Source organism: Nicotiana sylvestris, chromosome 10 (genome assembly GCF_000393655.2).
Source record: "Nicotiana sylvestris chromosome 10, ASM39365v2, whole genome shotgun sequence".
NCBI classification, from domain to species: Eukaryota; Viridiplantae; Streptophyta; class Magnoliopsida; order Solanales; family Solanaceae; genus Nicotiana; species Nicotiana sylvestris.
The window spans coordinates 64,535,557-64,607,645 of NC_091066.1; the positions used below are offsets into that span (position 1 = coordinate 64,535,557).

The 72,089-nt window shown below is 40.0% G+C and overlaps 1 long non-coding RNA gene across 1 annotated transcript; it reads left to right on the forward strand.

Annotated features, from left to right (window-relative positions):
- The first annotated feature begins 26,485 nt into the window (after positions 1-26,485).
- On the forward strand, positions 26,486-33,127 carry LOC104216142 (uncharacterized). The gene is made up of 2 exons (XR_708406.2): positions 26,486-26,935; positions 32,865-33,127. It is a non-coding gene; the product is annotated as an uncharacterized lncRNA (long non-coding RNA).
- Positions 33,128-72,089: the final 38,962 nt, after the last annotated feature.

Here is a 72,089-nt window from a genome sequence, read left to right on the forward strand (position 1 = left end):
TGTGCATGCAACATATATTTTTGTATTTTTAATTAATTAAAACAAACTAAACATTCACAGACAAAAATAATTATCCAAAATGTCACGCAAAGTTCTCAAAATTGTACCCAAAGGCAATTTGTTTCATTTTTCGATTTCTTTAGGAGTAGTTTTCGTGAAGCAAAAATCACGTGCTCATAGCTGCCCCTCTTTGTCCGAAAACACAAAGCATTTTCGTGCAAAGATAAAGTGAGCGGATACGAGCGATTTTTGCCTGTTGGAATACTCCGTGTGAAGCTTTTTTTTTTTTTGAAAAGATTTAACCGAACCTTTGCTTCACAGGTTTCCTACATATCCCTGGCTAAAAGGGAATCAGGTTAATGTAGTTCGGGAAGTTTTGGTAGCTGGGACTACCATGGGACTGCAATGTTACTGCTGTTGCATGCTGTTATTACTGCTTTCCGATCTCCTTATTACACCATTGCTAGAAAGAAAACAAAAAGCTAGACTAGACTAATGATTACATAATCTTATCTATCTTCGACTTGCTCTTGTAGTCTTCTTTCAGATTTCTGAAATGGGATTCATGTTGGGGGTATTTTTGTTGTAACCCTCCGCATTACTGACCTCTGGCTTGATCTTGAAATGTATTCCTCTGTTCTGCAGGCGGGCTCCTGACTTCAACTTGAATGTGTACTCCTTTGTTCTACAGGCGGACTCCTGACTTCTTCAACTTAAAACATAACAAACTCCGTTCTACAGGCGGGCTCCTGACTTCAACTTGAAATTATAACAACCTCCGTTCTAACAGGCGGGCTCCTAACTTCAACCACAACTATAACAATAAACACCTCCATTCTACAGGCGGGCTCCTGACTCCTTCAACTTAAAATGTGACAACCCCCGTTCTACAGGCGGGCTCCTGACTCCTTTAACTTTAAAATATAACAACCTTCATTCTACAAGCGGGCTCCTGACTTCTTCGACTTAAAATTAACAACCTCCATTCTACAGGCGGGCTCCTAACCTCAACTACTTCTCAAAACGTAATACCTCCCTTCTCCAGGTGGGCTCCTGACCTCAACTACTTATTAAAAATATAGCACCTCCATTCTCCAGGCGGGTTCCTAACTTCGATAAACAATTTAAAAAGATAATACATCCATTCTCCAGGCGGGCTCCTGACTTCAACTACGACTTAAAAGATAATACCTCCATTCTCCAGGTGGGCTCCTGACTTCAACTACTTCTTAAAAATATAGCACCTCCATTTTACAGGCGGGTTCCTGACCTCGATAAACAATTTAAAAAGATAATACCTCCATTCTCTAGGCGGGCTCCTGACTTTCAACTACGACTTAAAAGATAATACCTCCATTCTCCAGGCGGGCTCCTGACTTCAAATACTTCTTAAAAATATAGCACCTCCATTCTACAGGCGGGCTCCTGACTTCAACAGCTTCTTAAAAATATAACTCCTCTATTTTTCAGGCGGGCTCCTGATTTCAACAATTTCTTAAAGATATAACACCTCCATTCTCCAGGCGGGCTCCTGACTTCAACAGCAATTTGAAATTTAACAACCTCCATTCTACAGGCGGTCTCCTGCCTTCTTCAACTTCAAATATAACAACCTCCGTTCTACGGGCGGGCTCCTGACTTCAACAACTTCTTAAAAATATAATACCTCTGTTTTTCAGGCGGGCTCCTGATTTCAACAAATTCTTAAAAATATAATACCTCCATTCTTCAGGCGGGCTCCTGACTCTACCACTTCTTAAAAATGCATTTTATTGTTGTTGCTCCTTCCTTCCTTCTGAACCATTTTCCTTCTAACTTGAAATTATCTTTTTTAGAACTGCTTCCCTCTAAACTGGTGTTTCATTCCTCTGAAAACTACTGGGGATAAACACCGGTATTTTATTCAAAAATATGTTATTTTCCTTCTTCAAAGACTACTTCCTTTAAAGCTGGCGCTTTCCTTCCACTGGAACTACTTCCCTCAAACTGGTGTTTTCACTTCTCTGAAACCTGCCGGGGATAACACTGCTGGGGAATTATCTTCCTTCTTTAAGACTAGTTACTTTCCTCCTTTTAACAATGGTGGGGATGATACTGATTCAAAGACCACTACCCTTAAAACTTGGGTTATCTTGCTTCTTCCAAGATTGCTTTCTTTAAAACTTGTATTGCCTTCTCCCGTAAACTGCTGGGGATTCCACTTCCTTCAAAACTTGTGTTATCTTCCATCTTCCCCAAGTGGGTATCTGATTTCAAGAAAATTTTCGCAATGAGAGAAAATTTTCTGCCCCAGTTTGATAATCTTCTTTGTGGCCATGTCTTCCCGCTGTCAATAACATTTCCTTTCCCTGCTTCAAATCAAAGAAAAATTTGTTAGTTTAAAACGTGTGAGTGGTCGTGCCACTCCTGCTGGGGATGGTTTTTCCCTTTTTCCTTTCCCTGCTTTGCGTTTTATTACAAAACTTGCTGGGGATGATATTATTTGCTGGGGATGGTTTTGTGTATGGCTAAAAGAAAAAGGGTAAAAGGTTCAAAATAATCTAGATGAGTAAAACATTACAACTCTTGGAATCAACTTTCTTTCCAAAATTATAAACACAAATTCTGCCCCAGTTTTTCTTGCTTGGGGATTTTTTTGTTACACTATGACCGAGCCGTGAGGCGCCTAAGTATCCTTTTGAGGAATCAGGTCAAACGTAGTTCCCAATTCCTTTGTTTTTCTTGTGACTTTTCTTTTTGTCTTTATTATCATTATTTTCTCTTCTCTCTTTCTTTCATTTTCATTACTGATTCCAAAAGAGAGGTATGAAAGAATAAATAAGGCTCAAAGGGGGAAGCAAAGGTTAAAGTGTTTGGATAGAATAAAGAATTGCCTCCGTCATTTCATTCTCCGAAACCATGCCAAGTGCAAACAAACAACAATTACAATCAAAAGAAACCATACATAATATCTCTTAACTACGTTAGAATTGGTAGCCATGTCGACGCATTTCCGTTCGATATCTGTGAAACATAGAGCACCATTGGACAACACTCTGGTTACAATGAATGGCCCTTGCCAATTCGGGGCGAACTTGCCTTTTGCTTCAGCCTGATGTGGCAGGATTCGTTTCAACACCTGCTGCCCCACTTCAAATTTTCTGGGGTGCACCTTCTTGTTGTAGGATCTTGCCATTCTCCTGATACAATTGGCCATGGCATACTGCTGCCAATCTCTTTTCATCAATCAAGTTCAACTGCTCCAATCGGGCTTTGACCCATTCATCGTCATCAATCCCAGCCTCAGCGATAATCCGAAGGGATGGAATTTCAACTTCTGCCATCACTGCTTCAGTTCCGTAAACCAATAAATAAGGAGTCGCACCTACTGAAGTGCGGACAGTAGTGCGATATCCCAACAATGCAAATGGCAACTTTTCATGCCATTGCCTGGACCCTTCTACTATCTTCCTCAATATCTTCTTTATGTTCTTGTTGGCTGCTCAACCGCGCCATTCACCTTGGGATGATATGGGGTGGAATTACGGTGTGTGATCTTAAATTGTTGACATACCTCTCTCATCAAATTGATGTTAAGATTAGAACCATTATCCGTGATGATCACCTTTGGAATTCCAAATCTACAGATGATATGGGCGTGAACAAAATCTACCACTGCCTTCTTGGTTACCGACTTGAAAGTTTTAGATTCAACCCACTTAGTGAAATAATCGATGGTCACCAGAATGAACCTATGCCCGTTGGATGCTGCTGGCTCAATGGGTCCAATGATATCCATGCCCTAGGCGACAAAGGGCCATGGTGCTGACATTGTATGCAATTCTGTCGGCGGAGAATGAATCAGATCTTCATGTATCTGACACTGATGGCATTTCCGCACGAAGCTGATACAATCACGCTCCATAGTGAGCCAATAGTACCCTGCTCGAAGAATCTTCTTCGCCAATACATATCCGCTCATATGTGGCCCACAAACTCCAGCATGTACCTCTGTCATAACTGTCGTGGCTTAACTAGCATCTATACATCTCAGCAATCCCAAATCTGGTGATCATTTGTACAACACTCCCTCACTGAGGAAAAATCCATTTGCCAATCGCCGAATGGCTCTCTTTTGATCTCCGGTGGCCTATTCCGGGTATATCCCCATCCTGAGGTATTTCTTGACATCATAAAACCATGGCTCGCCATCCATTTCTTCCTCTATCAGGTTGCAATAAACATGCTGATCACGAACCTGGATATGCGACGGGTCAACATGAATTTTGTCTGGGTGGTGCAACATCGATGCTAAGGTGGCCAAAGCATCGGCAACCTCATTATGAACTCTTGGGATGTGTCTGAACTCCACTGATCGAAATCGCTTGCTCAGATCGTGCAAACATTGTCGATATGGTATGAGCTTCAAATCCCTTATTTCCCATTCACCCTGAATTTGATGCACCAGGAGGTCCGAGTCTCCCAAAACCAAGACGTCCTGGACATCCATGTCTGCAGCTAGTCGTAGACCCAAAATTCATGCATCATACTCAGCCATGTTGTTGGTACAATAGAAACGCAGCTGAGCCGTAACAAGATAATGATGTCCTGTTTCAAAAATAAGTACCGCTCCTATTCCAACTCCCTTCGCATTTGCGGTTCCATCGAAAAAAAGATTCCATCCTGGTTCCTTGGTCATTTCCGACTCATCTATATGCATCACTTCTTCATCAGGAAAATACGTCCTCAAGGGCTTGTATTCTTCTTCAACAGGATTCTCAGCCAAGTGATCAGCCAATACTTGGGCCTTCATAGTCGTCCTCGTCATATAGACGATATCGAATTCTGTGAGTAATATCTGCCATTTCGTCAATCTCCCTGTGGGCATAGGCTTCTGGAAAATATACTTCAGTGGATCCAATCGCGAAATGAGATAAGTAGTATATGATGACAGATAATGCTTCAATTTCTGGGCCACCCAAGTTAGTGCGCAACACGTCTTCTCGAGTTGAGTGTACTTAACCTCATAGCCTGTAAACTTCTTGCTGAGATAATAGATGGCTTGTTTCTTCCTTCCTGTAATGTCGTGTTGACCCAGTACGCAGCTAAACGAATTCTCCAGGACCGTTAGATAAAGAATTAACGGTCTTCCTGGCTCAGGTGGAAACAACACAGGTGGATTTGACAAATATCCTTTGATTTGGTCAAATGCTTCTTGACATTCTACCGTCCATTCTACCGCAGCATCTTTCTTCAGTAGCCGAAAAATGGGTTCACAAGTTGCTGTGAGTTGAGCAATAAACCTGCTGATATAATTCAACCTTCCCAACAGACTCATTACTTCTGTCTTGTTCTTCGGCGGTGGCAAATCTTGGATGGATTTGATCTTTGACGGGTCTAACTCAATGCCCCGCCGATTGACAATGAATCCCAACAGCTTTCCAGATGGAACAGCAAATGCACATTTGGTCGGGTTGAGCTTAATATCGTACCTTCGAAGTCTTTGGAAAAACTTCCTTAAGTCTGCTACGTGGTCCTGCTGATGCTTGGATTTTATGATCACATCGTCCACGTATACCTCAATCTATTTATGTATCATGTCATGAAACACAGTAGTCATTGCTCTCATGTACGTTGCCCCAGCATTCTTCAAACCAAATGGCATTACCCGGTAGCAATAAGTCCCCCACGAGGTAATGAAGGCCGTCTTTTCCGCATCTTCTTCATCAATCAGAATCTGATGATACCCAGCATAGCAATCCACAAAAGACCCGATCTCACGTCCGACACAATTATCGATCAAGATATGGATGTTGGGTAATGGAAAATTATCCTTTGGGCTTGCCCTGTTCAGATTGCGGTAATCGACACACACCCTGATCCTCCCATCTTTCTTCGGCACTGGCACTATATTAGCCAACCAATCCGGATATCGAGTGACCCGAATAACCTTTGCTTGCAGCTGATTGGTTACTTCCTCTTTAATCTTCACACTCATATCTGTTTTGAACTTCCTCAATAAGTGCTTTGATTAGTTCTTCCCTGATATTTGGTGCAATGTGGATGCTTATTTTAGTTTCCCTGATATCATCTGCATCCCCTAAATGATGGCTTTTGTGTCATTTAAGTTGGGTTTGGATTTCTCCTCAAACTGGCTTAACTCTCTGTTTATCTCTTCGAAAGCTTCATCCTCATCGTATTCTGATTCATCATCATAATCGACCTCTTGTACAATTAGTTTGGCATCAGATTGATTTCTTAGACTGGGTTGAAGATCCGTTGTGCATGCCATGTCATTAGAACCAATATAAAGAGAACTGTTTAGAAAGAGAAAAGAAGAAAACAAAGTTAAAACAAAATAAGAAGAACAAAAGCTTTCACTTTATTAAAATACGGGATAACAGAGTTTCACACTTTGCCGAATACAAAACAAAACTGGATTACAACCCTAGAATAATCCAAAAGGACAAGAAAGAAAAATCAGAGCCCACTACCAAGACTCCCTCCGGGTAGGAAGGGGAGTAGCCATACAATTGTTGATATTTGCCCTAGGCCCCACAAACTGTACATCTAACCTACTGGACCCTTCTCCAGCTTCTATCATATTGACATCGGCGAACAGCCTTTCAAAGCCCTCATTCAAATCTCCATCTGGCCCAATCAGTGGTCCGAGAACTTTCGGGACCGACAACTTTCTGATACCTGCTCTGACAAATGATCTGGATAGGCGCGAAATTGGCTTGGGAAGGACCCAGACTCTTTTCTTCAGCTTGCGGGCCCGTCTCACATCCGCCGCTGTAGGCTTCAACCCCAACCCAAAGGTATCCAGATTTTTGGGCAAAGAAACCGGCTGAACAATACCCTGAAGATCAGCCCCTAAACCTTTGCCTGGCATAAACCCGTTCTTCAACATCTCTGAGGCTACCATGACAGTTGCAGCTGCTATTTTGGGAAGTGGGATGCTTTCACCTTCGGGAACTTTGTCTACTGAAATTGTATCAAAAATTTGGTAAACCCACGGCCCCTTGTCATCGTCAGTCTCTATGAAGGGTACGATGGTATAACTTACGGCGCTTGTATTGTCTTCCCCATGTACTACAATCTCTTGCCTATCCCACTCGAATTTGACCATCTGATGTAATGTAGAAGGCATTTCTTTGGAGGCGTGGATCCAGGGTCACCCCAACAAAAGATTATATGACACTGCCACGTCTAATACTTGAAACTCCATGGTGAACTCGACTGGACCGATTGTTAATTCAAGTATGATGTCACCCACTGTGTCTGTACCACCACCATCAAACCCTCAAACATAGATGTTGTTCTTGTGAATCCTGTCACCATCGACCTTCAGTTTGTTCAATGTGGGCAAAGGACAGATATTGGCACTGGACCCATTATTAATCAGTTTGCGAGTGACTACCGAGTCTTCACACTTCACAGTCATATAAAGGGCTCTATTATATTTTGTACCCTCCACGGGCAACTCATCGTCTGAAAAAGTGACCCTGTTGACCTTGAAAATCATTTCTGCTATTTTCTCCAGATGGTTCACAGAGATCTTATCCGGAACATGGGCTTCGTTCAGAATTTTCATCAATACCTGGCGATGCTCATCTGAATGGATCAACAACGATAACAATGAGATCTGTGCCGGGGTCTTCCTCAACTGCTCCACAATGGAGTAATCTTGCACCTTCATTTTCTTTAAAAATTCTTCCGCCTCTTCCTCGGTAACTGGATTCTTTGTCGCTACTGGATTGGCCCTTCTTAACTTTGCGGGAGCAAAACACCTTCCCGAACGAGTTAACCCTTGTGCCTCACATATTTCTTCCACAACTTCCTTCCCCTTATGCATTACCATTACCTGACTATAGCTCCATGGCACAGCTTTCTCGCTGATTATCAGCAACTGCATTACTGGCATGATAACAACTTGTCCTATGTATGCCCCCTTCACGGCTACTGGCTTGCTTGATATCCCTTGCACCATTACTTTGACCGGCTCTGGATTCTTGGCAACATCAGACAAACTCTTCCCCATCACCACCACTGGCTTGCCTTCTACTCTTTCTGACTGTACTACCGCATTTCCAATGATCAACTTTTCTTTCGGACTGGCATGGATCATCATTACCGTTTGTGAGGGCTTCTTGAGCTTCCCTCATTCGTGCACTAGTTCGATCATGTGGGCTTCATGGTGTGGCTCATTCGTGTACTAGTTCAACGGGTTCTGATTGATGTGGCTCTTGTGGTGGGTAGTAGGGCTGTGGAGGGCTGTATGGAATGTGTGGGTAATTTGAGTGATGGGGTCTAGGTTGGTAGTGAGGGGGAGACCTCTGGATCTGGACCAAGTACCTGCCTCGACTGTTGTGACATCTTCCCTTTTTTTCTTTCCGAGCGCACCTCCCGTGCCACTCTGGATGGCCTAAGTGGTTGCTTTAATCGCTGAATAGCTCAGGATTTTGTTGGACTTAAGTCCTTCTTCAATCATACCACCCATTTTTACTACTTCGTTGAAATATTTGCCAACTGACGTCACCAAGTGACCAAAGTAAGTTGGCTCTAGAGTCTGCAGAAAGTAGTCCACCATTTCCCCCTCTCTCATAGGAGGATCAACTCTTGCTGCCTGTTCTCTCCACCGGAACCTAAATTCTCTAAAGCTCTCTCCCGGTTTCTTCTCAAGTTTCAGCAATGTGAGACGGTCAGGGACGATCTCAAGGTTGTACTGGAAGTGACCTGCGAATGCTTGTGCTAGATTGTCCCAGGTGTACCACCTGCTCGGATCCTGTCTTGTGTACCATTCTAGTGCAGACCCACTTAGACTTTGACAAAAGTAAGTTATTAGCAGCTCATCTTTACCACCTGCTCCTCTCATCTTGCTGCAAAAACCTCGCAGATGTGCCATTGGATCACCGTGCCCCTCGTATAGATCAAACTTTGGCATCTTGAACCCTGCCGGTAATTGAATATCGGGGAATGGGCACAGATCTTTGTAGGCCACACTAACTTGGTTGCCTAACCCATGGATATTCCTGAAGGACTGCTCCAGGCTTTTAAACTTTCGAAGCACTTCGTCTTGCTCTGGGCTCTTAGCCGGCTTTTTAGTCTCTACTGGGATCTCGAAGTGAGTATTATAAGTATGAGGCTCGGGTGCTTTGAAGGTTGGTTCAGGGGGTAATATTGGTTAATCAAGAATGTCTCAACTGGATCAATTCACTTTTTTCTTCTGGTTATGCCTTTTCCTCATTCTTATTAAGTTCTATCTCCCTTTGGATTTTAACCCCTTATGTTTAGTTATGATCTGATTGAGACTTTAGCCACATCTTAACCCATGGTTGAAGAATGAGGCGACCAAGAAAGTCCTCCCCTGGAAAAAATATCCGAAGATCTTCTCTTTCCTTTTCATTACAAACAAAGCGAAGGCCCATGGGTGCAGGATTCTTCGAAAAAGTGCGGGCTGACTCGGAGACCTGGGACCTTGTCTTAGTAATGAATGAAGGGAATCTCTTCGAGCTTTCTCCGCTGATTAAAGACTTCTTTGACCCTGGGAATATAAGAAATCGAAGTATTTAGGGATTCGACGCTTATCATCTGCCAAACTCAAAAGAAATTAAAAGAATAGATAGAAAGAATGGGTTGGCTTAATACATGATTTGAACCACTAACATCTACTTTCGAACCATTCGCCTCTACTATTTGTTGTGAAGCTCATTCCCCGATCCCTACATCAAATGAGTTTGTTCTACGCTTTTAGGCCTGAAACAACGGCTCGCTGGACGATCTTTGCAGCGTGGCTGGTGGGGGTGCCACGAAAACAGGAACATTTGGTGGAGGAGGGTTCTGATTGGGTTGTGAAGCTTGGGGATCATAGGCATTTCTTCCCTGATAGTATTGGTGACTAGGGAAGCTTGTCGAAGGGCTGGGGGGAGGGTATTCTGGCGTGTTTCCTGGTGGGTGAGTGGGAATAATGGGAGGGTTAGGCACTTTTTGTACCCTAGCTAAGGCCAGCTGCATTTCTTTCATCTCCTGTCTCATCTTATCCATTTCCTCCTTCAGCACTTGATTCTCCATCCTTTCATCCTCGACACTTTGGTCTGAACTAGTCATGCTTTTTAGTACGGGCCTTTTGGATCTTGTTTGGTAATGGTAATCTGCCAGAACGTTCTAACAAACTAACTGGTTCGAAACCTCTAGTTAAACAACAAACTTGTTAGCGTTAGAGTTTAACACATATTGCAATTTCACGTTGGAGGATGCAATGTTCCTAGGTAGTTTAACCATTTCTAACAGGTCTTTGCTTCGACCGCATGCGTCATTTCGGCTTACTTTGTTTGTCCCTCATTTAAGTGTTTTTGAAGCTTTCTTTATCTCTCTTTTTATTTCTTTCTTTTCCTTTCTTTTATTCACTTTGCCTTTTCCTCTTTTTCTTTTTAGTGGTGGTCAAATCTTATATGGATTGCCTACGTATTATGTCCCCGCATGAATCAGACCGGGCGTAGTTCTGCCACAAGAGCGGAAAATAAAGACACCATTTTTGGATTTTCCAACCTTTACTAGCAAAACGTTTTATTACAAGGCAAAACATTTTTGAAAGGAAATTGACAGACTTGATACAGACTACAGACTTTATTCCAAAAAGGGAAATACAAACTCCGACGGACAACAGACTTTGAAGACAAGGAAAATACAGACTCAAACTATGAATGTTTCCGAGTTTTGAATTTTGGCGCCCGCGGGGCGTCGTTCGGCCTCGCCGCGGATTTTGGTGCAAGGCACCTTTGCAGATCTCTCAAATATTCCATGATCTGGTGGACATAAATCATTAGTGAAGCAAAGAAGGTAGCCCTTCACCACCTAAATCATCCCACCATAGCCGCAACTTGAAAGAGATTTTAGTCATTATTGAAAAAGATTCATTTTGCATCGTGCTCATCCTGCACATTTTTTAAGGTAATTAAAAAGCAAAATTTTATTTGACTCAACCAATTGACTATTTTTTAATTTTCCACAGATTAAAAGGAAGATCCGGTTCCGCACACGACTTTTCAGCACTTCGGGAACGAAGATTTTAAAGCTGGGTGAGTCAATCGGTCAAAAATCCAGAAATGACCAAAAGTGGCTGTTTATGCAAAGTCAGCCTTCCGGCGTCCCTTTCGGGAACATTCGGCTATTTTTGCCAAAAACGGCATCACCCGACTTATTTATGTTGACAATTAAAATTTGACATTTTTTGGCTATTTTTTGTAAAAGGGGAGGTTGGACCTGATGAGGGTTGTCTACGTATCCCGCGCCATGTGAGAATCAAACCGGCGTAGTTTGGGTAGATAAAACAAACTTCTTTTGAAAACAAGACTCTTTTTAATGAAAAAACATTTTTCATAAACAAAACCCTTTTTTTCATTTTCTCAAAAATTCGGCAGAGTTTCGACGCTATTGATTTTTTCAAAACAGGCGATTAACCATCTATATCTCTCTTTCCTCAAAGTATTCAAAAACCGGTCAGCATGCAAGTCCGAAGCAAACAAATGCACAGGTAACAAGTTGGATGCATCAGGATGGTCTTTTGTCGTTTTCGTACACCTGTCCTAGACAGACTCAACCCCTGTGTTGAGCCTCCAAAGTCAAATGCACATGATGCAAGCAAACGTTCCTACTAGGAATCCGGCATGAAGCTGAGTTATTCTAGGTTCGTAACCTGGGTATTTGTTCTAGACTGTGTACCCGTGCGGACAACTCGAGTCGAGGAGGGGGCTACGTACCAGGGACCTGCGGGATCGTCCGGCTTTGTAACTTGTCCGGCCTCTTTCTTATTCCAAGGTATGACACTAACAGAATAGGGAGTCTCGACCAGCAAGCACATCCCCGTAGGTAAGAAGAGAAGGGTTTCGGCACAGTTTATATGCAGTTCAAATAATATCAAAGCGGTAAAAGCAGCATTTAGCACATTAGGCCCAAACATGTAAAAATCAGATAATAAACAAAGCCAAATATAACAATTTATTTAAGCTCGAATTCTGAACCCTGAACCAGAGATTCTGGGTTATTTCCCCAGCAGAGTCGCCAGAGCTGTCATAACTCCTTTTTCACCTGTGCCCGCAGGGGCATAGGGCGAGTTTTTCCAATTAATGGACAATCGAAACGGGATTTATTATTTAATTCAGAGTCGCCACTTAGGAGATTTATGGTGTCCCAAGTCACCGGTTGAATCCCAAATCGAGGAAAAGATTGACTCTGTATTACAGTTCGCGAACCATAAATCCAAGTAAGGAATTCTGTTAACCCGGGAGAAGGTGTTAGGCATTTCCGAGTTTCGTGGTTCTAGCACGGTCGCTCAACGGTCATATTCGACTTATTTATCTGATTTTAATACATGTCGAATCCTATGTGCAAATTTTAACTGTTTACCGCTTTTATTATTATTTTTTTTTAACTGTTTACCGCTTTTATTATTATTATTTTTTACCGAGAATTGCAACATCGTGAAAATACATCTCGAACCACGTCACATCAATGCACCCATGGTTATTGACCCATTTCAACTCTATTGAGATTTGGATTTGGGTCACATAAATGTGCACCCGATTTTAAGAAGATAACATTATTAAATACGCGCCTAAAGCGACTAGCGTATCATTATTTTGGGTAGGGCCGTGAAATTTTGCTAAACGGCCCATCCCGAAATCTAAGTAATTTTTACCAACACGTATAGAGGGCCCCGCAGCTTGTGTATTTTTGTTTGTCGAGGCTTGTCTCATTCATTATTTTTAAAAGGAATTTGCAACATCGTGGAAATGCATCTCGAACCACGTCACAATCAATGTACCCGTGATTAGCGACACATTTCGACTTCGTTGAGACTTGGATTTGGGTCACACAAATGTGCACCCGAGTTTAAGAGAGTAAATTATTTAAAGCGCGCTGGAAGTGACTTGCGCGTTATTATCTTTTGGGGAAGGCCATGAAATTCGCTAAATGGCCCGTCCCTAAGTCTAAGTATTTTAAAATAAATATTTATTGAGGGCCCCGCAATTTTGTATTTTTTATTCGGCGAGGCTCATCTCATTTTTATTCAAGGATATCCTAAAGCGACTATGATTTTCTATTTATTTGTCTCTAAGAATAAAGAAAATCCTAATCAATTAGCATTAAAAGTTCGGGCTTCAAGTTCAAGTCCGGGTCCAAACAAAAAGAAACACCTTCTAGTTTGAATCCGCTACCTAACTTAAGATCCGCCGCCTGCCGTTGTAAATATTAACAAACCAACTACCACTTCAATTCAGTTCAACTTTAGCTTTATTATATGAATTGGACTATTGGAATTAACTATGTGGAATACAAAGCCATTTCTTTTTTGAGCTCTTTTTACGATTTGCTGAAAAATGCATCAATGCTTAAAAACTGTCATCAAGCTAACATTAATCACTAACATTTGAGAACTAACATTAGTTATTAACATTATTTACGTTGCTATTTAAAATGATGTTATTTACTCAAGTAAACTCACAATTTCAGAATTAGACCTATTAAACCAACATGTTGATTTCCATAAACTATTTGAACCTGTTTTGTGACATAAACTATTTGAAACTATTTCACGACTACTGAAAAAAGAATTAAATACAGTATATTTCATAACTAGTAATCACCAACTAAGATTAATTACAATTGATATTCCATGTTTGTAGAAATAGATTCAATCAGTCCATTTTATGCATTCCAAAGTCATTCCAATACATACTATGAAATATCAAGTGAACTACTGATTATACATCAAATTAAACATAAAGAAACAGGGAAAATTCATAAATCCATTCCAACAACTCTTTACTTCCTTTCCTTTAAATTTTGAGAGCTTTAGAACGTGTACCTGGATAACGGAAATACAAGAAAATGAAGGAGCAGTCAACAACAGTAATAACATAGCAACGCAGTGACAGAACAACCCAGTGACAGATTAAAAAGGAAGGAACAAGCAGAGTTCCCGCAACACCCAATGAAAACAGTAGCCAATAACCAATAGCAAACTCAGGAAGAACCAATTGAAACCCCAGAAATACCAAACAGCAACACCAATGAAACAGCCACAGTACTAGCTCTGATATTCAGTAGTAAAAGAAAAAACTCACTTTTCAGTTTCTTAGCTCTCCAAACACTGAACCTTTTGGGATTAAAAACCAGCCTGTTTTTTACTCTCAAATTACTAAACTTTTAAATGTTAAAAATTCAGCCTAAACTCTCTGGCAAAAAAGACTGAAAAAAAACTGATTTTTTCCTCCCAAAAACCAGCCCCTTTTCTCTCTTGAAATGACCCTATTTATAACCCACAAATAGGTATGGGCAACATATTTTAATCAATCCTTTTTAAGCTTTTCATACCATTATGTTTTATTCCCCACACTTGCATGCCTTGTTCCCCGCACTTGCATGCCTTGTTCCCCACTAGCAAATGTCTTGTTCCCCACTAGCAAATGTCTTGTCCCCCACTAGCAAATGTCTTGTCCCCCACTATGTATTAAACAATATTTTATTTTAATATTATTAGTGCTTAATGGAAAGAGCACTCAAATTAATCATTTTTAAAACTTTAAATCCCAAAATACCCCTGAAACTATTGAAATTACCATTCTACCCCCATCAGCTATATCCAATCCACCTAATCAATTAACCAAACTATAGCAGCTGTAACCAATCTTAATTGAGAAATCCTAACAATTGACTAATTAAACACATGAAACTAACTCCCAATCAACGGCATTAAGATTCATCAAACTCAAATCACAATTTAAGCTTGAAACTCAATTCAGACCAAATATCATCAAAAATAAAGATTCAGTGATTAAACTAACACACTTCTAGATTAAACCTAAACAAGAACAAATGAACACTGTCAACATACTGAATGAAAACAAACTGACTTCATATGCAAGAAATTATGAACAACGACAAGAAAAAAAACAACATAACATAACTAAGAAAAGATAGAAACTAGAACGAGGCAAGATAATTAAAACAAGCAAGAAGAACGACAGATTCATGAACTTGTACCGCTGCTCACTATGTTCGATCATGGAAACACGCAGCTCATTGATATCAGTTTAACTAAAAAAAGATGAAAAAGAAAAAGGAAATGGACCTTCATTGTTGCCAAAAAATGGATTTCCAAAGTGATTGAATACAGAAAACTCTTTGAGAAGAGCTGTACAACAAAGGCAAATAACGAACAAAAGCTTCAAGCTAATGTTCCAAGAAACTCGAGCAAATCTGGAACCAAGACCCCGTCGGAAACTTGAACTCGTAGACTGAAAATGGGTCGCTTTTTAATGGAGGGTTTTGAAGGCTTTGAGCCAGAGTTCTATGGCTGCTCGAGCATGATGACTGTGGAGCTGGAGTGGCGGACTGGCTGGAGCTCGTGACTGGAGGATTGTTGGGCTGTAGGTTGTCGACGGGTTGATGGTAGTAAGGCTGGCGTGAAGGGAGGTGGTCGTTCAGACGAAGCTGGTGGCCAGGAGGTGGTGGACGTGGGGCAGGATATTTCTGGTGGCCGACGAGTGATGACGTTGGGTCTGATGGCATTGGACGTCGATGGAGAATGCTGGAGCTCGCGACTAGCAGACTGGCTGGAAAAGGTGAGGCGGGCTGTTTCAGGTGGTCGTTTGGCAGTAGGGTGGTCGTTGGTTCGAAGAAGAAGAAGAAGGGCAGCCATGGGGGTCGTTTGGAGAAGATAAAGAGAAGAGGGCAGCCATGGGGGTGGTCGTGGGAGCTGAAGGGGTCGTTTGGAGAAGAAGAAGACGGAGGGCAGTCATGGACGTGGTCGTGGGAGCTGGAGGAGCTGTTTGGAAAAGATGAAGAGGAGAGGGGGCGGGTGGTTTAGGGTTTGTTGTTAGGGGTTGGAAATGAGAAATGAAAAATGGAAGAAAGGGGGTGGTCGTTTGGGCTATGGGGCAGACCGGGTCGGGGATGGGGTATGGGCTGGGTATCTGGGTTTCAATTTCAAAGGGGAAGAAAAATTATTTGGGATGATGGACTTTAAATTGATTTGGCCCAAATATGACTTAACACTCTTTTATTTTGCCTTTCTTTTCTTAAACTAATAAAACTAAAAATTCCAAAAATCCTAAATTAATTTATAGGACTAGATTAATTAATAAAAGTACTAACTAACTTTTAATAACAATTAACACACACAATCAAATAAAATCACATAACTTGGACATGAAATGCTAAAAATGCAAAAAATACATTATTTTGTGATTTTCTTTCTCTTAAAAACAAAATATGGTTCAATTAATTCTTAAGTGCACAATTAAATCTTAAATGTGCATGCAACATATATTTTTGTATTTTTAATTAATTAAAACAAACTAAACGTTCACAGACAAAAATAATTATCCAAAATGTCACGCAAAGTTCTCAAAATTGTACCCAAAGGCAATTTGTTTCATTTTTCGTTTTCTTTGGGAGTAGTTTCGTGAAGCAAAAATCACGTGCTCACAGAGAGAACAATCTCACAAGGAGGCAAACACAAGTGATACACTAACACTTGTCCCGAAAAGTTCTCCCCCCTAACAAGACTCTCAAACCCCTTATGGCTACATTGTGGATGTTGCTGAATGAGAAAGAAGTATCCTTAATTTATAGAAGTCCAAACATTTTCCTATAAGAAAAGGAACTAGCCAAATATGAGAGATTTATAATTTCCGTTTAGGAAAAGAAAAACTCAATTATGGTAATTAACATGTTGCCCTTTCCTTCAAGAGATAGAAAAACCAAATATGGTAAGAGAATCTGGACAAACAACGAACAATTCTTTCCATTGGCCTAAATTTTCTGACAAAATAAACTTGATCTACCTTCTTCACATAACCTTTAACAAGTCGCATCTTCAAATCTCCACCACAAAATTTGTCTCAACGTGCGTAGCATTCTAGTCAAATTTCTCAGACAAAAATCATGATTATCGTACATCAAATATGTTGTGGCTAGAATTAAATTCGCCAAGATGAACATGTCTTAAACATTGCTTTGATACCACTTGTTAGGATCAAAATAATCAGATTTATGTGGAAGCTAGTAAAGCAAACTTGAACAACTATAAATCATACAACAAAAGAGATACAAGTATTTAACGTGGTTCGGTCAATTAGACATACATCCACGGGCAGAGATGAGCATCCACTATACAAAAGAGAGTACAAAATATTGAGAGAACAACCTCAAAAAGAGGCAAAAATAAGTGACATAGTAACACGCATCCCGAAAAGTTCTTCTCCTAAACAAGACTCCTAAACCCTTTATGGTTACATTATGGATGATGCTGAATGAGAAACAAGAATTGTAACGATCCGACCAGTGATTTTGTGTAATTGCGCCCCGGTACCCCTTTTTATGCTTCACACATGTGTGTTTATAATTTTATGACTTGCGAGGTTGGTTAGTTTCGTTTCGTGAAGCTTTCAGGATAATTTGGACCCTTTGATTCTTGACTTAGAAGCCTAAGTTAGAAATATCGACCAAACTTTGACTTTTATCAAAACGACCCAAAATGATATTTTGTTGGTTCCGATAGCTTTGTATTGTTATTTTGGACTTGGGCATATGTCCGAAATTGATTTTGAAAGTTCATAGGTTGATTTTTGTTGTTTTGTCAAAATTTGGCAATATGAAGTTGAAAAGTTTGATCGTAGGTTGAGTTTTAGCTATCGAGCTTGCAATTTAATTTTTGGACTTGGAATAGGTTCGTTATGATATTTAGAACTTGTATGCAAAATTTAGTATCATTTGGAGTTGATTTGATAGGGTTCAGACATTTAGTTGTAATTCTGGAGATTCTTAAACTTTATTTTGAAATTCATGCGTTTTAGTATTCAATTCATAATTTTAGATGTTATTTTTGTGTTAGGACCGTGCGAGAGAATTCATATGATGTTTTTATAATTGTGTGGATATTTGTTTTGGAGCCCTGAAGGCTCGGATGAGTTTCAGACATGTTTTGGAAAATTTTAATGAAAAATGAAAATCTGGTGTCTGGTGCCTCTAGCGTCGCATTTGCGAACACCAGAGTCGTATTTGCGACTTTAGCAGGGAACCACAGTTATCTCAATTGTGATTCATGGGTCACATTTGTGATAATGCTTGGGACTGGGCTAGGTTCGCATTTGCGACAAAATTGTTGGTTTTGCGTGGGGGACAGGGTTCGTAATTATGAACCCCTTTTCACATTTGCGAGAAGTACCCCAACTCTGTCAGTGCCGCAATTGCGAGGTTATCTTCACAATTGCGAGGGTTTGCAATCGCAATTACAAGAACTGCAACTAAGCATAAGGGCTGGAAGTCGGGATTTCATCTCTTATTCTCTCATTTTAGAACCCTAGACTCGGTAGGAGGCGATTTGGAGAGGAAATTATCATCTACAAACCTTGGGTAAGTGATTCGAATCTATTTCCAATCATATTCCATCAATATATCTCAGATTTTAACATCAAAATCATGTGAATTAAAGTGAAAATTTGTGAAACTTTGTCAACTTTTTAAAAAATAAGAATTTCAGTTTTGAGAGTCGATTTGGACTCGGATTTCGAAACTAATTACGTAAATGAACTCGTGGGGTCATGGGTAGTCGAAATCTACCATTGAACCCAGGTTTTGACCAGACGGGCCCAGAGTTAACTTTTATTGACTTTTTGGAAAAAGTGTAAATATCATGGCTTTATCTATTGTTATTGATTTCCCTTGCATAGTTTGATGCTATTAAGTTGATTTTGGTTAGATTTGAGACGTGTGGAGATATATTTTATGGGAAAAGCTATTTCCGAGAGTTGAATTGGCCTTGAGGTAGATATACTGCCTAACTTTGGGTGGAAAAACTACCCCTTAGGATTTGGGATTGATTGTGTCATTTGTGCTATGTGAAAGTCGTGCACGCAAGGTGACGAGTGGGACACAGGTTGTACGTGGTATTTGACTGGTTTAGGCTACTTACACTCTTTTCATGCTTTAATTGAAATGTCATATCATGTTCTAAATTCTCATAGTCAATCTATTCTTATTTGTCTTAGTCTATCCTTACATGCCTTAAATGACTTGTTTAACACTTGTTCTACATCCTACTTGATAAAATGCTCTCATATTTTAGTTGAACTTGTTGCCCCCTTTTATTTTTACATGTTATCTCTTTCATTGTTGATTATTATTATTCGAAGTCATTGTTAAAAGTTATCTCTTCAATTGCTATTACTCTTATTTGAATTCATTTTATCTCTTCCATTGTGAGTTATTTGTATTTAGTTCGTGGTTACACATTATATTTCTCATCGTTGAGTTATTGGTGTTGAAGTTGTGAAAGTCGTATCACTTTGAGGCGAAGTTGTCAATTGTTGAGATATCTTTCTTGTTGAGAATTTTACATTCATTATTATTGGTTATATTTTTGTACATGTTGTGGTGGAGCCATATGCTATTATTGTAGAAATATTGATATTGTTGATTGTTAGGAAGTTGTGATATATGGGCACTTGTGGTGCGAGTTGTTATTATGATGTGATATTGACGCGCGTGTGGTAGTAAAAGACTAGGGGTTAATGTGCATGCAACAGTAAAAGGTGAGACTTATGTGCATTTTGTTTGTAGGGGAACTACGTGAATCCACGCGGCGTCGTAAGGTGGGCTAAAGTGCGTGTAGCTATTTTGTGCAAAATAGTTTTTATAACTATTTAAATATAAGGCTCACGCGGCGGTATAAGGAAAGATTGTGAATGAGATTGTGAATTGTGAATATGAGGCGGCACCTCATTGTGATTCTTGTTGTTTATCTCGGGTTGTAAAGAGTTATTTGGTGGGAACACTTCTTGTTGTTTTGTTCTTCTTTGTTCTAACTGTTATTGTCCGTATATGATCATTGTGGTTCTCTTTAATTTATTTCTTTATGTTATTTACATGCTTAGATTCTGGTATTAGTTCGTGCCATTAACTTATTTCGTATCAAATATTTCTCATCTTTTTATTATTCATAATTATTATATTTTCGTACTGCTTATTTATATATCCTAGTAGGTGTCTTGATCTAGCCTCACCACTACTATACCGAGGTTAGGATTGGTACTTACTGGGTACTGTTGTAGTGTACTCATAGTATGCTTATGTACATTTCTTCTTGCAGATCCAGGTACGTCCGCTCGAGTCGAACATTAGTGATCGATTGTTAGTTTCTTACGGAGACTTCAAGATATGCCTACTCGGCATCCGCATGCCTCAGAGTCACCTTCCTTTAACTTTATTACCATTGTATTTTTCATTCAGACAGTAATATAATAGACATTTTAGCCTACTCTGTAGAGATTATGGTTCAGTTCCTTCGGTTTTAGGGAAAGTGTTTGTTACATTCTGTTGGAAGATTATATGAGTTTATTAGACTTGTTTTAGTATTTCTATTAAGTATATCTGTCTAGTTGTTATCAAATGTTAGGCTTACCTAGTCGTAGAGACTAGGTGTTATTACGACATCCTACATTGGAAAATTGGGATCGTGACAAGTCGGTATCAAAGCTCTAGGTTCATAGGTGTCACAATTCATAAGCAGGTTTAGTAGAGTCTTGCGGATCGGTGCATCTACGTCTGTACTTATCTTCGAGAGGCTATGGAACTGTTGGGAAACTTCACTTTTCTTTGATTCCTTATCACGCGAACTTGTTGACTTCGAATTTCTGAATCTTTATTTTTCTATTCTCTCACAGATAGTGATGACACACACTTCTGGATCTGACTATCAGACACTCGCGCCCCCTACTAGAGCCGCGAGATGCCGGTGCCTGGGCAGAGGCCAATGATGGGCATGTGGTACGGCCAAAGCACCTGTCTGAGTTGCGACAGAGGAGCTACCAGTAGCTCCAGTTAGGGGATTGATAACTAGGGATTCTAGTCTATTTTATACTCCTTTTTGCTTGAGTTTTGCACTAAAAATGTATACAAGTAATCCCGAAAGCTTACATGTTGTGCTTGTTTGTAGTGTTTGGTAAAAAAGTGACAAGGAAGTCAAAACCAGCTCAAAAAGGAGTTAAACCGGCTCAAGTACCAAGAACAAGTCAAAGCACAACTACAGCAGTAAATCCACCGCAGCAACAATAGCCCCACCGCGACCACAATGCATTTGTTGTGGTCCGCGGTGGAAAAAATCAGAGAGATGCAATTTAGGAAACTCAAGAACTGCGGTCCGCGGTAGATTCTTCGCGGCCGCAGTAGCCTCATCACGGTCGCAATCCATTCTATGCGGTCCGCGGAGAGGGGATTCAGCGAGCTGGGAGTTTGGAAGTTAGAAGCCATTGCGGTTCGCAGTAAAGCCACCGCGGCCGCGGTGGCCAGATTCAGAGACCAAAACTTGAAGCCAAAAAGCCTCACCGCGGCCACAGTACATTTCTTGCGGACCGCGGTACCTCTGTCAGGGGTATTTTTGTCCAGAAAATTCAGCCTTGTATAAATACTTCTTTTTCACAATTTTAGGGTATCTTTATCTTAACAGAGCACGTGAACAGCGGTTTTAGTCCATTTTGAGTAATTTGTAGCTAGTTTAACACTGAATCTTCAATTCTTAGTTTGTAATCATATTATATGGGTTATTCTTCATCTAAATATCTGATTTCTTCCACTATTATGAGTAGCTAGACCCATTAGCTAGGGTTGTGGCTCAACCCTAGTGTGGGTATTTGATGGGTCTTTTGTTTTAAGGCTTAGATGTTTATGGGTAGTTGATATTTGGACTGATTTGTGTTTTTCATATTGAATTAGTAGTTGCAATACTAATTTGTGCCTTTTTGACTTGGGCTTTTATTGAGAAAGAGAGCTTGAGTCTAGGAAAATTAGTCCAACAATGATTTGGGGTGTATTCAAGAGATTGATAACCCCAATTAAATGGTTAAACCTAGATATAGTAATACCCAACTTGAGCCTATATTGCTTGCACAATTTTGACACTCAATTGGTCTTGAGAAAGTCAATTAGGGCAAAGTCACTCAAGCTACCAAGAGGTATAGAGTGAGTAGTCTCGTGCATTGGCTATATCGCAATCCCCAACATAACAACTTTGCCTTAGGCTTTAGATCCCGTCAATTATTCACGTAGGAGAAAACCACTTCCCTAGTGCCTTTTTAACCATTTCGAAAACCTTACAAGCATCCATACTTAGTTTAATTTCGCATATCATTAGCATAAAATTAAAAGTAACAAACAAACAAATATGATTGGAAGTGTAATTAAGAGCACTACGCACTTCTAGTTTAGATAGGAATCCAAATCTCAAACATTCTAGCTCCTTGTGGATTCGATCCCGACCTTCTCGGGTAAAAGCTGCAACGATCGCTCTTGCCACTTTGTAGTGGTGTAGGGTTGGACTCGATCAGGTACAGGCACCAAAGGCGCATGTTGCCACCCCTGCACTTTAGGAGACCCTTGCACAGTTCTTGACCATGTTTGGTACTATAGCTCAGGCGGGGTTGATCCTACTTGCACCAGCCATATCTCAGGCTAGGAGAGGAGCTCAGACACCCCGTGGCTCATACTCCAAAGAAGCAGACCCATGTTGATAGGGTCCTAGATGTTATCCTGGTACAACGTGTTGTTCCGGTTCAGCCTACGATTAGGGAAAAATCATCTCAGGAGGAGCAGCTTAGACTTGAGAGATTCAAGAAGTATCACCCTCCTATTTTTAGTGGTTTAGCTTCAAAAGATACACATGATTTTCTAGAGGAGTGCCACCATATTCTCCACACCATGGGTATTGTGGAGACGAGTGGCTTGCTTATTACTATATTCCAGCTGTTAGGAGAAACACATTAGTGGTGGCTGGTTTACGAGGAGGGTATCCCAACCGAGGCAACTTCACCTACATGGACTCGATTTTTAGAGTTATTCTTGAGAAAGTTTGTTCCTCAAACCCTTAGGGATGCATGGCACGCAGAGTTTGAGCAGTTGTGCCAGGGTACTATGACAGTGTCAGAGTATGCTGTCCGGTCCAGTATTTTTTCTAAACATGCACCTGCTTTGGTCTCTATAGTTAGAGAGCGAGTTCATCAATTTATTGAGGGGCTCAACTATGGTATTAGATTCAGCATGGCTCGAGAGTTGGAGATAGATACCCTATACCAGCAGGTGGTAGAGATTACACGGAGGTTGGAGGGTATGCAGGGCTGTGAGAGAGAGGACGGAGAGGCCAAGAGGCCTTGAGGTATATGAGGATTTAGTGGTGGCCATGCTGCAGCTACAACCCGTCATGGTAGAGGCTATGTGGGACCTCTAGTAGACTTAGAAGTTCTAGTTTCTAGTGGTGCTCTGGTTGTTCCGAGGTCTCAGGTTGCACACTTTGCTCAGACACTTTCTAGTACACCTCCTACAAAAAGTGCCTTCAATGGTCAATCCAGCCGACCAGGCCCGAGCCAGTCCCAGTAACCGCGCTCACCGAGAGCTTGCTTTGAGTGTGGTGATACCCTCCACATAGTTAGAGACTGCCCTAAACTCAGGTGGGTGCACCTTCACAGATTACTCAGGCTCCGCGGATTCAATTAGGTCTACAGGCTTCTCAGGCCATAGTTATTGCCCAGTTGCCTCTCCACCTGCACAAACAACGAGTGGTAGGGGACAGGTGGGTAGAGGTCACCCTAGAGGGGGAGTCCAAGCCACATTCTATGCTTTTCCGGGTAGAACGAAGGTAGTTTCTTCAGACGTAGTCATTATAGGTATGGTTCCGGCCTGCCATAGAGATGCATCGGTCTTATTTGATCTGGGATCCACTTATTCATATGTGTCATCTTACATTGCTCTGTATTTGGATATATCCCGTAATTCATTGAGTTCTTTTGTTTATGTGTCCATGCTAGTGGGAGATTCTATTATTGTGGACTATGTGTATCGGTCGTGTTGAGTTGTTATTGGTGGTTTTGAGACCAGAGTTGATCTATTGCTACTTAGTATGGTAGAGTTTTATGTTATCTTGGGCATGGACAAATTGTCACCCTATCATGCTATTCTGGATTATCACGCCAAGACTATGATAGTGGATATGCTAGGTTTGCCTCTGTTAGAGTGGAGGGGTGTATTGGATTATGTTCCTAGTAGTGTTGTGTCATTTCTAAAGTCTTAGTGTATGGTTGAGAAGGGGTGTGATTCTTATCTAGCCTTTATGAGAGATGTCAGTGCTGATACCACTACCGTTGAGTCAGTTCCAGTAGTAAGAGACTTCCCAGATGTATTTCTAGCGGATCTTCTAGGCATGTTGTCCGATAGGGATATCAATTTTGGTATTGACTTGTTGCCGTGAACTCCGCCCATTTCTATTCCACCATATTGTATGGCCACATCGGAGCTGAAGGAGTTAATAGAGCAATTGCAAGAGTTTCTTAATAAGGACTTCATTCGGCCTAGCGTGTTGCCTTGGGGTGCTCCAATCTTGTTTGTGAAGAAGAAATATGGTTCTATGCGCATGCGTATTGATTATCAGTAATTGAACAAGGTTACAATGAAGAACAAGAATCCATTTTCGTGCATTGTTGACTTGTTTGATTAGCTACAGGTTGTTAGAGTGTTCTCAAAGATCTATTTACAGTCAGGTTATCATCAGCTAAAAATCCAAGATCCGGGTATTCTGAAGACTACCTTTAGGACTATGTATGATCACGACAAGTTTTGTGTGATGTCATTTGGATGACCAACGCCCCAGAAACATTTATGCACCTGATGAACAATGTATTCCAGCATTATCTTGATTCATTCGTCATTGTGTTTATTGACAACATCTTGGTATACTCTCACAGTTAGGACGATAATGAGCAGCACTTGAGGATCATGCGTCAGACTTGAGGGAGAAGAAGCTGCATGCAAAATTCTCAAAGTGTGAATTTTGGCTTGATTAGGTGGCATTTTTGGGTCATATGGTGTCGATTTAGGGGATCAAGGTAGATCCGAAGAAGATTGAAGTAGTGCAGAGTTGGACCAGACCATCTTCAGCTACTGAAATTCGGAGTTTTCTTGGTTTGGCCAGGTATTATTGCAATTTTGTAGAGGGTTTCTCATCTATTGCTGCACCCATGACCAGATTGACCTAGAAGGGTGCTCCTACCAGATGGTCCGAGGAGTGTGAGGCGAGCTTTCAAAAGCTCAAGACTGCTTTGACTACAACCCCATTGTTGGTATTTCGGGGTCTTATATTATGATCGTCACGTGTTGGACTTGGAGCGGTATTGATGCAAGACAGTAGGATGATTGCCTTCCCGTCTCGGTAGCTGAAGACCCATAAGAAGAATTATCTGGTCCACGACTTGGAATTGGCAACTTGCGGCAGTAGAGATGGTTATAGTTGCTTAAGGACTATGATATCACCTTTCTATACCATCCCGGGAAGGTTAATATGGTGGCCGATGCCTTGAGTCGAAAGGTGGAGAGTTTGGGTTGTTTAGCATATCTAGCAGCAACGGAAAGGCCATTAGCATTAGATGTTCAGGCCTTGGCCAATCAGTTTGTGAGGTTGGATGTTTCGGAGCCCAACCGAGTTCTTGCTTGTGTAGTTACACGATCTTCCTTATATGATCGCATCAGAGAGGGTCAGTATGGCGACCCCCATTTACTTGTCCTCAAGGACACGGTTCAGCATGGGGATGCCAAGGAGGTTTCTATCAAAGATGACGGTGTGTTGGGGATGTAGAGCCGGTTATGTGCACCCAATGTGGATAGGTTGCGTGAGTTGATTCCTTAGGAGGCCCATAGTTTGCGGTACTCCATTCATCCGGGCACCGCTAAGATGTATCAGGATTTGAAGTAGTACTATTGGTGGAGGAGAATGAAGAAAGAGATAGTGGAGTATGTAGCTCGGTGCCTGCTGTGAGAACGTAATTTTTGTCTCACGAAAATACTCCTATAAAGTCCACAAAAATAGATTTTTCTAATTGTTTTAATTGTTCATAGAGTTTTAGGAATTTTTTGTTAATTATTATTTGCATTTTAGTTGTATTTTGTGCATATTTAATATCTCAAAAATCATGAAAAATACCACAAAAATGTCCAAATCTTCATTGCATAGCATTTTAGGTTTTATTTGCATTTTACGATTTAATCACATATTAATCGCATTATCAAAAGAAAATCACAAAAATACCCTAGTCATGTTTACATTTTAGCTTTTAGTTTTAAATTAATTAGTGTTAAACTAACTGAGAATAAGTAAGGTTAGTTATTCAAGGTGCATTAAGTTAAGATTTAATTAAGGTTAAATAGTTTAACTTTTTTAAAAAAAAAAAAAAAAAAAAGAGAAGGGTTTTATTTAAAGCTTTATCTTAGCTGGGCCAAAAGCTTATCAGTGGCGCATTTACCTTAAATCCACACTGCCTAGCCCAAATCCCCACTTCAATCCGCCCTAGCCCATCTCCAAATCAGTCCAGACCCACTACTAACCCAAAATGACCTTGTTTCAGTGCTTCTCATCTCAATCCTCCATCGTGCTTGATCTGATGGTTGGGAACTACTCAGCCTTTGCCTTAAATCTATCCGAACAACCCTCCAAACCCTAAAGACCCTACCATTTCCCTCATCTCTCTCAAGACACTCAACCCTAGCTGCCTTCTATCACTCAAAGAATACTCGCTGGCGGCACCACGCCAAATGACCTCAAACCGTCACCTTGCAATTCCCAAACCTCCCCTAGTCCAAATCCATTTGTAGTTTCCTCCAATTCCTCCTCAAACTCATCACTTTTCATATCTCAAAACTAAACCCTAGCCGCCCTTTTCCTCTTCTAATTGCTCGATTGTTCCCCCATCCGTTTATGGTCGAAATTTACGGCATTGGAAAGCTCTTGATGAGAGCTATACGCTGATGTAAATTTCATGCCGTATCTCAGAGATTGCATTTTGGTTGGAGCCGTGTTTGTTTATCGGGATTTCGTCGGGGTTCTATGTTCGTTTCTCTTAAAAGTTAATAGGTAATTTCTTTTTTTTTTCTTTCCTTACTGATTAATCGAAGTATGTCGCTTTTCTTAAAAAGAATTTTTGAAAATTGATTCATAGTCTCAGTTTTGCATGACTTGTTTAATTGCATGATTTGTTAGATTAATTTTTTTAGGATCAATTTAGATGACAAAAAAATTATCCGATTAATTGGTACAATTGTCAATTCTGCTTGATTTCTATTCTGATTGATTGTCTTGTTGTGATTGAATTTGAAAGAAGTAGGAAGAATTTGTTATTTGAGGATTTAAGAGTAAAATCCAGAAGTTAGGAGGTAAAAAGAAATAGGAAAAGATTAGTTGAAGCACAAGTGTCCATTTTCGGTTAAAAAGATGTCTTACCTCATATTTTTTAGCTGACAGAATCTTTTACATTCCTCTCGCATTTTCCTCACAAGTGCACACTCCTACACTCTATATAATAGACCTCACATTCCCTCATACAGACACATAGAATTCTCTAAAAAATATACAATCCTTTCTTTTTCATTTTATTTATATTCTGCATTTTTTTTTTTTGAAAAAACATTCTGAAATTTGAAGAAAAAAAAGAGGAAGCTGAGGGTTCAAAAGCTTTCTAGGTTGATTGCAGTGCTGTTAGTTTGTTTAAGAATTTCTGGGGTTTGAGAGTTTAATTCAATCTCAAAAACCTTGTTAATTGTTGTTTTTCGCTGGTTCTCTGTTGCTTCTTGGATATAATGAGCTTTGCTCTTCCATTAGCTTTTATTTGGCCATTTTTTCTCTGTTTATCCTGTTTTTAAGGTACACGCTAGAATTCTATGTATTCTTGCTTGAGTATATTGATTAATTGATTAGAATTGCTTCTGAATTTGTTGGACGGATCTTATTTAAGTTCAATTGTTGTGTTTTATGAATCAGTAACATCTTATGATGTTGTGTTTATGAAATATTTGTGTTTGATTCCAACTTTGCAAACCTGTGCTGTTCCACGAAATCAAGTGCATTAGAAGTGGGTTCAGTAATCTGCCAGGAGAGTTAGATAGCGTTATTTATTTATTAGAGCGATTCAACTCGCAATAGCATATTTGTTCAAGTATATGATCTTGTTAATTACCATTTTCAGATTTTTTGGGTTATAATTATCTTTCATGATGTTAATTACCTTTAGTAATGCATATCATTAGTAATTTACTAAATTTGGGTCCCCAAAGTTTCTAGTATTTTTCGTGACACAGACCATTAATTTTCTTAAGGTTCTTACAAATTTTTCAAATAATTCCCTATAATATCTTTCCTTACAATAATCCCAAACATAGGAAATGAACAATCATGAATACGATAGCATGCTTTAGACACGCTATTAATTAATCAAATTATCGTAATTATGTACACATTCGCGTGACATGATTATGATTTTTCCCAAATAAATCAAGATACGCGTTCAAGTGACATAGGTCAAAAGTAATCATAAATTAATAAAGCGTGATTAATTGTGTACATGTGCGCCTGACATGATTTTAGCGCCCCAAATAAAACGGATTTTCACATATGTAATCCGTTTCAAAGATTAAATCCATGAACACCATATATTAAAAGCGGTAAAAGGTAAAAGTACATAGGTTATAAAATGAGTAATTAAATAATTAATTAAGCTAGGTATGATCAAAGCGACCGTGCTAAAACTACAAAATCCGGGAGTACCTAACACCTTCTCCTGGATTAATAGAATTTCTTACCTGGTCTTTGTGTTCGCAGACTTTAAAACAAAGTCAAATTTCCTAGATTTGGGATTTAAAATAAACCAGTAACTTGGGACACCACAATAAATATCCAAGTGGCGACTCTAAAATTAAATAAATAATCCTGTTTCAATTGATGTCACTTTAATTGGAAAAACTCCCTATCCCCTTGGGAAAAAGGAGGTATGACACTTAAATTGTCAGCAGGTGAAGTATGAGCATCAACGGCTGGGCGGTTTGCTTTAAAGACTCGATATTCCCGAGTGAAAATAGGAGCATGTCACCATGGACTTCATTGTTGGGCTCCCACAGGCTTAGAAGAAATTTGACGCGGTATGGGTTATTTTGGACAAGTTGACCAAGTCGGCTCATTTTATTCTAGTAGTGACTACCTATTCTTCAAAGAAGCTAGCTTAGATCTATATCCGCGAGATTGTCCGACTTCATGGCATGGCGGTATCCATTATCTCTGACCGGGATACGCAGTTCACATCACATTTCTGGAGATTTGTACAACGTGAGCTAGGCACACCATTGAGTTGAGTACAATATTTCACCCTTAGATGGACGGACAGTCCGAGTGCACCATTTAAATATTGGAGGATATGATTCGTGCTTGTGTTATGGATTTCGGGGGTTCTTGGGATTAGTTCCTGCCGCTTGTGGAGTTTGCCTACAACAACAACTACCAATCGAGTATTCAACTGGCTCCTTATGAGGCCCTATATGGGATACGGTGGCGTTCCCTAGTTGGATGGTTTTATCCAGGAGAGGCTAAGTTATTAGCACAGATTTGGTTCGAGATTCCTTGGAGAAGGTCAAGATGATCCAGGATCGGCTTCGTATAACCCAATCTAGACAGAAGAGTTATGCGGATAGGAAGCTTCATGATGTTGCATTCATGGTTGAAAAGAGAGTCTTGCTCTAGGTTTCACCCATGAAGGGTGTGATGAGGTTCAAAAAGAAGGGCAAGTGGAACACTAGGTATATCAGACCTTTTGAGATCCTTGAGAGGATTGGTGAGGTGGTCTACAAGCTAGTATTTCCACCTAGTTTCTTTACGGTTCTCCGGTGTTCCATATTTCTAAGTTTGGCAAGTATTATGGTGATCTGTCACATGTTTTAGACTTCAGCATAGTCCAATTGGACGAGGATTTGACTTATATTGAGGAGCCAGTGGCTATCTTGGACAGACAGGTCCGAAAGTTGAGATCAAAGAATATTGCTTCAGTTAAGGTTCAATGGAGGGGTCATCTGGTCGAGGAGGCAACCTGGGAGACCGAGCATGACATATATAGTCGTTATCCTCATCTATTCATCACTTCAAATATGTCCTTATGCACGTTTGAGAGCAAACATTTATTTTAAGAGGAGGAGAATGTATCGACCCAATTCGTCATTTTGTGTAATTATGCCCCGTTACCCCTTTTTATACTTCACACATGTGTGTTTATGATTTTATGACTTGCGGGTCGGTTAGTTTCGTTCCGGGAATCTTTCGGGTTGATTTGGACCCTTTGATTCTTGACTAAGAAGTCTAAGTTAGAAATGATGACAACTTTGAATTTTGTGAAAACGACCTTTGAACGGTATTTTGATGGCTCCAATAGCTTTGTATTGCAATTTCGGACTTGGGCGTATGCCCATATTTGATTTTGGAAATGCGTAGGTTGATTTATGTTTTTTTCCAAAATTTAGCAATTTGAAGTTGAAAGGTTTAACCGCAGGTTGGCTTTTAGCTATTTGGCTCGGAATTTGATTTTGGGACTTGGAATAGTTTCATTATTCTATTTGAAACTTTTTTACAAAATTTGGTATCGTTTGGAGTTAATTTGATAGGATTCAGACGTTTAGTTGTAATTCTAGAGATTCTTGAACTTTACTTTGAAATTCAAGCTTTTTAGTGTTTGATTCGTAGTTTTAGAAGTTATTTTTGTATTAGTTCATATGATATTTTTAGACTTGTGTGGATTTTTGGTTTGGAGCCCCGAAGGCTCAGATGAGTTTCGGATATGCTTCATAAAGTTTTGATCCGAAAAATAAAAATCTAGTGTCTGGTGCCTCTGGTGTCGCTTTTGCGAATGCCAGAGTCGCATTTGCGACTTTAGCAGGGAACCACAGGTATCGCAATTGCGATTCCTGGGTCACATTTGCGATGATGCTTGGGATGGTCTATGATCACATTTGCGAGTGGGACTGGGTACGCAATTGCGAAGCCTTCTTCGCATTTGCGAGAAGTCCCCCCAACCCTGTTAGTGCCGCAATTGCGAGATTATCTTCGCAGTTGCGAGGGTTCGTATATCGCAATTGCGATAATCGCAGCTGAACATAAGGGCTGGAACTCGGGATTTCATCTTATATTCTCTCATTTTAGAATGCTAGACTCGGTAGGAGGCGATTTATAGAGGGGATCTTTATCTACAAACTTTGGATAAGTGATTCTAATCTATTTTCAATGATATTCCATCAATATTTCTTAGATATTAACATCAAAATCATGTGAATCAAAGTGAAAATTTGTGAAACTTTGTCAAGTTTTTGATTTTTTTTTTTGAATTTTGAGAGTTGCTTTGGACTCAAATTTTGAAACTAATCACATATATGAACTCGTGGGACCATGAGTAGTTGGAATCTACTATTGGATTAGAATTTTGACCGGGCAAGCTTTGAGTTGGCTTTTTTTGACTTTTTAAAAAACTGTAAAGATCATGGCTTTATCCATTATAATTGATTTCTCTTGCATTGTTTAATGATATTAGATCGATTTTGTTAGATTTGAGCTGTGCGAAGGCGAATTTTTTTTTTTTGGGGGGGGGGGAAGCATTTGAGAGAGTTGAATTGACCTAGTTGAGGTAAATATCTTGCCTAACTTTGTGTAGGGGAACTACCCCTTAGGATTTGGGATTGATTGTGTCTTTTGTGCTATGTAAAAGCCGTGTATGCAAGGTGACGAGGAGTATACGGGTTGTATGTGGTATTTGACCAGTTTAGGCTACTTAGACTCTTTCCATGCTTTAATTGAAATGTCTTATCATGTTCTAAATTCTCATAGTCAATCTATTCTTACTTGTGTTAGTCTATCCTTACATGCCTTAAATGACTTGTTTAACACTTGTTCTACATCCTACTTGATAAATTGCTCTCATACTTTAGTTGAATTTGTTGCCCCTTTTTATTGTTAATGTTATCTCTTTCATTGTTGAGTATCATTATTTGAAATTATTTTTACAAGTTATCTCTTTCATCGTTATTTTTCTTATTTGAAGTCATGTTTTCTCTTTCATTGTGAGTTATTTGTATTTAGTTCGTGGTTACACATTATTTTTCTCATTGTTGAGTTATTGATGTTGAAATTGTGAAAGCAGTATCACTTTGAGGCGAAGTTATCAATTGTTGAGATACCTTTCTTGTTAAGAATTTTACATTCATTGTTATTGTTGATATTTTTGTACACAATGTGGTGGAGCCATGTGCTATTGTTTTGGAGATATTGATACTGTTGATTGTTGGAAAGTTATGATATATTGGCATTTGTGGTGCGAATTATTATTTGATGTGATATTGATGTGCATGCGGTAGTATAAGGCTAGGGGTTAATGTGCATGCGGCGGTATAAGGTGGGACTTAAGTGCGTGTTGCTTGTAGGGGAACTACGTGAAGCTACATAACGTCATAAGGTGAACTAAAGTGTGTGTAGCTATTTCGGGCAACAATATTTTCTAAACTATTTAAATATAAGGCTCACGCGGTGGTATAAGAAAATATTGTGATGAGATTGTGAATTGTGAATACGAGGCGGTACCTCGATTGTGATTCTTTTGTACACGAGGTCGTACCTCGTTGTGATTCTTGTTGTTTATTTCGGGTTGTAAAGAGTTATTTGGTGGGAATACTTGTTGTTTTGTTCTTCCTTATTCTATCAGTTATTGTCCATATATGATCATTGTGGTTCTCTTCAATTGATTTCTTTATGTTATTTACATGCTTACGATTCCGGTATTAGTTCATTCCATTAACTTGTTTCATATCAATTATTTTTTCGCTTTCTATTATTTATCCTTAAAATGTTTTCATACTTCTTATTTATATATCCTAGTAGGTGTCTTGACCTGGCCTCGTTACTATTCTACCGAGGTTAGGTTTGATACTTACTGGGTACCGTTGTGGTGTACTTATACTATGCTTCTGCACATCTTTTTGTGCAGATTCAGATATGTCTTCTCGTGTCGGACGTTAGTGATCGATTGTTAATTGCTTACGGAGACTTCAAGGTATGTCTGCTCGGCGTCTGCAGGCCTCGGAGTCAGCTTCCTTTACTTTTATTACCGTTGTATTTTTCATTCAGACAGTGATGTAGTAAACATTTTAGCTTACTCTGTAGAGCTTATGACTCAGTTTCACCGGTTTTGAAAAAGTATTTGTTAAATTTTGTTTCGGAAGATTATATGAATTTATTAGACTTGTTTTAGTATTTCTGTTAATTATATCTGTCAAGTTATTATCAAATGTTAGGTTTACCCAGTCATAGAGTCTAGGTGTCATCATGACATTCTATGAGGGGCCATGACAAGAATCCTTATAGAAGTTCAAACATTTTCCTCTAAAAAAAAGGGGCTAGTCAAATATGAGAGATTTATAATTTCCTTCTAGGAATAGAAAAACTCAATTATGATAAACATGTTGACATTTCCTTCAAGAGATAGGAAAACTAAATATCATAAGAAAATCTGGACAAATACCTAAGAAACATTTGTATTGAAGGATTGATTCTTGTTTTAATAATTGTTGTGATGGTGGAGTTTATGTTCACGGGAGTTATGAAGGCAGTGGTGCGCCAAAAGCTTCTAATATTAATGGTTTGCTTGAAAGAGTCCAGCGTTCTTCTGTTATTGTTTACACGGAATTGACTAAAAAATCAGGCATAAGTTTGTAATGTTTCAGCAACTGCTATTGCTTAGTGTAACATTTGATGCAACAACCAGAAGGAAAGCATGTGTTTCTGCTCCTCTGTCTACCAGTGTTGCAGTTGCCAAATTTAGAAACAACATTCTTTAAGGGGGATGGATTATTACGGAATGGTGTAGTACTTTTAGTTGAATAGTTTTTGAGTTGTTAGAAAGTTTTTATGTTATCGTTTAGTCCCTCAGTATAGTTTTCAATTAAGTCCCTCTGTTAAGAAACTTGATATTATTAGTCTATAAAAGCCTATGTAAATCCTCACAGTAGAGGTACTATGTTGCATGAAAATTGATCTTTATCCTCTCTCGTCCTCTCTTTCTCTTCCTCTTAACTAAGCCTTTTTCTCAAATTAATTAAGCGTTCAGTTATAAAGAGGGAGGCCATATTTTTGAGGTTTGTAAAAACATGCAGTTACTAATAAATGTCTTTGAGATTTAGTGTAAACACTGGCGCCACGATGTAATCGAACAAATTCAAATGCTTGTTTATTCAATGAGATCGAATGAGAATATAATCAAGAAATATAGAAAAAAATAACGCACGTCAATGAGATCGAACGGTGTTCAAGCGTGTTTTTTAAAACCCACGTCAGAACATAAAGGAAGTGGAACGAGAATGTCTTTGAAACCAAAATTAAATGAAAAAAAAAAGAAAAAAGAAACTGGAGTAACATTTTAATCAAAGAAATTGGTGTAGAGATATTACCAGTCTGTTTTCAAGAAATTTATGAGCATCTATTACTAAATATAAGGTTTACCCTAAACTAAGTAATTTAATTCAACCTTTAGATTCATAAACTGAAGTGAGCTAAGGATTTATCTTTAGTTCCACCAATTATGAATTGTTATCTTTGATTAATTATCTTTAAATAACTTGATGGTGAAAAATCTCTTTATAGTATTAATATATAAAAATAAATTGGTTTTAAAACGCATATGATAAATTTATTGATCCAGTGCAAGCATGGGATGCGAATGCACATAGATATATGTGATGATTTTCTATTCTGGCCTACCCTAACTGTCGAGCAAGAAAAGGAAAGAGGGGGGGGGGGGGTGTATGCTTTAATAAATCTAGTAGTCTGACAAGCTTAGCAAAGATTAATTGCTCGATATGATACAACATAGATATGATAGAATTCAATCAGCGTCAGCACAAAGAGGCATGGGCCATACTGCCCTAGCATTTAATTTGGAACTTTTTTTGGTAATTAGGATTATTATTAACACTACAAAACATAGATACGGGAATTTTCGAATGACAACATCTTTTTCCTAATTAGTTTATTTAAGATGTACGACACGGTTAGCCACTAATAACACATGTATTTACTTTTAAGCTACTGTTTAAAATATCTTTAGTCTTTAACCACTGCTTTAATAAACTTTACCTGCACGGACGAAAATACCCTTCTGCTCATAAAGTTCACGACCAAGTGTCCTTAACTTTTGAACTTGTAACTCTAAGTTCAGGACTACATGTCCTTAACTTCTGAACTTATAACTCTAAGTTCAGGACTACATGTCCTTAACTTTTGAACTTGGAACTCGAAGTTCAGGACCACCTATCCTTAATTTCTGTGCTTGTAACTCTAAGTTAAGGATTACTTGTCTTTAAAATCTGAACTTGTAAATCTATGTTCAAGACCTATTGTCCTTAACTTTTGAACTTGTTAGTCTAAGTTCAGACCAAGTGTCTTTAACTTTTGAACTTGTAACTGTAAGTTCAGGATCAAGTATCCTTAACTTTTAGGCTTGTTAGTCTAAGTTCAGGACCTATTGTCCTTAACTTTTGAGCTTGTTAGTCTAAGTTCAGGACCTATTGTCCTTAACTTTTTGGGCTTTTTAGCCTAAGTTCAGGACCTATTGTCCTTAACTTTTGAGCTTGTTAGTCTAAGTTCAGGACTTCAGGACCTATTGTCCTTAACTTTTGAACTTGTAACTATAAGTTCAAGACCTATTGCCCTTAACTTTTGAGTTTTTTAGTCTAAGTTCAAGACCAAGTGTCCTTAACTTTTGAACTTGGAACTCGAAGTTCAGCACCAAGTGTCATTAACTTTTGAACGAGTAATAGGTCCATAGTCGGACAGATAGAGTAGGCACTGAAAGATCCTTATGTTCATGACAAATCTAGTAAGTGTTCCTTATTGCTCATGCGTAACTCTTTGCATCAGGCATGTCCATTGCGGCTTGTGAGGTGCTATACAATGCTGGTTAGAACAATATTTTCTGGGTTCAAGGTGGTTTAGAAGCGGCTGAAGAAGAGGTTTCAAATTAATCTTACTTATGTCTTTTTTGCTTTAATATATATTCATCTTTCCAGAATACAAGTTCATATATTTAAATACAATTTGGATCAGGATCTTGAAAGAGAAGGTCCTCAACCATTTAATTCACAGGGATTAGGGGGCTTTCAGAATTCCTTGGGTAATTATTTCAACTTGTGCCTAACATATGAAAGAGATAGAAGAAAGGGTAACACAATCTTTTCATATTAATTTTAATAGACTAGTGGCTACTATTTTTAAGCATTAAAAATACTGGATAAAAAGTAAATACCACTTTAAAAAGTGACTACCCCACACAAATTTTACTGCTAACCTATCACAGAATGGATTTTGGTATCCATCGTATCCTAGGTCACGAGGGTCTTGACCCTCTTTACTGTGAAAATGGTAATAACAATTAAATTTGATTATGGGACTCTAAAAATACGTAATCTATCTTTATACTAGTTGTTAAGAAGTTAATGCTATATATGTGAAACTTAGAAACGAAATGGGGGTTAGGGATAAGGTGATAATCAAATCGATAAGTTGACAGTCGGGCTTCGAGCTTGTCGATTCGGAGCCTCAAGGTCTATTCCGGAGCTCGGCTGGGAGCTATCGATGGGGGTCGAAGTATGGCTAACAGATATAATAATATTAATGGAGGCTCTTTATGGCCAATGATAAGTAATAAATGAAGAAAAATAATGAAGATAATAAATGAAAGCAATAATATCAAGAGAATATGTTAGAGAGCAAAGAGAATGTTCTTGTATATTTCGTGCGGAGCTACTGAAGCAACAGAAGTTTACAAAATGACAAGGATCCCCTTTATATAGGAGGGAAATCCCAACATAGTACAAAATATATTAATGATAAAAAAGCTGAATGGGACAGCTAGATGATACCCTGATTAATGGTCAGGGTAGTCCACTAGGCTCTGTCAGTCCTTACTATGTACCTTGGGAACATCGCATTTCTACCATTGTTGTAATCGTCACTGCCCCAAGGCCGGGTGTCGACGACCCTCGAGGGAGGATACTCGACCGTGGCCTCGAGCCTTCAAGGTGATCTTCCGAAGTGACTTTTTGGCGAGAAATTGGACCATCCAATTTCACCGTATACACATAGTCCCCACGTTTCCTAGAACAGATCGATAGGAAACGATTATGAGCTTCTAATATGAAGTCATCATCGTTGTGATGTCATCTATCAGAGCATTAAATTCCATGCCCAAAAAACCACGCAAGGGTCGTCGTCAATCACGACTATCGAGAAGCCCACGAACCGCTACTAGTTCGTCTCTTCTGCTTCCCACACGGCCCCTATAAAGGCACCAATTGTTGGATAATTTTTACTTTCCCAACTACTTCAGATTTGCAAAGCCAGACCCATCCCTACTTGCATCTTTTTTTTTTTACTTTCTTAAATTTCACCATCATCATGGCTAGAACCTCCAAGACGGTTCCTCGGAAAGATGAGGCTGCCTCTTCATCTCGAACATCTAAAGGGAAACCCAAAGTGATACCTACCTTGGGACAATGTACTCCTACCAAGCTTGATATGTCGAAGGACTTTACCATCGATAACACTTCATCCACATTGGGCTGGTACGAACATGTGTCCCGATACATTAGTGTCGTGACCAACATAAGGACGGTGAAGACAGACTGCCGATGGAATGAGGCAGTGGAGGTGGAGATTCGCAACCCTGATGAGAATATAATGGATCACAAGGCTGGATTCCTTCATGTATTTACTTACCTGTTCACTTTGGGTCCTGTCGATTCCTCTCAATTCCCTTCCCCGGAGATAGATCCGGTTATCCTCGATTTTTGTGACAAATATCAAGTGACGCTCGGTAAAATCTATCCTTCTTTCTAGAGGATAGTCTTGATGCTCCGCCATTTCTCCGATGGGGTTGCAGGCGAGACCTTTACTCTCAACCATTTGATTAGGTTGTACAGCCCTCGATTTTATCGAGGTTTGATCAGGCTTCACCACCGATCCAAACAATCATTTTACTCGAGCACCGACGAGGAGAAGGATTGATGGTGGATGAGTAGGTTCATCTGGGTGAGTACCTCGGACATCATTCTGGCCAGGAGGATGCCTTTCCCGGAGAAGTGGAACACACAACGTAAGTATTTTTTCCCTTGGACATGTTTTGTGATTTCCTTTCCTTTCTTCCGGAACAATGACCTCTTTGTGGTTTCTGCAGCCACCGCTTGGTACCCCAAAGCGGTCTCGGATTTGCTGGTATGGATCAAATGGTTGGACACCGCGTTCCCATATCTTGTTCGGTCTTGGCCCGACCTGGCTAAGAAGTGATGGGTGGCCAAGAATCATGGTAAAGCTTCCTTACCACCTCCGTCTTAGATTTATGTTCCTCCCCATATACTTTGTGCTGATAAGTTATGGTTACTGCGCTTGTGCAGGCCTTGGTGAAAATATGTGGATGAGGTCGCCCCCTAATGGCGAGATGGAGACTTTAGAGCCCGCCAAGGTCAAGAAAAGGAAAGTTAAAGTGACTGCCGATCCTCCTGTGGCAAATAAACCTAAGTCACACGAGCCTAGAGCCATTACTAGAACCTCGGCTTTAACTTCCGGAGCAAGCCCTGGCACTGAGGATGAGGATAAGGATGATGATGAGGGCAAGTGCCGGTTTCCACGGAGGACGAGATCGGGCACGGGAGCCTCGCAGGTGCCTCGACCGGAGGCTGCTGAATCGGGAACGAACGACTCAAGTCAGTCCTGCAGATCGAAGACCATCGTGTAGGGTGTCAATATAGCCTTGGATCCCATGACCGGATCTGGTGCAGTTTCTGCTGGGGGTACCGTTGTCGCTGATCCTGAAAGGTTGGGACTCAGATCTTTTCAAGGGCAGGAGTTGCCCATCGGAGACATCGATGACATAGACGATTTCATTTTAGGCCCTCAGTTCTCATCAGGGGAGCTAAGGGATGCTCCATATACGAACGTCGTCAAAGCCGGGGGTCATCTCAAGGGGGGAGGCATGCTTGGAAATATTTTTGACGATGTTAGTGAGAACGTCGATCTTGACGCTCCCGGATCTGTCAAGGTAGTGGAGAGATTCATGTAGCGGGTGATAGTTGTTTTATGTATTTTTCCTGTAGTCCCCAGCACTTCTCTTCGTTCTTCTAACTCTTTTGTTTTGATGTAGTGTAAGGAGATATATGATCATTCCCTCTCTAGGATTAAGGAGGAGCTTTCATGCCATGAAAAGGAGCTTGAGAGGCTGACCTTGGGACTGCGAGAGTCGGAGGTTCGTTCTGCCCGAAAGGAGAAGGAGTCAGGCAAGCTCTGGGCTGCTTTGGAGGGAGCACTCCAAGAAAAATCTGCTCTTGCTGAGCAGGTATTTTGTTGTGCATAAGTCCACCCTTCGCTCCCATAATTCGATACTGACAGGCTTACCTTTCCCTTCGCAGATTGGTCAAAGGGATTTATTGATCGGGGAAAAGAATGTGGAGTCCTCGGGCTGAAGGAACGGAACGAGGTGGCGGCGTCGGAGTTGGAATCGACCCATGATCTTCTCCAAAATGCTCGAAAGGAGGTTGCTGCACAGACTACAACCAAGTCCGAGATCGAAGGAAAAGTTGCTACTTATCTGCAGGACGCAGCCATGGCAAACCAAATAGCCCGTAAGATATCGATAGGGGTCGAGCTAAAACTAGCCCAGGCTACGAGCATGCTAGAGAGAAGGCGAGGAGGGAATCCTTGGAGGGGGTCAGAACCATAGGTGTCAATCTTTCAGCCGAGATTGAGGAGGCCCTAGAGGCGGAGAGAAAGTCGGCGCTTTTGATCGCTCCGGATGAGGATCCTGGAGATGGTTCGGAGGATAGTGGCAAGGAAGAGTAGGCCTTGTGTCTCTTTTGCTTTTTTCCTTTTTCCTTTCTGTGCATGTATTCCCAGGGAACGAGTCTTGTAAAGACGACCCTTGTAAATATATTTTTGGCAATACAAAAGGATTTTTCTACCCCAAGTCTTTCTGTTCTTTAAATCTCGCTGCTCTTGCAGAGTTAATCTTTGAATTTCAATACTAACATTTTGTTGGAGCCCCTACTTGGAGCGATTGGGACCCCTGAAATCGGGTCCTAAATCGAAGTTAGGTTGATAGCTTCTTTGGGGCCAATGCTTGTGACAGCAAAAAACCCCGAGGTCTCGATACCTCTCGACTTTCGTGGGGTAGTAACATTTATTCGATCTGATAAAGGGAGCCCTGGGGTGATCTCGGGTAGTCCTGCTAGTACATTTCCCAAGGAAAAAGTGACGTTACCATGGCCATAATTAATTGGCCCTCTAGGTAGGCGAGGAGCCCCTACTTTGCCCCTATATATTCATTCACTTGCTTTCCTAGTAGAGATTCTGCTACTCTGAGTAACTATTTCTTCCATAGAACTTGGTGTTTTGTACTAGATTTCCCGTCGTTCCAACTCAAAATCTTTGCCCAAATCTATATCATCCTCTTCTTATTTTATCGTAGCCATGAATGCTACTCGACATCCGCTCATCAAGGAGGGGGTAGTTTTGCCTCTGTTCCATGTCCACTCGGTGGTACACCGCCGATGCCCGATAAGCGGGCCTCAAGATGCTTTGTCTCGAGGAGAGACTTTACGTTGGAGAGACCTTCCAACGTTCAAGGATATTGGGAGCACGCATTGAGGTTCATCTCATCAATAGGGGAGGAACACCTCGAAATCATTAGAAAAGACTGTGGATAGGGAGAAGGAGTAGTGCTACAAGTACCTTCCTCTAAGGAGAGCATCATGACCTATGTCGAGGGGTTTTTGAGCATGTATACGCATAATTTTACATTGGGTCCCCCCGACCGGGTCGTGCTTGAGTTTTGTCGGAGATATCAGGTTACCTTGGCTCATGCTCACCCGTCCCTTTGGAAGATAGTGCAGACGATAAGATACTTTGCAGAAAAGGTCGGGCTCGACTTTACCCTCAATCATCTCGTCAGGTTATATCGGTTGCTGCATTATCGGGGTTTGATTACTCTGCAACGTCGATCCACCCGGTCTCCTTCCGTTGACGGCAAAGAGAATGAAGACCGAGGATGGATGAGCCGATTCATTTGAGCTCGGACGATCGATATCATTCCTAGATAGTTTCTGCCCTTTCCTGAGAAATGGAATTTCACACATAAGTGTCATACCTGTATTTTTATTGCTTTGTCTGGAGGTGGGATCCATAATGACATTTTTCTGTGTCATTTCTTTGTAGCGACTCCTTGGTTGCAGAACAAGGTCCCAGATTTGGCTGAGTGGTCCCGTAAGCTGGCCACTTGTTCGGCCTATGATAAGTCAGGTGGCGAGACCTGTCCAAGGGGAGATCGGAGGCAAAGAATCATGGTAGGCGCTTGGTGGCTTATTTCCCCAGAATGGTACTTTTATTTTTAGCGTACAAACTTATTCGCCGCATGTATTGGAGATTTTTCCCAGATGAGGCCATGCCCTCTGGGGGAGGAGGAGAGACTGCCGACCTCGGGGTTGAGGGTTGATGATAAATGAAATGGATCTCCCGGGTGTGAGGAGGATCGAAGCCGGAGATGCCTCGAGAGACAAGTATCGTGTATTTCATGTTTACGTATACTCCTCCTTTCATTTTCGGAGATTAATGTTTCGATATTTCAGTTGGAGAGTTAAACGGAGGAGCTGGAACGACTCTGGGGCAAAGTTGACCGGGCCAAACGTGGGTTCAACGAGCTGCAGGCCCATGTAGATGCCTAAGTTGCAGCCAAGGAGAGTGCTTTGGCTAGAGTTTCCACCCTGGAGATGCAAATCTGGACCGCTCATACGAGTGATTTTGCGCGGGCGAACATGATCGCAAGGCTCGAGTCCGAGCTTTCGAAGGCGAAGGTCGAGGTGGTGAATGCCCGGGCCGAAGCTGTAATGAGTAGCACTAGGGCGGATCGGAAAGCGGCAGCCTATTTGAAAAGTGCTTCCACTGATAGAGCTAAGCTGATGAGAGCTCTTGGTCGTGCAAACAGTAGTAAAGAGCATGCGAAGTGCAAATCTCGTAGGGAAACTCTCGAGGAGATTCACACTAGGGGTTTCGATCTTTTGGAAGAGATCGAGCAAGCCAAGGCAGAGGAGTACGATGCCAAGTTCCTTCTGTTTGATGTCGAAGATGGCTAGGACGGGGTTGTCGGGCCATAGCACCCAAGGGGGATGTTTATTTTATTTCTCTTTATATATAGTTCTTTCACAGTATGCCATGAATAGAGCTTGTATTTTATTGCATATGTGTATAAAAGAAAACCTTGTGGCTTTATTTCTTTTGTATCTCTTTCTATCTCGAACATGGCGAGGTGAATTGGTCTTTGAGTTGGTAGGAAACCTTGGATTCGTGATGCGGCCCTGGGGCTCATTAGGCTGGCTCGTAGGCTCTTACGCGTTTGGTCGATGCGACCTTTTTAGTTAACTATTTTGGGTTCAGTCTCCGAGTCGGGTTTTGACTCGAGCTTATTCGACCCTCAAGTTTTGTATTTGTGCGGACTGGCGACAGTGGCTCTTACGTCTTGGGTCGAAACGACCTTTTATGTGTATGGCCCTGGGGCTCATTAGGCTGGCAACAATGGCTCTTATGTTTCGCTCTTAGGCATATTTAGTTAACTATTTTGGGTTTAGTCTCCGAATCGGGTTTCGATTCGAGCTCATTCGACCCTCAAGTTTTGGATTTGTGTGGGCTAGCGACAATGGCTCTTACGCCTTGGGCCGAAGCGACCTTTTATGTGTATGGCCATGGGGCTCATTAGGCTGGCGACAATGGCTCTTACACTTTGGGTCGAAGTAACCTTTTATGTGGGCTTTATGTTTCCCTCGATAAGGATTTTTTGAAATAGTGTTTGCCTGACTCTTTGACGGCTAAAAAGCCTCGATTGTGAGTCATTATATGGCGATGATTGAGCACCCCGGGAGGTTTGGCTCTGAGGCTGAGTATCTTGAAGCCGATGTTTAGGAGCTAACATGGTCGAAACTCTTTTTGCCTGTATTGAGGGTAGCCTATTTAACCGATTCTTTTCAAAGTAGATTCGAAGTAATTGAAGGCCTGTGATTTTGTAGTGATGGTCGGGCGTCCCCGAGTCACGTTAGTTTGGTTGGTACAACCTTGTGATCAGAGTCATTTGTGTTCAGCCGGAGCCTTTGAATTCCGAGTGAAGTAGTTTCGGCATCTATAGGGTATGCATATTTAGGGGTCTTACAAGTTCGATATATAGCCGAAACATTGAGATCGAGTTTATGCCATTAGTAAGGTCTTACAAGTTTTACATGCCTTTGAGGTCTTTCAATTTTGGATACTTGGTACAAGTATTGTTCATGCCTTGCTTGAGGTCTTACAAATATTGTTGCTACCTTATTGTGACGACCCAGTCGGTCGTCTTTGGAATTTATGCCATGTTTCCCCATTAACTGCTTGCCCTAAGTTCATTTCTGCTATTCTGGTTTGCCAGGACGTTCGGTGTTGGGATTCGGAGTGTTTTGGGACACTTAGTCCCTAAATAAGAGCTTAAGTGTTGAAAATGGTCCGTAATCGGAATAGTGTGAAGATGGCCTCGGAATGGAAATTTGATGGTTCCGTTAGCTCCGTTAGGTGATTTCGGGGTTGGGAACGTGTTCGGAATATATTTTGGAAGTCCGTAGCTCATTTAGGCTAGAAATGCCGAAAGTTAGTATTTTGACAAATTCCGGTTGATAGGTTAAATTTTGATTCAAGGGTCGGAACGGAATTCCGGAAGTTGTTGTAGCTTCGTTAGATGATTTAGGATATGCGTGCAAAATTTCAAGTCATTCGGACATGTTTTGGTCGGTTTTTTTATCTAATGTGTGTTTTGAAATTTCTAAAAGAACTTAGGCTTGAAGTTGATATAATTCGATGATTTTAGTGTTAGTCGATGTGTTTTGATGATTGGAACAAGTTTGCATAATGTTTTAGGATGCATTGGTTCTTTTGGTTGAGGTCCGGGGGGCCTGGGGTGTGATTCGAGTGAGTTTTGAGCAAGTACAGACACCCCGGAACTTAGAAAAATGGAGGTGGCAGCAGTGGAGACGCGGACCGCGCTCCTTTTCGCGTTGGGCGTGCGGCCGCGCCCGAGAAGATATGCTGGCTGCTAGTTCTACTTCGGAAGCTCATATCTTTTGATCAACACGGAATATTGAGGTGATTCAAAAAAGAAAGTTGTAGAGCTTTTAATCTAGTTTTCAGAAACATATTATAATAGGCATTTGGACATCGGTATAGAAAGTTATGGCCAAAATAGTGAAGCCTGTCACTGCAGTCAAATTGCTGCGCGGCCGCGACCATTTCTGTGCGGTCAGCACTCCCTGGGCGCGGACCGCGGTCATTTTTGTACGGTCAGCACTGTCGGAATCTGAGTGGTACTCTATAAATATGAGATTTTGGGTTTTATTTGATATTTTGACCTATAGAGCTCGGATTTTGGCGATTTTTCGAAGGTTTTTCAAGAAATTAATCGGGGTAAGTGATTCTAACTCAGATTTGGTTAGAATACATGAATATACCACTGAATTCATCATTTAATTAGTGATTTGAGATGGAATTTGGGAAAACAATTATGGAATCTTTCAAAAATATAAAATGAAGATTTGAAGGACCAATTGGTGTTGGAATTGGATAAATTTGGTATGGTTAGACTCGTGAGAGTACGAGGTTTATGGAAATATAAATTTTATTCGATTCCAAGACGTTGGCCTGAGGGAATTTTGGTTATTTTACCTATTTTCGCGCCTTAGCTTTAATTTTAATAGTGGAACTAGTTACTTGCGATGTTATTTACAATATGTAATTGGTTTGAATAGATTTGGGCCACTCGGAGTCAGATACTCGTAGCAAGGGCATTGTTTCTTAGCGATTTTTGTACCGGTTCGAGGTAAGTGGCTTGTCTAACTTTGTGTGGGGGACCTCTCCCCTTAGGATGTCTTTGTTGTGGTTAAAATGCCTTGTGCGCGAGGTGACGGGCGTGTACTTGTGCTAATTGTTTAAAATTCACCTTACTCGACTTATTTAGACTGTGTATCTTCACGTATTTAACTGTTAAAAGGCTATTTCACTTGTTTCAGCTTAGGGAGAACATGTTAGTAACTTATTTGCTCTATTTGACTAAATTGCAATGTCTGCCTTTGTGAAGCATGTTAGACTCTAGATTTTTTTTCTTGTTGTCCGCACTTAGCTTCTTTCTGTTAATTATTGATTTGTTGTGATATGTTTATGATTGGGTATATGGGACGGCATCCTGGGAGTTTCCCTCGTTCGTATTTTTGTTCCGAGATTTGGAAGTGCGGGATACTAAGAGATCCCCGGCACAGGATTGATTAAATGGAGGATACTAGGAGATCCTCGGGATACTTGGAGATCCCTTGTATATATGAAGAGGATACCAGGAGATCCTCGGGATACTTGGAGATCCCTCGTGATTAAATGGAGGATACTAGGAGATCCTCGGGATACTTGGAGATCCGTTGTATATATGAAGAGGATACCTGGAGATCCTCGGGATACCAGGAGATCCTCGGGATACCAGGAGATCCCCGATGATAAATAGCCTGTAGTGATCGTTCTTGTATTTGTAGATTTGTATTTGTAGCCTGTTCCGTTTACTTATTGTTTTTGCTAAATACTCGAGATTTACTGTATTTCCTTCTGTTTATTCATTTCATATTTATTCTTATGTTTATCTCAGTAGGGCCTCGACCTTTCTCGTCACTACCCCACCGAGGATAGGCTTGGCACCTACTGAGTACCGCTGTGGTGTACTCATGCTACTCTTCTGCACACTTTTGTTGTGTAGATCTAGGTACATCTGAGCAGGCATACCGCTAGTAGCTGTCAGGGAGCATTATTGGAGACTTGAGGTATACATCTGCTACGTCCGCAGATCCGCAAAGTCTCCTTCTCATTCCATCCCTATTTTTTAGCTGTTATTTCGATTCCTCTCTTTGTATTAGACAAATTCTGGTGACTAGAGTAGTGTTAGACTTCTTGTAACCTGTGTTGCCCGTGGGATTCCGGGTTTTGGGATGTTACTTTCAGGAGTTGTGTATTCAGTGTATGTGCCAAGCGGCATCGTAATACACTTCCTTTTTCTATTTGGTGTTTGTTTACTGTTTTTATTTCGAACTATTAAATTCCGCAATGTGTTAGGCTTACCTAGTCGCGAAGACTGGGTGCCGTCATGACAGTTCACAATTGGTGAACCAGGGTCGTGACAAGTTGGTATCAGAGCTCTAGGTTCATAGGAGTCACGGTACATAGGCCGGTTTATTAGAGTCTCGCTGATCGGTATGGAGACGTCTGCACTTATCTACGAGAGGCTATGTAACCGTTAAGAAAATTCCACTTTATTTCATTTCTTATCGTGCGTCATTTATTCAGTTTGGAGCTTATATCATATGTTCTTTTTGCATTCACTCGTGTATTGAAATTGCGCACTCGGTATCAATTTTGCGACGATGGTTCGTGATGCTACAGAAGGATTATAAGGGAGCCAAGAATTTGCTCAACCGTTGTTACCGCGTGTCATCCATATCGATAATACAGAAGTATTAAGAGATCATTCAATTGTGCACATGGGGGTGCAATAGGTTCTGACATCTGGTTGATAAGTACGGTCCTAAGAAGGTTTACTTAATCACCTAATCGTCGCAGTAATGGTAGAGTCACGAGGTGGGCGTAGATCTGAAGATAGTTGGTGGTAATAGGGACTATGGGGTACGTATGAGATGTCTATCTAGCGAAGGGTACGACTAGCAACCGAGATGCTGGAGGAAGTGAGTTTAACTGTCCTAAGAAGGACATATGCCAAACGAATGGCTTGGGGTGTCTCATGATGGTGATATACGAGCGATAAAGGTTAGTATTGTGGAGTATCAAGATGTATCTTATGGCCTTGCACCAAGTGAAGAGAGTTCACTATCAACAATCAAATTGTGGGTCATGTGTCATATCAGATTTGGCATGAGGTGTATTTATGTGGTATCCAAAAGTTCTCTCAAAATTGTATATGAGTAGGAGCTGAGATTTGTATGAGATGATGTGGGACTTTCGATATTCCTATGTCCATAATGATTCTACATTCAGTATCAGCAGGGAAATGAAAACAATTTTAGAATACTCGTAGTGCTCCAGTTAATCAGGGCACTCTTATGGGACAATTATCTTTTAAATGCACCACTAGCATGGGGTTCCTTAAATGGTTATTCTAGTTATCCGGCACAGACTCGGTATGAGCAGCCGAACTGCAGATGGGTTGTTATGAATGTAGTAATACTAGAAACATCATAAGAAATTATCCCAAACTTGGGAGAAACCTATTTCATCAGAACACACAGTCAACACACTCCATTATAGTTACTAATCTACATACGCTACAAGATAGAGATGGAGAACGAACGGGCAGATGGTGCCTAAGAGGTGGATGCCCGACCCATTGATATAATTGCTATAGTGCGGCTGAGGCCACTATAGCAGATGGTGTCATTACAAGTACAATTCTGATTGTTACAAAAATGATATTTTTTTTCCTTAACTTGATTTGATTTTGAAAATTTAGGCGAGTCCTCTTAATATGCTCCACTCATGAGTGAGCTTCGTAATCCTGAAATCTACTTATGTGAATACTCACGTTGGGCTATTATATGGAGATAGTTATCCCTATCATTGTATGTTGTGATTTTCTTTGACGGAAATTATTGAAAAGAAGAAAGAAAGGAAATAAAAAATTTTAGTTGGCACAATGTGCAAATACTTGTGATTCAGAGTTGAGAGTGATATCCTCAAATATTTATATAATGTGAAATATTTTAAACCGAGCTACAAGCTGCGGTGGATGTTATATAAGGACAAGGTCCTGGTAGTGAAAGGTTTATGTGTTTAAAATTCTCCTTTTATGAAATTAAAATTTTTGGTACTATATTTTAAATGGGAGTCATGCCTATTGGGCTTATTTGACAATTCTAGTATATTTTCTGTTCATATTCAACCATTTTTTGTGTTGTAAACGTTGAGCTCTAGCCTATGAGATGAGCGTCCATGTGGCATTAAATGTTACTCATTAATTTGAGTAAGTAATTATGAGGTCTCAATGCCTCGTTGTGAGTAAAGTGGAGGTATGAAATAAGATGATTGTTAACATAAGGTTAATTGGCAATGTTGTGATTTATGAACAACTATTATGGCCAGAGACATGGTTATTAGCATACAGATGATGTGTTTCATGTCCAGATATCAGCATGATAATGCGATGCTTATAATGATGAGATTAGTGTTATTGATATATACATTGTGGTGTTTCATTGGGTTGTGGATGTGTTGTTAGTAGTTGTTTTGGTGTTACTCTGGCAGGTGGATAGACCCAAATACAGGGGAGGCTCTGCCGAAATTTCAAAAAAATAAAAATAAATAAATTTTGGAAGTTAGAAAATTTGAGACCTTAAGATGTGCGAAGAAAGAGATAAGCTACGTCGTGTATTTGAGGATGAATGACCCTAAGTGGGGGAGAATGTAACAACCCGGAGGAATAATTTTGAAGTATTTAAGCATTATTAAAAGTTTAAGTGTGTTGAAATAAGACTAATGCATTGTGATGATGTGGAATTCGTATCCTATGACGAATGGCAGATTTTGAAGTTTGGGTCCTGTCCTAAGGTTATGGACTAAGGATGAGGTAAAACCTTCAGTTAAGTTGAAGGATCAGTTATAGGAATTTGCTTGATAAAGGTTTTACTCGGCCCAGTGTATCGCATTGGGGTGGTCCTGTTTTGTTGGTAAAGAAAAAAAAAGGGTGCTTCTATGCGTATGTGTATTGATTATCGACAGTTGAACAAAGCTACAGTGAAGAACCGTTATCCTTTGCCTCGTATTGATGATTTATTTGACCAGCTTCAGGGCGCATAGATGTTTTCTAAGATTGACATGCGCTCAGGTTTCCATCAGTTGAAGATTCGGGAACCAGATATCCCAAAGACTGCTTTCAAGACTCGGTATGGCCATTACGAGTTCCTTGTTATGTCATTTGGGCTGACCAACGCCCCAGCAGCCTTTATGCATTTGATGCACAGTGTGTTCCGGCCATATCTTGACTCGTTCGTCATTATCTTTATTGATGATATTTTGGTGTATTCCCGGAGCCGGGAAGATCATGAGCAACACCTGGGAACTGTGCTTCAGACTTTGAGAGAGAAGAAGTTATATGCTAAGTTCTCGAAATGTGAGTTCTGGTTATATTCCGTGGCATTCTTAGGCCATGTGATATCGAGTGAGGGTATTCGGGTGGATCTAAAGAAAGTAGAAGCAGTGCAGAGAGACTTATGGCAATGGATGTTCAGGCCTTAGTCAGCCAGTTTGTGAGATTGGACCTTTCGAAGCCCAGTCGAGTCCTAGCTTGTGTGGTTTCTCGGTCTTCCTTGTTTGACCGTATCAGGGAGCGGATCACCATGGACTTTGTAGTTGGGCTCCCACGGACTTTTAGAAGGTTCGATGCTATTTGGGTGATTGTGGATCGGCTGACCAAGTCCGCTCACTTTATTCCTGTGTGTACTACTTATTCCTCAGAGCGGTTGGCGGAGATCTATATCCGGGAGATTGTTCATCTACATGGTATCCCGGTTTCCATCATTTCAGATAGAGGTACTCAGTTCACATCACGGTTCTAGAGGGCCGTTCATCGTGAGTTAGGTACTCGGGTAGAGTTGAGTACAACATTTCACCCTCAGACGGACGGACAGTCCGAGCGCACTATTCAGATTCTTGAGGATATGCTCCGTGCGTGTGTGATTGAGTTTGGAGGATCTTGGGATCAGTTCTTGCCATTGGCGGAGTTTGCTTATAACAACAGCTATCAGTCCAGTATGCAGATGACACCGTATGAGGCTTTATATGGGAGACGGTGTAGATCTCCGCCAACCGCTCTGAGGAATAAGTAGTACACACAGGAATAAAGTGAGCAGACTTGGTCAGCCGATCCACAATCACCCAAATAGCATTGAACCTTCTCAAAGTCCGTGGGAGCCCAACTACAAAGTCCATGGTATCCGCTCCCTGATACGGTCAAACAAGGAAGACCGAGAAACCATACAAGCTAGGACTCGACTGGGCTTCGAAAGATCCAATCTCACAAACTGGCTGACTAAGGCCTGAACATCCATTGCCATAAGTCTCTCTGCACTGCTTCTACTTTTTTTAGATCCACCCGAATACCCTCACTCGATACCACGTGGCCTAAGAATGCCACGGAATACAACCAGAACTCACATTTCGAGAACTTAGCATATAACTTCTTCTCTCTCAAAGTCTGAAGCACAGTTCCCAGGTGTTGCTCATGATCTTCCCGAATCTGGGAATACACCAGAATATCATCAATAAAGACAATGACGAACGAGTCAAGATATGTCCGGAACACACTGTGCATCAAATGCATAAAGGCTGTTGGGGCGTTGATCAGCCCAAATGACATAACAAGGAACTCGTAATGGCCATACCGAGTCTTGAAAGCAGTCTTCGGGATATCTGTATCCCGAATCTTCAACTGATGGAAACCTGAGCGCATGTCAATCTTAGAAAACATATGTGCGCCCTGAAGCTGGTCAAATAAATCATCAATACGTGGCAAAGGATAACGGTTCTTCACTGTAGCTTTGTTCAACTGTCGATAATCAATACACATACGCATAGAAGCACCCCTTTTATTTTTCTTTACCAACAAAACAGGAGCACCCCAAGGCGATACACTGGGCCAAATAAAACCTTTATCAAGCAAATTCCTGTAACTGATCCTTCAACTTAACTGAATGTTTATCTCATCCTTAGTCCATAACCTTAGGACAGGACCCAAACTTCAAAATCTGCCATTCGTCATAGGATACGAATTCCACATCATCACACTGCATTAGTCTTATTTCAACACACTTAAACTTTTAATAATGCTTAAATACTTCGAAATTATTCCTCCGGGTTGTTACATTCTCCCCCACTTAGGGTCATTCATCCTCAAATACACGACGTAGCTTATCTCTTTCTTCGCACATCTTAAGGTCTCAAATTTTCTAACTTCCAAAATTTATTTATTTATTTATTTATTTATTTTTGAAATTTCGGCAGAGCCTCCCCTGTATTTGGGTCTATCCACCTGCCAGAGTAACACCAAAACAACTACTAACAACACATCCACAACCCAATGAAACACCACAATGTATATATCAATAACACTAATCTCATCATTATAAGCATCGCATTATCATGCTGATATCTGGACATGAAACACATCATCTGTATGCTAATAACCATGTCTCTGGCCATAATAGTTGTTCATAAATCACAACATTGCCAATTAACCTTATGTTAACAATCATCTTATTTCAGACCTCCACTTTACTCACAACGAGGCATTGAGACCTCATAATTACTTACCCAAATTAACGAGTCACATTTAACGCCACATGGACGCTCATCTCATAGGCTAGAGCTCAACGTTTACAACACAAAAAATGGTTGAATATGAACAGAAGTGTAGATCTCCGGTGGGTTGGTTTGAGCCGGGAGAGGCTAGATTATTGGGCACGGACTTAGTTCAGGGTGCCTTGGAAAAGGTTAAGGTGATTCAAGACAGACTCCCTACAGCCCAGTCCAGACAGAAGAGTTACGCGGACAGGAAAGTTCGTGATGTTTCCTATATAGTTGGTGAGCGGGTTCTGCTTTGGGTTTCGCCTATGAAGGGCGTTATGAGATTTGGGAAGAAAGGGAAGATGAGTCCGAGGTTTATTGGCCCTTTTGAGATATTGAGGTGAGTTGGGGGGGTTGCTTATGAGCTTGCCTTACCTCCCAGCTTGGCAAGAGTACATCCAGTATTTCATGTATCGATGCTCCGGAGGTATCACGGTGACCCGTCGCACGTGTTGGATTTCAGTTCAGTCCGGCTGGAAAAGGATCTATCCTATGTTGAGGAGCCAGTGGCAATATTAGACAGGCAAGTCCGAAAGCTCAGGTCAAAGGATATAACTTCAGTAAAGGTTCAGTGGCGGGGTCAGCCGACTAAGGAGGCGACTTGGGAGACCGAGCGGGATATGCGCAGCCGATACCCTTATCTTTTTGCTGCTTCAGGTATGTTCTCTATGCTCGTTCTAGGACGAACGAATGTTTAAGTGTAGGAGGATGTGACGACCCAGCCGGTCGTCTTTGGAATTTATGCCCCGTTTCCCCATTAACTGCTTCCCCTAAGTTCATTTCTGCTATTCTGGTTTGCCGGGACGTTCGGTGTTGGGATTTAGAGTGTTTGGGACACTTAGTCCCTAAATAAGAGCTTAAGTGTTGAAAAATGGTCCGTAATCGGAACAGTGTGAAGATGGCCTCGGAATGGAAATCTGATGGTTCTGTTAGCTCCGTTAGATGATTTCGGGGTTGGGAGCATGTTCGGAATATATTTTGGAAGTCCGTAGCTCATTTAGGCTAGAAATGCCGAAAGTTAGTATTTTGACAAATTCCGGTTGATAGGTTAAATTTTGATCCAAGGGTCGGAACGGAATTTCGGAAGTTGTTGTAGCTTCGTTAGATGATTTAGGATATGCGTGCAAAATTTCAAGTCATTCAGACATGTTTTGATCGGGTTTTTGATCGAATGTGTGTTTTGAAATTTCTAAAAGAACTTAGGCTTGAAGTTGATATAATTCGATGATTTTAGTGTTAGTCGAGGTGTTTTGATGATTGGAACAAGTTTGCATAATGTTTTAGGATGCGTTGGTGCTTTTGGTTGAGGTCCGGGGGGCCTGGGGTGTGTTTCGGGTGAGTTTTGAGCATGTACAGACATCCCGGAACTTAGAAAAATGGAGGTGGCAGTAGTGGAGACGCGGACCGCGCTCCTTTTCGCGCTGGGCGCGCGGCCGCGCCCCGGAAGATCTGCAGGCTGCTGGTTCTACTTCGGAAGCTCATATCTTTTGAACAACACGGAATATTGAGGTGACTGAAAAACGAAAGTTGTAGAGCTTTGAATCTAGTTTTCAGAAACATATTATAATAGGCATTTGAACATCGGTAGAGAAAGTTATGGCTAAAATAGTGAAGCCTGTCACTGCAGTCAAATTGTTGCGCGGCCGCGACCATTTTTGTGCGGTCAGCACTCCCTGGGCGCGGACCGCGGTCATTTTTGTGCGGTCAGCACTGTCGGAATCCGAGGGGTACTCTATAAATACGAGGTTTTGGGTTTTATTTGATATTTTGACCTATAGAACTCGGATTTTGGCGATTTTTCGAAGGTTTTTCAAGAAATTCATCGGGGTAAGTGATTCTAACTCAGATTTGGTTAGAATACATGAATATACCATTGAATTCATCATTTAATTAGTGATTTGAGATGGAATTTGGGAAGAAAATTGTGGAATCTTTCAAAAATATAAAATGAAGATTTGAAGGACCAAATGGTGTCGGAATTGGATAAATTTGGTATGGTTAGACTCGTGAGAGTATGAGGTTTCTGGAAATATAAATTTTATTTGATTCCGAGACGTTGGCCTGAGAGGCATTTTGGTCATTTTACCTATTTTCGCGCCTTAACTTTAATTTTAATAGTGGAACTAGTTACTTGCGATGTTATTTACAATATGTAATTGGTTTGAATAGATTTGGGCCACTCGGAGTCAGATACTCGTGCCAAGGGTATTGTTTCTTAGCGATTTTTGTACCGGTTCGAGGTAAGTGACTTGTCTAACTTTGTGTGGGGGACCTCTCCCCTTAGGATGTCTTTGTTGTTGTTAAAATGCCTTGTGCGCGAGGTGACGGGCGTGTACTTGTGCTAATTGTTTAAAATTCACTTTACTTGACTTATTTAAACTGTGTATCTTCACGTATTTAACTGTTAAAAAGGCAATTTCACTTGTTTCAGCTTAGGGAGAACATGTTAGTAACTTATTTGCTCTATTTGACTAAATTACAATGTCTGCCTTTGTGAAGCATGTTAGACTCTAGATTTTTTTCTTGTTGTCCGCACTTAGCTTCTTTCTGTTAATTATTGATTTGTTGTGATATGTTTACGATTGGGTATACGGGACGGCATCCTGGGAGTTTCCCTTGTTCGTATTTTTGTTCCGAGATTTGAAAGTGCGGGATACTAAGAGATCCCCAGCACAGGATTGATTAAATGGAGGATACTAGGAGATCCTCGGGATACTTGGAGATCCCTTGTATATATGAAGAGGATACCAGGAGATCCTCGAGATACTTGGAGATCCCTTGTATATATGAAGAGGATATCAGGAGATCCTCAGGATACCAGGAGATACCCGATGATAAATAGCCTGTAGTGATCATTCTTGTATTTGTAGATTTGTATTTGTAGCCTGTTCCGTTTACTTATTGTTTTTGCTAGATACTCGAGATTTACTGTATTTCCTTCTGTCTATTCATTTCATATTTATTCTTATGTTTATCTCAGTAGGGCCTAGACCTTTCTTGTCACTACCCCACCGAGGTTAGGCTTGGCACTTACTGAGTACCGATGTGGTGTACTAATGCTACTCTTCTTCACACTTTTGTTGTGCAGATCCAGGTACATCTGAGCAGGCATACCGCTAGTAGCTGTCAGGGAGCATTATTGGAGACTTGAGGTATACATCTGCTACGTCTGCAGATCCGCAAAGTCTCCTTCTCATTCCATCCCTAGTCATTAGCTGTTATTTCGATTCCTCTTTGTATTAGACAAATTCTGGTGACTAGAGTAGTGTTAGACTTCTTGTAACCTGTGTTGCCCGTGGGATTCCGGGTTTTGGGATGTTACTTTCAGGAGTTGTGTATTCAGTGTATGTGCCAAGCGGCATCGTTATACACTTCCTTTTCTATTTAGTGTTTGTTTACTATTTTTATTTCGAACTATTAAATTCCACAATGTGTTAGGCTTACCTAGTCGTGAAGACTGGGTGCCGTCATGACAGGTTCACAATTGGTGAACCTGGGTCGTGACACTTATGTAGGTCTTACGAGACTAAGTCTGCCCGCTCGGGGTCTTATGGCCTCGGGTTTTTTAATGAATGGCGATTGACGACAGTCCCCGAGTCATCGAGGGTATTTTGGGTGGGAAGTTGTTACTTGTAAACTTTGTATTGCCTCATTAAGGGCTTACGATTTCGGAGATCCCAACCCTGAGGTCGTGCATTTTTTGAGATGAGTGTTCGGGACGTTTTCAGCGGAGAAGTCATTTTTGCGGAGGTGACGAGCTTCTTTTGGAGTGTGAGATGCTTTGATAAAAGATATTCTTCAATTATTTAGTACAAGTGTACATGTTTTCACCATCGGGGGACCCAACTATACAGACACGGTTCGTTTGACCGTTTGTCCAAGTACATCATTTTCCTATTAGGACCCCATTTGGCATTTCTTGGCTTTTCCAAGCGGATGGCCTTCCGGGGGGATGCTCCCCAGTGTTCGAGGTTGATTGCAAAAGAAGCCTCGAATACTTGTTGAGTCTTCCTTAGGTAGCATGTGAAGGTTGCCACATTAAAAACATTGCCGGTAAAACCGTTTTCGGGATAAAAACTTGGTCGAAGGAAAAGAGTGTAACGGATGCTTTAAAACCTTATGGTCTTCGGGTTGGGTTAGCACTTTGACAGCCTCGGTCGGGTGCCTGAACAAAGGTTAACATTAAATATAAAATAAAAAGGAAGATGGTCATACCTCAGTGGCAATGGCGCTTTTGAACCTTGGTATTCGTTTGGAGGACGCGGTACGGTCCTTTATTCGGATACAGCCAAAGGTGTGTCTCGTGGTTGTTGTCTCAAACGATCGTGTAAATAACATGTTTCGGCTTGTCTGCTTTGTTCTTTTTGGTTTTTTCCCTTTCTTGAAACTGATTTTTGGCTCGGTCGCTGAGGAATTCCCGAAGGTGACCATTATCGAGCAAGCGGGCCACTTTCTCCCCGAGTTGCCGGCAATCCTCGGTTCTATGCCCGTGCGTGTTGTGAAATTCACATACTAAGTTATAGTTCCTTTGCGAAGGATTTGATTGCACATGTCTAGGACACCTGGCGTCTCTGATTTTACTGATGACGAACACGATGTCCGATACATCGACGTTGAAGTTGTATTCTGATAAGCAAGGTGCCTCCGTTGGTCCTGTATTCCTATCGAACCCGGATCTGTTGATGAGTCCCCGAGGATTCTATCCTCGGTCTACCCTTGGATCGTTACAATGTGGGTTGCGCCTCGGGGCGTTCCTTCGATTTTCTGTGTATGGCTGATATCTTTTTTATTTAGCTTTGGCTCCTTCTCCAGGAGCCTGCTTGGGTATACTAAGCCCGAGGGGGCTCCCAGCTGGTCATCCTCAACCCTGATTTTCGACTGGTATCGGTTGTGGACGTCCGAACAGGTCACAGCAGGATATTCGACTAGATTCTCTATCAACTGCTTCGAAGCCACCAAGCTTCGCTCATTTAGACCTTGAGTGAAGGCCTGCACCGCGTAGTCGTTAGAGACCGGTGGTAGTTCCATTCTTTCTGTTTGGAAGCGTGATACGAACTCTCGCAGTATTTCGTTCTCCCTCTGCTTAATTTTGAACACGTCAGATTTCCTTGTTGCTACTTTGATGGCACCAACATATGCCTCTATGAAGGAATCTGCCTGCATGGCAAATGAGTCTATGGAGTTAGGAGCTAGATTGTGATATCACATCATGGCCCCCTTCGAGAGTGTTTCCCCGAACTTCTTTAGTAAGACGGATTTGATCTCGTCGTCCTTTATGTCGTTGCCCTTCACTGCGCAAGTGTTAGCAGTAACGTGCTCATTGGGGTCTGAGGTCCCGTTGTATTTTGGGAGTTCTGGCATTCTGAACTTCTTTGGGATAGGTTTCGGGGTTGCTTCCTATTGGAATGGCCTTTGTATTAACTTCTTCGAATCCAACCCTTTCATGACCAGGGGTGCACCTGGAATTTGATCGACCCTAGAGTTGTAGGTTTTGACCTTTTTGTCATTGGCTTCTACCATTTTCTCGCCCGATTTGATCCTCCTGGTGAGGTCTTCGAGCATTTTTACGATGACAGGGTCGACTATCGACCCGTTATTGCTCAATCTCTTCGGTACCTATTCGGCTGGGGGGAGCTGTCCCCGATGCTACCGTGCTAGAAGTCTTCTGGTGACTTTGTAGCTGAGCAATAGCTAGATGTTATGCCTGCAACATTTCAAAAGTAACATGAAGGCTAACCTCTCATTCTTCCCTAGTTAGGGTTTTCTGAGCTTTTTGTGGATCTCCTTGATGTGCGCTCCTGTCAGTGTGCGAGCTTATTCTTAGGGTTTCGCAGCAGTACGCCAGCACCTGGAACATCTACACTATTTTCTCCGCAGTTCTCTAGATTGTTGTTTACTAAGTCGGACATTTTGACCTGAAATCGAAGATCTTTGGACAAGAAAAAGCGTGAAAGATAACTTGCATTGTGTAGCTAAAACAGCAAGAAAATAATCACTATTATCTTTAGCCCTACGGTGGGCGCCAAACTGTTTACCGTGAAAATGGTAATAACAATTAAATTTGATTATGGGACTCTAAAAATATGTTATCTATTTTTATGCTAGTTGTTAAGCAGTTGATATTATGTATGTGAGACTTAGAAACGAAATGGGGGTTAGAGATAAGGTGATAATCAAACCGATAGGTTGACAGTCGAGGCTTCGAGCTTGTCGATTCGGGAGCCTCGAGGTCGATTCCGGAGCTCGTCTAGGAGCTATCGAGGGGGGTCGAAGTATGGCTAACAGTTATAATAAAATTAACGGAGGCTCTTTATGACCAATGATAAGTAATAAATGAAGAACAATAATGAAGATAACAAATGAAAGCAATAATATCAAGAGATTATGCTAGAGAACAAAGAGAATGTTCTTGTATATTTCGTGTGGAGCAACTAAAGCAACAGAGGTTTACAAAATGACAAGGATCCCCTTTATATAGGAGGGGAATCTCAACATAGTACAAAATATATTAATGATAAAAAAGCTGAGATGGGATAGCTAGATGACACCCTGATTAAGGGTCAGAGTAGTCCACTAGGCTCTATCAGTCTTTGTTGTGTACCTTGGGAACTTCCCATTTCTACCATTGTTGTATTCGTCACTGCCCCAAGGCCGGGTGTCGACGACCCTCGAGGGAGGATACTCGCCCGTGGCCTCGAGCCTTCGAGGTGATCTTCCGAAGTGCTTTTTTGGCGAGAAATTGAACCCTCCAATTTCACCGTATACAGACCCGTTACCGGATGGTAATCAAATTAGATTATTGGACCGCCCCAATAAGAAAGAAATTGTTCTTCTAATCAGTTGATTAAATGTAGCAAATAGTTGTATTAAACTACGCAACTCCTCGTTGAGGGAGTTTTCTCCATACCACTAGCTCTAGAGTTCAACTGTTCAAAGCTGGTATGTTGCAACTTGCAACATAGAAAAAAGTACACAATGTAGCTAAATAGCCTGTGGTTAATAATGTTTCGCTAATTTTTGTTATTTAGCTACAAAATTTATCCGTTAATAATTTCTGCTATAATTTAATTATGACAAATTAATATAATTTGATGTAAATACCAAATACAGATAAACTTTTACCTATCTAAAATAGCAAGTTTCCCTAATGTTGGTGCAATACTAGTTGTACTTGTTGAGATTCGGTATTCGTTGATGTCATTTCTTTTTTTTAGTGTTGTGTGATGACCCATCATGTCATCATGCCACATAGAAGTCATTTGGCATATATTAATGTCATGTGGAAGCTTACATAAGAAGAAGGCTAGCATTTGTGAGAAGATTCTAGAGAGGTATGGACATTTCCTTAGGAAGAACCTAGATTCTTATGGATTTGCTAGGAAAGTCCTTGGAATCTTCTAGGTTTGTAGAGAATTCTAGAAAAAGCCCTTATCTTGTAAATATCAAGGACTTGTATAATAATTAATATTTATACACTAGCCCCTAGGAGACTAGTATATAAAGGGGACCATTCATTTGTAATTCATCAAGCAAACAATTCAAGTTCTCTCTAATACAAAGCTTCCTTTAACAATTCTCTTGTGTTCTTTCTTCCGTTCTCTTAGCGATCTTGAGTGTAGTAACGCTGATTTGACATAACAAAAACGTGAGCAAATTGTGCAAGATCGTGAGTGAGTTGTCAAGTGTCGCACGTATACTTAGTTAACAACTAAGGACGTGACAGTTGTCTCGGTTCATTACCTCTATGAAACCACAATAATGATGAATCAAAAGAGTGTGCAAAATCTTTGACAAATTTTTTCAACTACCTTTAATTTCATTATACTGGTGCCTCACACATAATGGCAAGTGAAAAACATTTTCAAACTCCATATGAATATGATGCATTTATTTACCTACCGGCCACAGTACCAACCTCAGTATTACAGTTCAATACGTAATGAATGCTAGGATGTATCTCGGTAACGTTTTGCAGATTTGATTTGATTCGAACAATTCTTGTACGGTTAAAAACTCCTTATAATATTTATCCTTTACAATAAACCTCTTAGCATGTTTTCTCCGTCGAGCTTGTTGCATGGGCTTGTTTAGTGCAATTTACTTTTCTAGTGTGGTTTGCGAGTTATTCCACTGGAGCGCAGGGGCGGCCCGACCAATTTCGTAGCCTTAAGTCAAACTTTATGCGGGGCCTTGACTTTTTTATTTTTATTTGAAGTCTATTTTTCTAACTTTTTTAGATATAAAGTTATTTTAATTTTTATAAATAATTTTTTCTAATAAGTCTTTCTCAATTAACAATACAACTGATTCATTTAATATATTTGAGACATTGTTGATCTTAGGTAAGGTTTATCAATTTTAATTTTGAAATACTTTTTTCCACTCAAACAACAGTAATAAGAGTTATTAACATTATTCTATGAGTAATATAGACACTTGAAGAATAATCAAATCTTTTTATTTGATTGAGTATATCAATTGTACTATTTTTTTTAAAATATTTTTAATGCAAAAAATAAATCTAAACTATCAATATCGGGTTGATTATTATGATTTAAGGAGTATTCAAGATGAAGGCAATATTTTTTCAAATTTCCATCATCTAGTAATCTCAGTTTTTACCGCTAAATAGAAAATCAAAAATATTTTCATATGCCTCTAATTGTTCAAATTTATTTTAAAGTGAAAAAATAACCTTGTCTACTACTCTCTCCAATCCATAATAAGTAACTTTTTTGGCTTTTATTTTGGTTCAAAATAAGTATCCTGTTATATAATCAATAAGGAATTAACTTTATTTTTCCAAAATTTGCCCTTATTTACATATCTCTATGTGTCAAGTTAACAACATATTAATTTCAATTAAGGATAATTTAGTTAAAATACATTTCTTAAGTGCCACAACAATGGTTAAAAAGCCATTTATTATGGACTAGAGGGAGTATGTATAAAAAGTAATCAACTTTAAAGGACTCTTTGAGAGATTTTGAGATTTTACTATTAATATTCTCCTTAGTTTCTTCCTATATATTACACGTTTCTTATGAAATCCGAGTTCTATATTAATTTCAAATACAATTTCCTTGGCAGAAATCAAAGCAGTTGCAAATCCTTTATCTCTGTATTTTAAAAAAAGAATTTAAACTTTTTCACCATATTTTTTTAAAATTTATATATAGCTTATTAGATGTAAAAAAAAATGGGGCCTCCACAAATGTGGGGCCTAAAGCAGTTGTTTTATCTGCTTTATGGATGAGCCGCCCCTGGTGAAGCGTGGTTTACCCAGAGCGCACCCGAAGGATAGCAGTTGCGGCTTCCTTAGTTTACAAATAATAATAATAATAATAATAATAATAATAATAATAATAATAATAATAATAATAATAATAATATATTATTATTATTATTATTGCTATTATTATTTCATTATAACGACCAATTTTGTTTTAGATATCCTAAAGATGATGAATACAGACCCATCCAATCCGAGGATGAACCTGTGGAACCTGGGGATTGGTCGGAAGAAGAAAATGATCACAATAATCGGCTTTGTGAACTTCTCACTGAAGTTGTAAATGGATAATCTGATAAACAGGAACTCATCATGACACAAAACCTATCACCCATGATGGGACCATCACCAAGAGTTACTAGAAGTAAAATAGTTGTAGCCACCAATATACCACCAAAATCCACAACCCCATCAAAACCTCAATGATTAGTACAGTTATATGGAATGCAAGAGGTATTAGGACATCAGAAGTTATTGAAATACTCAAAATCCTAAAGAAACTTCACCAACTATACCTCGTTGTTATACTTGAACCCTTCCTGGATAATACACACATCAACTGCTTTAGACTTTCGCTCTCCATGCACTAAGCAACTTCCAATGTCAATGACAAAATTTGGGTATTCTGGGATAAATATTTCACTACTAAGGTTCTAGATTCTGATGAATAATAGATATCTATGGAGATGAAACATGTGGAGGATAGAAATACTTTTAACCTCACATTCATCTATGATAAATGCAAACCAGTAATGAGGAGACCCTTATGGGATGTCCTGAGACATAAATCTTCCATATACATCATCCCTTGGTGTGTTATAAGGGATTTCAATGTTATAGCATCTGTAGAGGAGAAATTGGGGGTATTCCTTATCAGATGAGTAAAAGTTTGGATTTTTTTAGCATGATTGAAGATAGTGGTATGGTGGATCTTGGCAATTATGGTCACAAATACACCTGGTCAAATGGCAAGGGACCAAATTCTATTGTCTAGAAGAGACTACATAGGGGTCTAGTGAATGACCAATGGTTGATTGCATTCCCTGCCACTACTGTTTCTCATATAGCTTCAATAGGTTCTTATCATAACCCTCTCCTGATGGAGATCAATGTAAGGCAAGAAATGGGCAAGAGATACTTCAAATTCCTCAATTGCTGGGTGAAAAATGAGAAATTTTTGCCATTAGTGGAGGAGGTATAGAACAAGAAGTTACAGGCAATCCTATGTGGGTCTTCCATCACAAACTCAAAGCACTTAGCAATGCTTTGAGTATATGGTCCAGACGGGAATGGAGACATTTTTCAGAAAGTCAAACTATTTGAACAGCAAGTCAAAGATGCAGAGGAGACATAGGCACAGAGTAATTCTGAGAATGATAGAATTACACTTCGGGAACTCAAAGCTAAACATCTCAAGTACATGAAATTTGAAGAGTCAATCCTCAAGCAAAAAACTCAGTTACAGGGTTTAAAAATTGGGATGAAAATTTCAGATACTTTCACAGCCTAATGAGAGGTAGAAAATAAAGTTATACATTCACAAGATCAAGGATGAAGAAGAAAATTGGGTACAAGGTGATGAGGCTATAGGCCAAACAGCCCGTGACAATTTTCAAGAACTTTTTTCTGATCGAGGAGGTACTATCAAAGAAGATATACTCTCATACATCCCAAACATGATCACCCCTGAAGAAAACAATGCCCTTTTCCACAGATCCCACAATGAATGAACTAAAAGAATTAATCTTCTCTATGAATCCTACAAGTACTGCAGGCCTTGATGGTATGAACTGTAAGTTTTACCAAGCTTGTTGGGAGATCATCAAGTTTGATTTTATGAAGGTTGTATTGGATTTCTTTAGAGAAAGCACCATGCCCAAATACAGGACAAGTGCGTATCTTGTCCTACTTCCAAAAGTGGAATTTACCAACTTCCTTATATAATTTGGACCAATCAGCCGCAGCAATTTCATTAACAAGATCATTTGCAAGATCATTAGTACAAGATTGGCTCCAATTCTTCCCAGAATCATCTCAGCCTATCAGACAGGCTTTGTTGAAGGGAGAAACATTTCTAAAAACATCATGTTTTCATAGGAAATTGTCCATGGCATCAAAAATCCTAACATAGGGACCAATGTTGTTATTAAATTAGACATGGTCAAAGCCTATGATAGAGTATCATGGAGCTTTACATGTATCATGCTAAGAAGAATGGGATTCTATAAAAGAATCATTGACATGATCAAGAGAACTTTGTCCAAAAATTAGTATTCAGTCATGATTAATGGCACTAGGTATGGCTTCTTTCAATCTACTAGGGGCCTAAAATGAGGAGACCCACTAGCTCCTTCCATGTTCATTATTGGAGTTGAATTACTTTCCAGGATGCTCAATAACCTCAACCATGATCAATATTTTAATGAATACTATATTAAAAGGAGAGGACCATAGATTAATTACCTCAGTTTTGCAGATGATATTATCATATTTACTTCAGAAGGTAGAGTATCACTTTAAAAAATTATGATGATCTTGAGCAGCTATGAAGAAAGTTCAGGATAAAAAAATCAACAAGGATAAGAGTCACTTCATGACTTCACCTGGAGCTTTTCAGTCTGCCATCAGAAGGATTAGAGCAGAAACAAGTTTCTCAAAGAGGAAATCTCCTCTAACTTACTTGGGATGTATTTTGTATATAGGTAGGAAGAGGATCATTCACTATAATAATCTCACAGCTAAGATTGTAGGTAGAATCAAAAGTTGGCATGGAAAAATGCTATCCTATGGTGGAAGGGCTACTTGGATAAAACATGTACTACAATCAATACCAATCCACCTCTTGTCTGAAGTGTCTCCTCCAAAAAACTATTTTGAAGCAGATTGAGAAATTGACAGCAAACTTCTTCTGGGGTCTGGAAAAAAACAAATTGAAGAATCACTAGACTTCTTGGCAGAAACTGGCCTATTCAATAAAGGAGGGTGGTCTGGGATTCAGAACGATTGAGGATGTCTGCAAATCAATGGAGCTCAAACAATGGTGGCACCTCAGGACCTCTTAGTCTCTATGGAGCAATTTCCTTAGAGCCAAATACCATCAAAGGTCCAATCCTATATCCAAAAATGGGACTCTATCCAGTCACAAATATGGAAGAGGATGATGATTAACAAAAAGGAGGCTGAGCAAGCAATTCAATGGAGACTTCACTCAGGAAACAACCTGTTCTTGTGGGATAATTGTCTAGGAACAGGACATTTAGTTGACCATAGAATTGGTGGAGGCAGGCCTGATAACACTCATGTTTCCTATTTCTGGAGGGAGGGTCAATGGGTCTTCAGAAACTAAATGAAAATGCCCAATAACACAAGATCTAAGATATCATTCAAACCCCTATTCATTACCAACCTCATAACTTAGATGAAGCCATTTGGACACCAAATGTTAATGGTAAATTCACTTGTGCCTCTGCTTGGGAACTTTTCAGAAAGAGGAAGCAACCATAACTTCTCCAACAGAATGACCTGGCACAAGAAAATACCTTTTAAGTGGTCCTTCTGCCTATGGAGAGCTCTTAGAAACAAATTGCCAACTGATGACATGATGCTTTTATTTAGAAACCCCATTGTATCCAAATGTTTCTAATGTACCACATATGCCAATGAAACTATGGATCATATTTTCAGCAGAGGTTCTTTTGTCAGCTGTGCTTGGAGGAAATATGGTGGCATGGCAGGAATACAAACTAACAACAAGCCTCTCAAGTTGCTCTTGATGACCTGGTGGATGCAAAAGAATCATAAAGAAGTCCAAAATTTAATCATTGACACTATGCCTATTATTATCTGCTAGAACTTTTGGAAGAATAAATCTATGGCCAGAGTCTTGTTTTCTATCAACTCAGATGTCTCAATGCTGCTGAGGACCTGCTTCCCTTATATCTTCTGGCCCTTTAATTGGAATGAACCATATCTAATAGTGGAACAAATTAAACACCACAGCTCTATCACTCAAGTAACCTGGCAAAGACCCGAAGCACATGTGAAGGTCAATAGCTATGGGAGTGCTCTATTTAATCTAGGAAGAATAGGGACAGGGGTTATCACTAGAGATCATACTAGTGAATTCGTCCATGCCATTGCTACCCCCCTTGGAGAAAGTACTAACAATCTTGATAAAGTAGAAGCAGCCTTTATAGGAGTTCAATGGTGTTTGGACAATGGATTTCACAAATTTCACCTTGAGGCAGATTCAGCTCTCCTTATCCAGTGGATGAACAAAAATAAATCCCCCTGGACTCTAAGGATGAAAGTGCAGAAACTTAAGGAACTCAGCTCACAGTGTGAGGAATTTATATCCTTACATGTGTATAGAGAAGTTAATTGCCCAGCTGATTCATTATCCAAGTTAGTCATGAGCTGGAAGCAATGCCCTATTTCCATTTCCATTAGCTCTCCATAACCCCATCAGAGGACAGATTTTACAAGACTCCATTAGTACTCTAGTTTTCAGACACAGGAAAACAAGCAGAATCACTGCACTATCACAATCTTCTAATAGGTATAGGTAAAATCAAAGCAACAAGGGGAGAAGACCTATTTATCTAATTATCCACACCCATGGCCCCATATGGCCACAAGCAGAACAAGAACCTTGATCAAATCCTTCTGGAGGAGAACACTGGTGTAGTTTGGTATACTAACATTGGTTTTTGTTTTGCATGTAATATCAGGCCCTTGCAAAGTCCTCTAATGGTCCTTCAGAGTGTGCTATCAGCAACTGTATTGCTCGATCTACTGAAGGATCATCAGAGCATTGAAGTAGGCCTCTATAGCTATGAAATGAAAAATCTAATCATACTATTAACCCAGATGTCCTCCCAATCTCCAACACATTTCACAAGTTACAGTTGCCTCCAATCTACTACACCAATGCTCAACCAATCCAAACGAATGCCCACATTCCTCATCTACAACTGGAAGCCATCATCTAGTTGGACACCAACAAGACGCAGCTATCCATCCAACCTCAAATCACCAGTTCATTTCAATTACTCTACGTCCTCAGTAACAACCGACCTTAGCCCCTCAAACCACACTCAATCAGCAAGCAGGCAGATTCTACAACCCAGAAGAACCTGAGATTATGCACATATACAATTCTTATAAGCCGCAAGAACTTGAGAATGGCCTCACGCTACACTCTCAACCTCAAAAAGAATGAAGAGGAAAGAATCACTGCTACAAAACAAGAAGCAAAAAAGCTATTTTTTACACTAAATTTGGTTTCTTTTTTGCAAGTACTTATATATTTACCTTGCTTAACCAATTGACATACACTTAGTGTGCGGTATCAGTACAATATGTACTCATCCTACTGAGGGCATCTCAATGGCTTAATGCAAGTCCTAATTTGATTCTCAGAAAGTCTGCCTCACACTATACAACTCACAACTCCCCCTCCCCCCCAATTAACGGTTGCATCTTTATGCTCCTTCTCAATACAAGGAGAAAACAATAGGGCAACACTTGGAGCTGGATTTCTTCAATTCAGAATGTACAACAGGAATCCCAACATATAGAACAATACAATTCACTACTGTAGAACTAGTACATGTTGTAGGATACCAACATTCAACCCATCATCAACTGGTACCTCAATATAGTTCCAGCAGTTTTAGCTTCACGTATCCAATAGGACATACCTAGCTACCCCGCACTGCCTTGTCATCATCCTCAGATGCAGAAACTTACATACTGCAGCAGCCTCTTCATAAAGGGTGATGTGTGTGAGAAGATCTGCCTTAGCTCCCAAAACCTACCATCTCAACCAGTCTCCTGGACCAACGTAACCAACTACTGCTCAATCTCTTCTGTCAAGAACATCATGCAGAAGCAGCAACCTCAATCATATACAGGGACTCTTTTGATAATTATCTTCAACTTGGCTTTCTCTGGCCTCAGTGCCAAAGCAAAGTTGAAGATAGATCCTTAAGCCACCATTAGAATTTTGTCATGCTCCATAGGGAGATTCTACTATAGATGTAGGTCTTATTGTATATGAACCATGCATTTTCAACTCAACCACATAGTGGATTCAGGTTCATTTGTGCATTTTTTTATAATTGACCTAGGCTCACTTCATCATATTTTTGTATACCCAATTGTGTATTCGTTATGGATAAACAATTGCCACATCGTTATAAGTCTAACTTCATATAGTTTTCAGGATCCATTTGATTGTCAAGTTAGGATGACCAAATATGTGTCCACCATATTCTCGGAGGTTAGGTTTATGCCCCTCTCCTTATTGTACTCTATTTTACCTCTAAGAATATTAACCCTAGGCACAATGCCTAATGAATTTATTTTTGTAAAAAAAAGAAGAAGTTAATTTATGTATACTAATAAAGTACCAGTCTTTATTAAAAGCCATAACTTTTTGTTGCTTTCAGAGCAAAATGACATCAATCTACTAATATGGATGTGTAATTGTGAAGCCAACCAATGAGATTACAACGACCCGACCGATCGTTTTGAGCTTTTGTACTTTGATCGCCAGTTCTGGGGCATGAATTGTCCCATGTGATGTATTGTGACTTATGTAAATCGTTGGTTTTGTCTCTTAGGGTAGTCGGAACGAATTTGGAAGAACAGTTCTCAGTTTGAAGCTTGAAATTTGAAAGGTTTGAACAATATTTGAATTGTTTGTATATGATCTCGGATCAAAAATTTTATGATGTAGTTAGCTCAGTTAGGTGATTAGGGACTTAGGAGTGTGATCGGAATGCATTTTGGAAGTCCGTTGAAGGTTTAGGCTTGAATTGGCGAAATTGAGATTTTGGCGTTTTCCGGTTGATAGGTGAGATTTTGATATGGGGGTCGAAATGGAATTCCGAAAGTTGCAGTAGTTCTGATATGTCATTTGGAATGTGTGTGCAAAATTTCAAGTCATTCGGACGTGGTTTGGTTGGGTTTTTTATCAAAAGCGTAAATTAGAAGATTTGGGAATTCTTAGGCTTGAATCCGATGCAAATTTGGTATTTTGATGTTGTTTTGAGTGTTCTGAAGGTTGGAACAAGTTTGAATGATGTTATAGGATATGTTGGCATATTTGGTTGAGGTCCCGAGGGCCTCGGGTGAGTTTGGGGTGGTCAATCGGACCATTTCATGTTATGAAAAACTGCAGAATGACTATTGTTGGTGTTGCAGGTTTTTGACCTTCGCGTTCGCGATGTGTGTCCTGCATTTGCGAAGGGTTAAGGCATGAGGCTGTGGAGTTGGCCTTCGCGTTTGCGAAGATGGTCCCGCGATCGCTAAGGTGAGAGGTCTATGGTCATCGCGTTCGCAAGGCTCAGGTCGCGTTCGCATAGAGGAAGAGGAGTAGCTGGGTCCCCAGAGCATTTGTTCTACGCATTCACGTAGTTGGGGTTGCAATCGCGAAGTGTTGAGGCCGTTGAGCATTGCGCTCGCGGGAAGGGTCTTGCATTCGTTAAGAAGGAATTCTGGTCTGTGAATCAGTGTGCTTCGCGAACACAAGGGAAGTGTCGCATTCGCGATGAAGGAAGTTATGGGCAGACACTTTATATTTTAAAATCGAGGGTTTAAGTCCAATTTCATAAAAAAACATTGGAGAGCTCGGGAGAAGGTGGAATTTGAAGAGATTTTCAGTGGAACTATTCGGGTAAGTATTCTTCACTCAAATTTGGTTTAATTTCATGATTTGGTCTTGAATTTTATCATATAATGTGAGAAATTAGAGTGAAAATTGGGGAAAATGAAAGAAAAGTTTGAGATTTCTTTTGGGAATTTGAATGGGCAAGAGGTCGGATTGTGATGAATTTGATATGGGTAGACTCGTGAGGAGGATTCTATTGATGTAATTTTTATTGGATTCCAAGACGTGGGCCCGGGGCCGAGTTTGAGCAATTTCGGGATTTTTGTTGTAAATTGGATATTTTTGAGTGGGCTTTGTTCCTTTAGCATATTTTAATGGTAATGTACTGATTGTGGCTAGATTTGGAGCATCCGGAGGTCGATTCGTGAGGGCAAAGGCATCGTGAGCTAGAGTTTAGACCAGATCGAGGTAAGTAATGATTGTAAATACTGTCCTGAGGGTTTGAAACCCCGGATTTCACCTCGTTGTGCTACCTTGAGGTGACGCACATGCTAGATGACGAGCGTGGAGTCATGCACCGTTGGAGATTGTGACTTGGTCCGTCTCGTACGACTGTTAAGTCGCGTATTTGATTTGAAATATGATGATACTCCATATTTTAGAGATTGATATTACATTTTGGGTTGTATGCCATGTTTGGGGCCTTGTGCCGACCTATTGAGACCCTTAGGGGCATTTTTACTATTCTTCCTCACTCTATTTGTTGTGAAAGCATATCCTCGGTCATGTTTTACCTGTTTATTGTTCAAATCTGGTTAATCACTTTACTTCTTAAAAAAAATGTGTGTAAAAAATGTTTGGGCTGAGTTCCCTGTTTTACTGATGGTCCGAGTGATTGTGAGGTTGATGACTGAGATTGTCACGACCCATTTTCTAAACAAGCCGGGACCAGCACTCGATCACTAAACATGACCGAGCGAACCATCTCTTCTTATCAAATATATTATAATTCCAAACTTTATATGCAACAAGGCAGTACTCTAACCAAATACTTTTGATTAATTTAAATATTTAAATAAATCAACTCCAAACTTTATTCGTAGTAATTACTGAAATACTGCTAAGTTATTATCAAAACATCTAAATCTTAACCCAACGACTATGTCTATGAAGCCCCTACTAATAAACTGACACACTACTCAAGACATGAGATTTCCTAGCCAGTTCTCTAAGTAGACAAAGAAATAACTAAATAAAGATAACTCTAAGGAATACTCCACGAACAAAAGCGGAGCTCACCAATAGCACTGGAAGAGAAGGAAGTCTTAACCCGTAGCCTGCTCGCCTGCAAAACCAGTTCCTACGTTGTACCGCAGACCAACATAGGTTCCCAAAAGAGAACATTAGTACCATCCATTGTACTCACTGAGTCTCAACAACAAGGGACACATCTTTAATACAATACACATTACGAGCAAAGAATATAAATGCATAGAAAACATAAAGCCTCTAAGAACAATTCTAAAATAATTGCATAATAACAGTTTATGAATATTCTAAAAGAAATTCTTTTCTTTTTCTAAAAAAAATACTTCTCTTTATACTTTGGGAGTTCCAACTATCCTGACTTAATTCTGTCTCAGTCACCCTATGATCGGCACGGGTTCGATCCCAACCTGATTGAATAGGCCCAATCCACAAGGTATCACTCGCTTCATGGTTCTCAGCGCTCATGTATCATATCTTAGCATGGCTAAGTAAATTCTCAGCAACGAGACCCTTGGCTCATGTGCTCCCTATTTTGGCACAAGTAGTTTAAGGAAGTCAATGCCTTGGTCAGGACCATCGGCCTGGACGATGACTCCTTCTCAGAATAAAGGATACTCCCAAAAATCTTTTCTTTCTAAAACTTCTTCTTGTGACTTTTCTAGTCTAAATCTTTTACGCATAATCATATCGGTATCCTTAAATGTAAGGCATGGCATAAGAATGAGATAAACATTCAAAAGTATTTATAAAGATTCTTGCTCCTTCATGTATTTTCAACATGAAAATGGCATATAAGAATAACATAAAAATCTGAGAATTTATGCACATATATCAAAATAGTTATCTAAACTTTAGCTAGAAAATAATTCTAAGCTAATAGGTTCTTACTCACTCCAATTAAGTATATATTTCAACTCTTTTTTGTAATTTATCAGACACTTTGTATATGTGCTTTTGTGAGTTAAACCACTTTAGTAAAGAGTTATATCAACTCACCTCAATTTCTCCTTTCAAGCAATTGTAAGTTCCAATTCTTGTAATCAACTCAACGATCAAATACTACAATAATAAGTCACAATAAGTATCCAACTTCCCAAAAGCACTAATCTTTTGTCAACTTTAAGAACTTTAGGTTCAACTTCTAAATTTCTAAGTTTTAGGGTGAGGTCTTATTCTAACAATGCTTTACTGCCTCTAAACACCTTACCCGTCATAGCAATCCAATAAAAATGAAGAATATATCTTTTAACACCAAAAACTTAACTCGTATTTGATGGGTGTTCTTGAGGTTTTGTAAAACTTTCCTATGAATTTACCTTATTAAGGTGTTAGATTCTAGTATATAATGATGTTATAGCTTACAATTCCGTAAAAAGAATTACCTCAGTCGTGGCCTACAGAAGGTCATGCGGAATAGCTCTCAATGACCGATACCTGCTTGGTTCTTGCTCCTTGACCTCTCGTTCTTTTCCAAAGGCTTTAAGCCTTTTTGCCTCTAGCGTGACTAAACAGAACTTGGTTCTGTTTTGCTTAAGGCTTTAAGCCTTTTGTTTCCTAACAACCCATTTTATGGGCTTTAGGCCCTTTTTCCTTTTTTTTAACTAGTAATTAATGATATTCAATTTTAATAATTAATAATATTAAAATTATTAATATTTTCCTAATTGTATATCCAATTATTTAAGTGTGTGTGTATATATATACATATATATATATATATATATATATATATATATATCACTATAGGCAAGATAAAAATAATAGTAATAATAATAATTTAGTTCTATAATTAGCGATCTTGAAACTTTTATAAATTTGAGGAGTGTTACATTGCTAGGGCCTTATTCTTAAGCTAACAATCATTCCTTAGGTCTTTGAACCTCTTAAGTTTTCTTAGCACTACTCACTTTTCCAAGGGACTCAAAATTTTGGCTAACTCCCTAAATTTTCAAAAATTTTGGCAGAGTTTCCCTTGTAAATTGGACTATCCAAAAAATATTCATGTCACAAATACCACAGCTACACCAACAACAACCAAATATACCATAACAGGTCATTCATAGGCATCATACACAGCTCATAAATTAATTACTCACACTTCGGCAAGGAGGTACCACAATAACTAACAAGAATCTAAAGCACAACACTTTAGCAAAAGTAAATCACTTTAATGAATTAAATATACTCTAGCATAAACTAAATCATTACAACAACGAAATATAATCTAGGAAGGACATAAACACTTTCTAACTTGTATTTAATAAATGAAATATAAATGTCAAGCCAAACCTAGGTTCACATACTTTGTTACTCAAATAAATAAGGATACTTCTTCCTCATATCTTCCTCGACCTCCCACGTAGCTTCTTTTGAATCATGATTACTCCACAAAACTTTTACCGATGCTATATCTTTTGTTCTCAACTTTCTTACTTGTCTATCGAGAATTTTTATAGGTACTTCTTCATAAGGCAAACCTTCTTTAATTTCTATGGTATCTGCAGGTATTATATGCGACTCATCATGAATGTACTTTCTAAACATAG